Source organism: Arachis ipaensis, chromosome B1, assembly GCF_059453495.1.
Source record: "Arachis ipaensis isolate K30076 ecotype BB chromosome B1, ASM5945349v1, whole genome shotgun sequence".
NCBI classification, from domain to species: Eukaryota; Viridiplantae; Streptophyta; class Magnoliopsida; order Fabales; family Fabaceae; genus Arachis; species Arachis ipaensis.
The window spans coordinates 137,768,066-137,839,862 of NC_142436.1; the positions used below are offsets into that span (position 1 = coordinate 137,768,066).

Consider the following 71,797-nt stretch of genomic DNA (forward strand, 5'->3'; position numbering starts at 1 on the left):
CATGAACTGTGAATCTGGTCATTTACCCCTGCTTTTTCTGTTGTGATTTTTCTCCCTTTTGTTAATTTTCTCCGTTTTCAGACAAAAATAGTTAAGTTATATTAGTTTAATATTAAATATTATGTTAAATATTATTTTGTGTTATTTAAACATATATATATATATATATATATATATATATAAAAGAATAATATCAATTTTCAAAGAATTTTTAGTTGGATAATGTAGTCCTTAACAAATCGATATTCACATTCAATTTTGGTAAAAAATTGGACAAATCATTTCGTATTATTATTTAATAAAGATAACAATCTGTAATATCAGGATTAATTCGTTTGATGCAATAAAAATTTGGAGACTAATTTAGTAATTAAAATTTGACAAGTATTAAGATGTGCGACTAAAACTTTTTTAAGAATTGGTTTGGAATATTATTCAAAATATAGTTAATTTTTCCATCTCAATATCTCATTACTACTTTCTAATCAAACCTACTTTTAAAAGATCAAACTATTCTAAGAGAATAAAAATATAAATTAAGATAGTATGTTTAGAATTTTAAGACAATAATTCAACAATAAAATTATCTTCTAAATATAATTGAATAATTTTTTATTTCTCAAAATATTATGAACTAAATGATCGTTTTATTTTATTATATATATATATATATATATATATATATATATATATATATAATATTTTATAAAATTAGAGACTAATTTATTAATTTTAAAGTTGGATTCTTATATACAATACAAAAGTATATTGCTCTATATTGAGAGTTGGTTACTTTGTCATTTTTCAAAATTTCATGATTTTCAGACCAATATAACAAAATTTTAAACAAATTTATTACACTAACACATTCTAAGTATATATTTAACAAATACTTAATGACACTAAGATTTTACTCTTCATTATAACAAACTTTAATTTATATCCTTACAATGATAAAAGATTAATTATTTTTTAATTATATCTTAAATTTATATACCGTAAACATTAACCTAATAGGAAATATTAGTAAAAAAAATTCAAATATTGGTTGCTCCATATAATTTGAAATCTACAACTTAAATCTATATTAGCAAAAATTATTAACCTCCAGCAAAGTATCAAATTCCAATAATATAATAGTCACAATGTGCAAATTTGTATTATTTCAATCAAATTTGCAATAGTAAATGTTCTGGCTGAGATTGGCCGGTATATAACTCGTCCATCGATGAATGTCTTTAAGCTTTTTCGTCGAGATGAGTTATACGTCGGCAAAGAGAGAACAAAGGGGTGAGTACCTGCAAAAGACACTCCGACGCTTAAGTCAGTAAATGTTTAAGAGGTATATAATAATTCTATGAAGAGTAAAGTATTATTTTTGTCCCTAACGTTTGGGGTAAGTCCCAAAGTTGTTCCTAACGTTGGCTCAATGTTGTCCTGCCGTTAGGGATCCGTTAACAGAATTGACGGCGGGACAAAATTGAGACGATTTTGAAACGTTAGGACTTAAATAGAACGAAAACGTTGGGGAAAAACGATACATATAAATAAATTTTAATTTTATCCTTCAATAATATCAATTTTTTACTATATATAATATTCAATTATTTTTTAATCACATCTAGGTAAATTACACTTAATCACACTACTTTCATTCTAAATAAATTTTTTTATATTTTTATATTAACTTATAACTTTAAGTGTAAAATTATAAAAAAATTAATTTATTTAGAATGAAAGTAATGTGATTAAGTGTAATTTACTTAGATATGATTAAAAAATAATTAAATACTATGTACAGTAAAAATTGATATTATTGAAGGATAAAACTAAAATTTATTTATATGTATCGTTTTTGTCCCCAACGTTTTCGTCCTATTTAAGTCCCTAACGTTTCAAAATTGTCTCAATTTTGTCCTGCCGTCAATTCTGTTAACGGATCCCTAACGGCAGGACAACATTGAATCAATTTTGAAACGTTAGGGACTTATATAAGACGATTGAAACGTTAGGGACAACTTTGGGACTTATCCCAAACGTTGGGGACAAAAACGATACTTTACTCTTCTATGAATATAGAATGTTATTAGACGTGAAATAGAACTTATCACGTGTGTGTCCTTATAATAATTCTATGAATATAGAATGTAAGACATGAAATAAAATTTATCATGTGTTTTGTGTATAATAATTCTATGAATATAAAAAGTAAGACATGAAAATAGAACTTATCATGTGTTGTGTGTTGAGATATAGAAATTAGTGCCTTTTATAGGCATAGAGTTTATGAATGATATTCATGTTATGACCGTTTCGTCATTAAGATGGAAATGATGGTCATTAAGTGAGTAATAAAGGTGTCGGTTACAAACAAAGAATGAATGATAATTAAGACTGAGTTATAACTCATAATGCACAATAAAGACCGAGTTATAAGGTGACGGATCACAGCCCCCAAGCTTTGTCTGCCGATTAAATGATCCAGGCTAAGCTTAGAAAATAAAATGAGTTATAACTCGATTAAAAGACAAGTGAATAATGATGTGGTGAGCCCCCAAATTTAGTCGGATTATTATGTCGACACTTATTCAAAAAATAATTGAGTGGTAAGAGTTATTCAATTAAGATAGTTGTGTGGGAGATACTTCTCTGCTTAAGAACAATTTTAGCATTTGATTGTATGTGAACTGAAAAGTTCAGAAATAGATATCCATTGACGGAATCGATTGTATGATCTGAGGATATAATGGTTAATTGTCTTGGGAATTTTTTCAGCCTACAACAGCTTATTGATGAATTTTTTGTTCAAAGTAATTAGTTATTGAATATTTATAATTTATAGTGAATGTCATATGACATGAATAAGATAAATTGAGAAAATGAATATGTACAAAGTCGCAACATATATTGAATAATATATATTGTAAAAGTAAAAGAGTTCAAAGTAGAAAAATATACCTTGAAAATTGATAATTATAAAGAAGAAGACGACATATATGAATGTCATACATGTCAAATGTGAATATCTGAATTTTGTTTTGTAGGATATGCTTTAATTTAATAATAAAGCAATAAGATAACAGTCATTGAATGATACATTTAGTATAATATTTTTAGGAGTTACAATATGATGAGGGATATTCCTCGTGCAATAATAATAAATTTTGAATGTTTGCACGTATTTTTGCTTAACTTTTTGTATTAAATCAATAGTAACATAAAATTTAATAAAATAAATAGTGCAACAGTTATATATTGCTAGAGAATAAAGAATATATAATCAATCAAATGACATAGAGCTATTAGGATTATTTTTGAACAATTCAATTTTAAATTTAAGTTCATGCAAAAATACATTTAAATTTATAAATGTAGTAGGGAGAAAGAATGAAGTATTGATAATAAAATAAATAATAGAGATTAAATTAATATAGTGTTATTGAAAAATTTTATTATGAGTTTTTGAAAGAATTCAATTACATTCGAGATTTGGATTCATCTAATTGTATAGATGAAAAAATAAATAAATAAATAAATATAATTTATGAAAAAAAAATTAGCATGATGGTATGAAAATTATAATGCCATAATGATATGTTTGAAATTTGTTCATGTGTGATGAATGAATTCATATATAAATTGAAATTAAAAAAGTGCTAAAGAAATAACTAGCAAATAATGTTCATGCTTTTGATTTGATATTATAGTTTATCAAATTTTAAGAATGAATTTTAAAAAAATTCAATAGATTTGCATATATTGATTTTGGAGTATAGAGAGCAAAACATGTTTGACAAGTGTGACACATGGATAAGAATAGCTCATGCAAAGAATGAATTGTGGTACATTTGGATTTAAAATGACAATGATATATAGGAAGAGGTTTTATCAATACTCTCATGACAATAGATAAGGAAAATATAAGAGATGAGACTACTGTATATTAGATGATCCCAAGAGCTGAAAACAAAATTATAAGCGACTATATAACAGGCTTTGTACTCTTTCCGCTTTTGGTCAAGAATAAAAAAGATACAACATAGCAAGTAATTAAAGAGCATGAAATTAAAGAAATTTTGTAGGTGACATACATTGATTTATTTAAATTTTTAGGAGTTTGAAGTGCATATTTTTAGACTTCGAATTATTGATAGAAAGTATAATAAATTAAAGATTAGTGTCAATAATCATTTCATTATTCTAAATGAATTGTTTGTAAAATCCTCAATGAATATTATTTGGCCTTATGAAACTGAGTTTTGAATAGAGGTTGAGAAATAAAAATAAAAAATTAAAATACATAAATTGCTAAAATATATAAATGTTATTTGAAAATCAATTCAAGTATTTGAATATAATTCAAATTCTTTGAATCTATTCGGTGGAGCAGGAAATTAGTTTACCGGCCCACGGTGAGTGCCAATTATTCTTGCTGAGATTGGTTGGTATATAACTCGTCTGCCGATGAATGTCTTCAATCTTCTTCGTTGAGATGAGTTATACGTCAGCAAGGAGAGAACAAGGGGGTGGATACCTGCAAAAGACACTCTGACGTTCAAGTCAGTAAGTGTTTAAGAGGCATATAATAATTCTATGAATATAGAATGTTAGACGTGAAATAAAATTTATCACATGTGTGTCCTTATAATAATTCTATGAATATAGAATGTAAGATATAAAATAGAATTTATCATGTGTTTTATTTATAATAATTCTATGAATATAGAATGTAAGACATGAAAATAAAACTTATCATATATTGTGTGTTGAGATATAGAAATTGGTGCCTTTATAGGCATAGAGTTGATGAATGATATTCATATTATGACCGTTTGGTCATTAAAATGAAAATGATGGTCATTAAGTCGGTAATAAAGGTGTCGGTTACAAGCAAAGAATGAATGATAATTAAGACTGAATTATAACTCATAATGCATAATAAAGACTGAGTTATAAGGTGACGAATCAGTAAATATTAAATATATATTGTATAAGATAAATAAAGTAAAATAATTTACTTTTTATGTTACTCTATCGAATTAGGCACCATAAGATTTATAGAAAGCAAATCCTTTTAACTTGTATTTTGATTGTTCAGTGTTTACATTTTTTAACATTAATTTGTAAAATACTAATCATAAATAGACTATTAATTTCACAAAAAATTTATAATATATGACTATCCCTAAATATTCAATACTATTATTTTGCTTTGAATTTTAAGATCCAAAAATCACCATGCTTTGCAGTAAAATTTGAAACAAATGTATAATTAAATTCATATTATATAATGAAACATAATTTTGTCACAATTTATTATTCGTTTCAGTAAACTGTACATTATTCTAGTGGAATTCCTAGTAAAATAAATGAAATAAAAACAAAAAATTATACGTACTTTTTTTAATTTTGCTTCTATCAGATATACTTAAAAAAAAACAAAAGAAACTATTATTATTCTTGAAAAATAAAATATAAACACAACTATCAAATTATAAATTAACAAATATAAATAATTTATTGATATTAAAAAATTATATTCAAACCAAATAAAAATTTATGATTTTAAAATGAATGATTAATGAAATAATATATGCTAAAATATTAATAAAAGAATAATTATTTATTTACAGCATATAAATCATAATACTCGAACAAATATTTATATCATCATATCATACACTGTCAAAAAGAAAAATAAAAAATAAAAAACCCAATGTTATATATTATTACCACTTATCTCAAGAAATGATGGTTCTATGTCAACTTATAGGTACTACTACGATAATTACAATTGCCATTCAACATTTTATTATTCAATTGATTTAAAGATTTTATATATTACACAACTCTACTGTAAAATCATTAGTTGAGTAAGTTTTAAATTTTGTTTATCTATAATCTTTAATCACTTCAAATAATTAAGCCTTTTTATTTAAATTCCTAATTACACAATAACGCTAATCTTAATATCATTGATTGCAATACAAATGCTAGATCAACATTTTTCAAATTCAAAATGTTAGCATTACTAATACATTTTACTTTTTTTTTTCTTAAATATTATAACAACCTTACAAATAATTTATTTTCAAATTCTTCCTCTATTGTACATAAGCGGATTATGTCAAATAAGATAAAACCTTAAATCCTTAAATTCATAAAACCTAGATCATAAAAATAAAAATAAGATAAATTAGAACTTGTTTTAATAACAAAATTAAATAATTCAAATTTGAAAAAACACTAGGAAATTATATGTTTATACTCTAATAGTTGCGAAAAAGTGAATCATTTTATTTGGATCAAAATCTTTTACAATGAAGAAGCTAGTAAGGTGATAAAGTGAGCAAACTACAAAATCATTAGAAATCAGAAACAATCATATATATACAATTTCGCTAGAGAATTAAGAGGGGTCCAGCGAACTCCTGTTGGATTGGATCCCTAAACCTATTTCACCATACAAGCAAGAAGCTACATCTCAATTTACCCACAGTGAACCAAATTAATCCTAGAAAATCCAACCTTTCACCATTTGACTGAAGAATCATTCAAAATCCCCCCAAACTGCAGCGCCTCCCTCCCACCTTCGTCGTGCGCCATTTCTGCCCGCCGTCAACCTAGGTGAGCCGCTCTATTCCGTTCCAATTGAGAGACACCACCGAGGTTAGACACTCAGCGAAGCCTGCCACTGCTGCCGCATTTCGTGGTTGCGGCGCCATTGAATCAAAATCCCCAAACTACAGCGCCTCCCTCCCACCTTCGTCGTGTGCCTTTCTTGCCCGCCGTCAACCTAGGTGAGCCGATCTATTCCGTTCCAACAGAGAGACACCACCGGGGTTAGACGCTCAGCGAAGCCCGCCACTGCTGCCACATGTCGTGGTCGCGGCGCCATTGAATCAAAATCCCCAAACTACTGCGCCTCCCTCCCAACTTCGTCGTGCGCCTTCCCTGCCCGCCGTCAACCCAGGTGAGTCGCTCCGTTCCGATCCAACTGCAAAACACCGCGGGGGTCAGACGCTCGTCGAATCCCGCCGTTGCTGCTGCATGTCGTCGTCGCGGCGCTGTTGAAGCTCAGCCCAGCTTTCCGCGACTGTTACTCGTCATCGCCGCACCACTGAAGCTCGAAGGTCCCTCGAGTGTTCTGCCCCAACGGACGCCGTGTCAAACTCGTACAGGCGGCGCCGTGAAGCATCGTCTGAAAGCACTCCTCAGTAGGTAAGTATTAATGGATTCATGGGTGTTGCTTGATCTTGGTACGAGTATAATGGATGTTACTAGATTTTGTATTAGAACATATAATGACACAGTCATATAATGTGTTTTTCGAATTATTGGATGTTACTTCTAAGTACAATTAGAGGTTTGATTATAGGACTTGAATTGGATTTTGTCAATTACTAATTTTTTTTTTAATTGGCAAAAAATATGTTAAAACCAAGGTTGCGAGAACTGAACTGATCATTGAAATGAAATGGTTGAATCGTGGTCGAATCGATTTCATTAAATATAAAATAAAACTATTAAAAGTATAGTATAAATCTTTTAAAATTTAAATTCAATCATTCATATAATAATAAAATTTAAAATTTTATAACCTACCCACTAATTAAACTATATCTCATCACATCATTAAAATTCTACATTCAAATTCAAAAATCACAATTTATAACTAAAAAAAATCATTGCATAAATACTATATCGATATTCAATCAACAATCACCAACAATCAATAATAATATCAATAATTACTTAATTAGACAAAACTCACTCAATTAATGTCAAATTACTAATTAGAAATAGCTATGAACTAATATCATCAGCAACATTTTTTTAAGATGAGCAAAACAAACTATTCCCTGCCCCCTTGAAACCTAACTTCATGTTTCAGCCATTACAGCAATTACAGCAAAATAAAACTTCAGCCATTACAGCAATTACAGCAAAATTCAGAATTACAGCAATTCAAAATCTAAAATTATATCAATTCTGTTCAGCATTATAAAATTATACCAAAATTCAATTCAGCATTCAAAATTCAGGATCTGAAATTATATCAAAATTAGGAGGATTATTAGAAGAATATATTACAGAATATATAATTCCACAATGTGATCACTAGTTTTTAGCCATTAACAGAAAATAAATTCAAAAGAAAAATTAAGTTCCTTTATAAACCAAAGAACGAAACAGAAAATAATGTTAGAATTACTTTCAATAGCAAGGGTATGTGCCAAATATTCGGCCCATCATGGAGACAGAAGTAATGTTCTGAAAAACAGTTTTGAAATTCTATTCAGCAATCCGTATTACAGCAATTCTGTAGCAGAATTAACAGAATAAAAAATTAATTGAAAAACTAAAGAACTCTGCAGCAACTCCAGCAAGCCAGTGATTCATATAATTAATAGAATAAAAAATATTAATTAAAAAACTGAAGAACTCTACAGCAACTCCAACAAGCCAGCAATTCATATCATTATGAGTTTATCAAAAAAATTAATTAAAACACTAAGAAACTCACTGAGGCAGAGAAAGCAGAGACGGCCTAAAGTGGCATAGCGATTCTCGGCAGGACAGAGGCGGCCGACGACAGAAGCTATGCCCCGACCTTCCGACGACGACGGCGACAGAAAGCTTCAAACGGACCACCCGACGACGACGATGGCGATAGAAGCTTCGAGGGGTGATGGTGGCAACGAATGGTGGCAACGACTGGTGGCCACTGTCGGTGCCGATAGTGGACTGTTGTTGGCTGAGAGAGAGAGAGAGAGGGGCTGCTGGCTAAGAGAGAAAGGGAAGTAGCGCCGTAGTGGGTTAGGGATTTTGTGCCATTTTGGTGAGTGAGACTGATGAGAGTGAGGGAGAAGGGAGAAGGGATTTGGGCAGAGAAGAGAATAAGAGATGAGTTGTTGATGCTGAGTACGATGGGTGATTTAGGGATTATAGTTCAGCTTAGTTGTTTAGCCTTTTTCTTTTTTTTTTCTTTTTCTTATAGGGACAAAACGACGCCGTTTAGAGTTTTTTTTTTTAAACCAAAAACCGGTTAAAAAACCGAACGGTTCTGCCGGTTCATCGGTTAACCGCCGGTTCGATCGGTTTTTTTACCGATTTTTTGTCAGACGGTTTCTGAGCTTACCCGAACTGGCTAGGTGACCGGTTTTTGGTTAATCCAGTTGAACCGGCCAGTCCGGTTCGATTTTCAGAACCATGGTTAAAACGGAGTCCCCAGTGCGTTGTTTTTTTTTTCTCGGAATAAAATTACGTTCAATTATGGTGATTATAGGTCGATGCAATTGTTAGTCACTGGATGTTGCTGTCGTTAGGGGTCCCCACTTGCTGTGAGGCATGTGCATAAAGATTGGATATTACAGTTTTGATAGATTGGACTGTTAAATTTGTAGCAAAATTCTTTTTCTGTTCCACTAAAAAAGTGTATGCTGTTTGTTTCCCATATTCTTTATTCTCCGTTGAATATTAAAAAAGTTGATGGTATTTGGTTTCTATATTAGTGTTTCTCCATTGAATCGGTGGAATCTGCGTGCTCCCGCTGTGCAATGTTTTTTAATGCTGAATGTGTAAGTTTGAAATTTAACAACACATTCACAATGGATTAAATTAACAAAACACTGTGAAATGAGGCTCCTTTTTCCCCAAATTATTTGTGTACATGTTTTTTATCATGTTAGGCGTTGGTTGGTTTTAATATCAATGTGGATGATTCTAGACCGGTTTTGTCTATTTACATGTCCAAGTAGGTGTGTTGTAGAGGTGATTAAATTTATGTGAATTGCTCTTTGTTGTTCGCTAGCTTCAATGTACTTATGTCATAATTTTCCCTTGTGTGAATAACTTCCCAAAAGCAAATATTTACAGATTATAAAACCACCCCAATTGTGCTGCCGAAAAGAGAAGTGAGATGGGGAAAAAGGTAAAATGATATTTACCGTTATCGACGTGTCTTCCCACATGATCCTATTTGTGACTTACAGCTAATATTTTTATTGTCAGAAATTGTTAGAGTCGCGATGCTCGCCCAGCTACATTCATGATATAATGAGTCAGCTCACTAAAAACAACACGGTTGAAAAGCTTGCAGAGATAGAGGAAATTGGCTTCGGATTCTTGAGGCTTATACCGTATTGAGCGGTGAAGCAATACATCATGGTTCATCTGACAGAATCGTACGATGTTGAGAAAAGAACCTTGTTAGTCGACGTTGGCAACATCCGCCTCAATGCCAAGTTAATCGGGCGGATCTTCGACATTCTATCTCGTGGTAAGTTTCGCTTTCAAAATTAATTAGCGTGTCATGCGCTTGTTCGTGCAAATATCATTGTATATAAAAGAATGGAGACTGCCAATGGAAACCTCAATCAGGAAAACACACCTCAGGAAACAACTGACTCCAGAGTTCCCGATCCAGGCATGCTCTCAATAGCACTAGTGCAACATGAAGAATGGGAATTCGACGAGAAAGTTTCTCAATACAGCTATTCTATGGCAACAGAATCAGACAGGATGGAGTTTAGGAGATATTTCATACTAGTGGTACTAAAAATGTTCTTGTGGCCTACAATACAATAGGTAATTTCGCCATGGCACATTTATCCCGTTCTGGATGTTTCTGATCCTAGAAGATTCAACTGGCCACTGCATAATCTAAAGTGGCTGGACAAGGCAGTAGAGTAATATAAGCTCAAAGGGAACAAAACTTGTGAATGCTGCATGTTCGTCGTGCTAGTCGGATGCATTCAATGAGTATTAGTAAACTGAGCATATCTTTTATGTTGTAGAGCATAAGTTGTCCCCTTCTTCTGTCTAGGTACTGTATTTTCAACGGTTGAAACACAGTCAGCTGGATAACTGTCATGAGCTAAAACCATGGCTCGCTGCGTGGACCGCAGAAAATCTAGAAAAGAAGGCGACATATATCCTTTCCGAGGTACTCATTTATTCGACTGTCTCTGTATGTTCAACTATGAAACTCTCCGCCGTCCACTATAAATTATTCCCGTGTTTAACTCGCTTTGCCATATGCATCTTATGAATGGTGTTTATGTTGTCTCTAATACTTTAATCATTGTATGGCCTTTTTATGTAATTAATCTACTCGACTGGTTTCTTTATGTTGGCATTGGTTACTTTTAAGCCAGTATCTAAGTGGATGTTGCTTTTGATAGGCATCAGGATGTTTCCTTCTTTACTAAATGGATGTTTCTGCATATGTTTTTCGAGTTTTCATGTGTTAATCATTTGTGAATGCCTGTGTTTTGTTAAGAAGTTAATAGATTTTCTTTTCTTAGATATTTCTCAGCAGATTTCTTGGTGTATGTAACCCATTTGTTTTTTACTAGATATAAGTAACATTTCGTTTTGTTAAGCGGTAGCATGTTCCGTGTTTAAACAAAATGAAAATTCCTTTATTTTTTTGCATACATTTATAGTGGTGAAATTGTAATGTATCTGATTCTTTAAGGACTGCATGGCCTTGTTCTGTAATCAATATACTCGGCAGGTTTCTTTGTGTTGGCATCAGTTACTTTATGCTAATATCTAAGTGGATGTTGCTTCTGAAAGCCATCAGGATGTTTCTTTTCTTTACTAAATGGATGTTTTTGAATATATTTTTCGATTTTACCTATGTTAGGTAGTTGGGGATGACTCTATTTTTGTAAGATGTGAATGGATTTTTCTTTTTTGGGTTGTCTTACTGATACCTGTAACTTTGATTTTAATTCCAGATTCTTTGCATGTCTTAAATCTGGGGCCCTCGCAAACAGAAAGGGGAAAAGTGAAGACTTAAAAGGCCGATTACCTCAAGCTGTAAGAAAAAAATTGCCAAAAAACATAGTGAAAACACGGAGGAAAAGCTTCGATTCCTCCAAAGGTAAGCACGTATTTACGTGTTAATGTGTTAATATATTGTTACTTGTGGTGTATGTGTTGCTATGTGTCATGTGTAATTAACTTCATTATTGTTTTTTGTATTCTCATTGTGTTTACAAACAGGGAAGCTCTGCCGGTAGAGAGAGCGAGCAGGATTCAATGGAAAGACAACCACTTAGAAGCACAACAAAGCCACCTCTAAATAGAAAACGGTCACCGCATGCAGAGAGATCGAAAACTAACCTGGAAGTGAGTATATGTTTCTGATTGTGTATGGATTTAATTCTGTACAAGCTCAAGTATTTTCAGATGTTCTTTTTCAATGCAATTAGATGTTTCTTTAAATGACACATTCGATGTGAATAAAATGGATAAGTCTATCAGCAACTAAAAGAAAGGGGGGAGTTAAAAGAGACCAAACATGTAAGTCCAATGCAAAATTATCTGCAGAAAAAGCTACCCTAATGAGACCAAAGGATAATGAGGATAATGAGCTTCTTGCTAAGAGGATGCGCTGAATGTTTCACCAGGCAGTTGACCAACAGAATAAAAGAATGGAGACTGCCCATGGGAACAACCTCAATCAGGAAAACACACCTCAGGAAACAACTGACTCCAGAGTTCCCGATCCAGGCATGCTCTCAATAGCACTAGTGCAACATGAAGAATGGGAATTCGATGGGAAAGTTTCTCAATACAGCTGTCCTATGGCAACAGAATCAGACAGGATGGAGTTTAGGAGATATTTCATACTAGTGGTACTAAAAATGTTCTTGTGCCCTATAATACAACAGGTAATTTCGCCATGGCACATTTATCCCGTTCTGGATGTTTCTGATCCTAGAAGATTCAACTGGCCGTTGCATAATCTAAAGTGGCTGGACAAGGCAGTAGAGAAATATAAGCTCAAAGGGAACAAAACCTGTGAGGGATGCATGTTTGTCGTGCTAGTCGGATGCATTCAATGAGTATTAGTAAACTGAGCATATCTTTTATGTTGTAGAGCATAAGTTGTCCCCTTCTTCTGTCTAGGTACTGTATTTTCAACGGTTGAAACACAATCAGCTGGATAACTGTCATGAGCCAAAACCATGGCTCGCTGCGTGGACCACAGAAAATCTAGAAAAGAAGTCGACATATATCCTTTTCGAGGTACTCATTTATTCGACTGTCTCTGTATGTTCAACTATGAAACTCTCCGCCGTCCACTATAAATTATTCCCATGTTTAACTCGCTTTGCCATATGTATATTATGAATGGTGTTTATGTTGTCTCTAATACTTTAATCATTGTATGACCTTTTTATGTAATTAATCTACTCGACTGGTTTCTTTGTGTTGGCACTGGTTACTTTTAAGCCAGTATCTAAGTGGATGTTGCTTCTGATAGGCATCAGGATGTTTCCTTCTTTACTAAATGGATGTTTCTGCATATGTTTTTCGAGTTTTCATGTGTTAATCATTTGCAAATGCCTGTGTTTTGCTAAGAAGTTAATTGATTTTCTTTTCTTAGATATTTCTCAGCAGATTTCTTGGTGTATGTAACCCATTTGTTTTTTACTAGATATAAGTGACATTTCGTTTTGTTAAGCGGCAGCATGTTCCATGTTTAAACAAAATGGAAATTCCTTTATTTTTTTTGCATACATTTATAGAGGTGAAATTGTGATGTATCTAATTCTTTAAGGACTGCATGACTTTGTACTGTAATCAATATTCTTGACAGGTTTCTTTGTGTTGGCACCAATTACTTTATGCTAATATCTAAGTGGATGTTGCTTCTGAAAGCCATCAGGATGTTTCTTTTCTTTACTAAATGGATGTTTTTGAATATATTTTCCAATTTTACCTACGTTAGGTAGTTGGGGATGGATATGTTTTTGTAAGATGTGAATGGATTTTTCTTTTTTGGGTTGTCTTACTGATACCTGTAACTTTGATTTTAATTTCAGATTCTTTGCATGTCTTAAATCTGGGGCCCTCGCAAACAGAAAGGGGAAAAGTGAAGACTTAAAAGGCCGATTACCTCAAGCTGTAAGAAAAAAGCTGCCAAAAAACATAGCGAAAACACGGAGGTAAAGCTTCGATTCCTCCAAGGGTAAGCACCTATTTACATGTTAATATATTGTTACTTGTGGTGTATGTGTTGCTATGTGTCATGTGTAATTAACTTCATTATTGTTTTTTTTATTCTCATTGTGTTTACAAACAGGGAATCTCTGCCTGTAGAGAGAGCGAGTAAGATTCAATGGAAAGACAACCACTTAGAAGCACAACAAAGCCACCTCTAAATAGAAAACGGTCACCGTATGCGGAGAGATCGAAAGCTAACCTGGAAGTGAGTATATGTTTCTGATTGTGTATGGATTCAATTCTATACAAGCTCAAGTATTTTCAGATGTTCTTTTTCAATGCAATTAGATGTTTTTTTAAATGACACATTCGATGTAAATATAATAGATAAGTCTATCAGCAACTAAGAGAAAGGGCCTAAATCATCGACTAGCTTTGCATAAGTTTGTTAGGTTCATTTCAATGTACTTGGATGTTTTTTTACCCAACATATTCGTTATGCGTAAAACAACCTAACAAGGGAGCTACACAAAAAAATGGGGGGGCTAAAAAGGACCGATCACGTAGGTCCAGCCCAAAACAATCTGAGGAAAAGGATCTCCCAATTAGCACAGATGATGATGAGGAGAATGAGCCTCTTACTAAGAGGATGTGCCGATATAACCAGAGGGTTGACCAACAAAAACCAAGTGCCGATCCAACCGAAGGCAACCTCAATCAGGATAACGCTCTCCATGAAACATCTGTCTCTAGAGTGCCCGATGCAGGAACACTATCCGTTGCGTTAGTGCAACATGAAGAATGGGAGTTCGACGGGTAAGTCTCCTAAGCAAAACTATTTTATTTTGTGGTCTATTTTGCTTTTTAGTGAATTAGAAATTGTATCCGTATACAACTGTCTTTTCTCTAACATCGATTGAGTTTCTTGCAATAATCCCGATTTCCTGTCGAACAGAGACCCCGAGAGTGAACGAATATGACAATACCTTAAGCAACTGCATAACAAAAGGCCACTGCAGACCGTGATGCCAGCCACTCTGTCTTGCATGACTCCTAATCCAATAAGCAAGAAGATTTCACCTGGCATGATTCGGACGGAACAGAAATCTACCCAATGTACTCCTATAAAGGTGCATCCACTGCTAAAAGGGCGAAAGCTGGACGAAGATGATATGAGCAATTACGACGATGGACTGCCGATGGTTTGTTGGAGGTTGTGGCGTCCTATGAAGGAAGGCAGCATCTACCCAGCGCCCGGGTAGCAGTGAGCAGATGTCCTCTCGGACCAATGATAGATGCTGCCTTCCTTCGTAGGACGCCACAAGATAGATGCTGATTGAGGTGGCCTTCGGTTGGAGCGTTATCCTGATTGAAGTGGCCTTCAGTTGGATCGACACTTGGTTTTTGTTGGTCAACCCTCTGGTTATACAGTCGGCAGATCCTCTTAGCAAGAGGCTCATTCTCCTCATTATCATCTGTGCTAATTGGGAAATCCTTTTCCTCAGATTGTTTTGGGCTGGACCTATGTGATCGGTCCTTTTTAGCCCCCCATTTTTTGCGTAGCTCCCCTGCTAGGCTGTTTTACGCATAAGGAATATGTTGGGTAAAGAAACATCCAAGTACATTGAAATGAACCTAATAAACTTATGCAAAGCTAGTCGATGATTTAAACCAATACAGAAACCAGTCGAGTAGATTGATTACATAAAAAGGCCATGAATGATTAAAGTATTAAAGTATTAGAGACAACATAAACACCATTCATAAGATACATATACCAAATCCCGGAGTTCAGTTGTTGTTCGTCTATGGAACCTCCTTTTGATGGCCACGTGCGCCGGACTTTTGTCGTCCAGGGATGGGAATTCATTGCCTACAGCATGTCCGTGTGTCAGTCCAAAATAAACTATATATACACAATGATATTTGCACGAACAGGCGCATGGCATGCTAATTAATTTAGAAAACAGAACTTACCACGAGACGGAATGCCGAAGATCCGCCCGATTAATTTGGCATTGAGGCGGATGTTGCCAACGTCGACTATCAAGGTGCTTTTCTCAACATCGTACAATTCAGCCAGACAAACCATGATGTATTGCTTCATCGCTCAATACGGAATAAGCCTCAAGAATCCGAAGCCAATTTCATCTATCTCTGCAAGCTTTTCAACCGCATTGTTTTTAGTGAGCTGGCTCATCATATCATGAATGTAGTTGGGCGAGCATTGCGACTCTAATAATTTCTGACAATAGCAACAGTAGCTGTAACTCACAAATAGGATCATGTGGAAAGACACGTCGATAAAGGTAAATATCATTTTACCTTTTTCCCCATCTCGCTTCTCTGTTCGGCAGCACAATTGGGGTAGCTTTATAATCTGTAAATATCCGCTTTTGGGAAGTTATTCACACAAAGAAAAATTATGACATAAGTACATTGAATCCAACGAGCAACATAGAGCAATTCACATAAATTTAATCACTTCTACAACAAACCTACTTGGATATGTAAATAGACAAAACCGGTCAAGAATCATCCACATTGATACTAAAACCAACAAACGCCTAACATGATCAGAAACATATACACAAATAATTTGGGGAAAAAAAGTGCCCCGTTTCACCGTGTATAGTTAATTTAATCCATTGTGAATGTGTTGTTAAATTTCAAACCTTTCACAACAAGCACAACCCAGTTAAGCATCTATATGTAGAGTCAACTCAATAGGATCTATTTGCAACGAGATTGAACACATTCAACATTCAAAAACATTGCGCAACGGGAGCACGTAGATTCCACCGATTCACCGGAAAAACACTAATATAAAAACCAAATACCATCAACTTTTTTAATATTCAATGGAGAACGAAGAATATGGGAAACAAACAGCATACACTTTTTTTAGTGGGAAAGAAAAAGAATTTTGATACAAATTAAACAGTCCAATCTATCAAAACAATAATATCCAATCTCTATGCACATGCATTTCAACAAGTGAGAACCCCTAACAACAACAACAACATCCAGTGGCTAACAATTGCATCATCCTATATTCACCACAATTGAATCTAATTTTATTCCGAGAAAAAAACTAACGCCCTGGGACTCCATTTTCACGCATTTTTGGCCAATTTAAAAAAAAAACAACAACTAGTAATTGAGAAAATCCAATTCAAATTCTACAATCAAACTTCTAATTGTACTCATATGTAACATCCAATAATACAAAAAATACATTATATAAATGTGTCATGATATATTCTGATACAAAATCAAGTAACATCCTTTATACTCGTACCAAGATCAAGCAACACCCATGAATCCATAAATACTTACCTACCGAGGAGTGCTTTCAACGATGCTTCATGGCGCCACTTGGAGGAGTCTGACGCAGCGTCCGTTGGGGCAGAACACGCGAGGGACCTTCGAGCTTCAGTGGTGCGGCGATGACGACATGCAGCAGTCGCGGAAGGCTAGGCTGAGCTTCAACGACGCCGCGATGACGACATGTAGCAGCAGCGGTGGGCTTCGCCGAGCGTCTGACCCCGGCAATGTCTCGCAGTTGGAACGGAACGGAGCGGCTCACCTGGATTGACGGCGGGCAGGGAAGGCGCACGACAAAGGTGGGAGGGAGGCGCTGCAGGTTGGGGATTTTGTTTCAATGACGCCGCGACCATGACATGCGGCAGCAGCGGCGGGCTTCGCTGAGTGTCTGACCCCGGCGGTGTCTCTCAGTTGGAACGGAATGGAGCGGCTCACCTGGGTTGACGGTGGGCAGGAAAGGCGCACAACGAAGGTGGGAGGGAGGCGATGCAGTTTGGGGATTTTGGATGATTCTTCAGTCACACGGTGAAAGGTGGGGTTTATTAGGGTTAATTTGGTTCACGGTAGTTAAATTGGGATGTTGCTTTTTGCTTCTACCGTGAAATGGGCTCCGGGTCCGGTCCAGTAAAGTTGACAAGAGTTGGCTGTACTCTTTTTTTTATTTCCTAGCAGAATTGTATATAAAAAAAATCTTTTAAAATGAAAAAATTAATAAAGTGATAAAGTAAAAAAATTACTACCAACGTAACAGATGGATGAGAGTTTGGGTCCCTTAACCATCTCTCCCGAGTTTCATAGGATGGGAATGGAACTTGCTTGCTTCGGAGGGTCGCTCACTTTGTGTGCCTCTGCAGTATTCGAGGGATTAGTCACTGGGTTTCCGGACAAAAAAAAAAAAGTAAAAAAATTACCGAGTCATTGGAAATCGGAAACAATCGTAAAAGGATTTGATGCATCTTTGTATGCTATTTCCTTTGAAATTGCTTGCTTTCTTTTCATCAGCTATTGCACCAAATTTGGACCTTAATCAGAATTGAAAATTGTCAATATTTGCAGAAAATTGTCTAAGTCTCATCATATTTTTCTCCATGTTTGCACATTACAATCAGCATAAACATAATACATAAAGGAATATGGATGGATCAGTTTGGCCCTTGATTTGCCATTGTTATGTGATATGGTCTTTTGATGAATTCAACTATTGAACCTTGATTTGCAATTGTTGCATCGTATTCAATACCAAATTTCACACTTGATTTTCTAGCTGATAACATTTAGAAGTAGTTGGAGTTATATCAGTCTGTTAAGTGTAATTAGAAGTGGTTAGAGATTGTTATAACTGTGCCAGCTAGGACAAGTTAGTTAGACTAATCTTTGTCTACAAATACAGTGTAATAAGTCTCTCTCTGCAGTTGGTTCAATAATCACAGATCAGAATCTTCTACACTCTTCTCAAACTCTCTTCTCTCTCCTTAAACTCAGGCCTGATACCTTTCACTAGCAATGATAAAAAAAGAAGTTAAATTGCAATGACTAACACCACCTACTGCTACCATGAATTCAAACAAAAAATTAGAGTAACTACGGGAACATAAAAGCATGGATTAGGGAACATGGAATTGATGTGAGTTGAATTTTCTGAATCCTTATATGTACTCCAAGTTTGTTTTGGCAGATGATACTTGATTCATCTCTTTATCCCCTCAAATTGGTTTCCCTTTCAAATAAGTGATTCAAATATTGGAATCATTTTTTCATTGTATTTTTTGTTTTATCTATTTCTTCCACTATCTTTGAAGAAAAAATTTACTCAAGTGATTGGTTTTTCAACACAGGGCATGAGTATCAAGTAGCAATCATCCAGTAGTTTTGTATTGAAAGATGACAGAGCTGCATGTCTTCAAATTTTACTAGCCAAACAAAACTCCCGCACAAGAAGTCCGTCAAACTGCATCAAGTTACTCATCTACGGCACGAAGTCATTAATATGGATTAGTGGTAAAAATAAATTTAGATATTTTAGGGTTATATTCCATAATCATCTTTATACTAAACAAAATATTATTATCCACCAACACATTCTAAGTATGTTTTGTATAATCAATACGAAATGATACATTATTTAGATTGGTATATTATTTTTTGTGTATATGAAAACCTTATACAAAATGATACACGTTAGTTACTTTCTTATTGTCTTCAATGCTATGAGCTCCAACAAGGCAATAATATTGAAAGAATCCTGATGTTAGGCATTTGGTATCAGTAAAAGGAGATGAGATTCTACTCCCTGCAGTTAAAATTTCTAATACAAGTCATGGCTTTTACTACAAGTATACAACAATACCACATCTCAATGGAAGAAGGAAGAGACAAAGACTGTCATGATGTGTGGTTTTCATATTCCTATTGCATCAAGCAACTGGGAATGTTGAGACACTGAAACTAGCGAATTTGCTACAATTGCGCCACTGGCAGCAACGGCTGGGACCCCAATGCCAGGAAAGGTGGAGTCTCCGCAACAGAAGAGGTGTGGGATGGGTGTTGAATGGCCAGGAAATGTTTCTTTGCCAGCTTGCAGTGCTGGTCCATATGTTCCTCTGTTCCTTCTAAGAAACCTTTCATGTGTCAGTGGACTTCCAACTAATTTCACTTCACATTTCTCCCTCTTGAAGCCTTCACCAAGGGCTCGCTCCACAGCTTTCCACATTACCTCTGATCTCTCAGCTTTGAGCTTTCTATATTCAGCACTTGTACGATCAAGTCCTTCCCACAACTCAAATGGTTCAGTTCCTGGCATATAAGCATGTAACACATGTTTCCCAGGGGGTGCCAGATTAGGACTAAGCACACTGGGTACTGATATCAGCACTACATTCTGGTCAGCATCAACACCTCTTCCCCAGTCATTTACAACTATGTGATGAATCCCCAGATCATCGCGGATACCCTGCTCAATCAAAATATTGTTGTGACTTGTGACACTGACAATGCTATCCACAGCTTCAAGCTTAAAATAAATCAGAAACAGAAAGGCTGGCAAACCTCAGCATCAAATCCCAAATGGAGATGCATGAACGATTCACATTGAGGGGTGGATTTAATCCTATCTGAGTAAGACTTTGGAATAACTTCTTTAGGAAGCAAATTCAAAGTGTCCCACATTGATGCATTGCTTACAACAGCCTTTTTAGCTCGTATAAACTGCACAATGCATAATAAATATTATACCCATATACCTCAGTTTACCTAACTAAGGTTGATCTCTTGCGCCTATTCTTTTAGTCATATACTTACTTGACCACTTCTCAGTTTGACTCCAACGGCTCTGCCATTTTCAACAACAATTTTTTCCACATGACTCCGAAGAGAAATCCGTCCACCAAATTTCTCGAGTCCTCGTATAAGAGCATCAACAATAGCAGCAGTTCCATCAAGGGGGTATTCTAGACAGCATCCTGGTTTGTACCATTCTGCAAACATATAAATCTGAAAAGTTTGGGGAAAATAGCCGTTTAGACATCAACACAAAAAACTGTTATTGGTAAAATTCTTGTGATAGCAGGAAACATTTAGTAGTTACCATCTCAGCAGAGAGTATACCATTAGTTTTGACCCCTGCAAGCAAGAATGCCAGTAGGTCAATCCAATTCCTTATGAAAGGATCTTTCAGTTCCAATCCATCAAGTACTTCCGAGAATGGTCTGAGAAGTTTTGTGGCCCCAAGAGCACCCTGAGGTCCCATTTGAACAAAGGATTTTATGAGAGAAGGAGCATATCTAGCTGCTGCAGTCGAAAGAACACCCAAATCTCCTCGAATAGATAGAGGAGGAAGCGCCATTGCTGCTGTTGAAAGTGGAAGTACAGCATCCTGTCAAGAAAGTTATAAAAATTTTCTATTGTCAAGCTTATCAACTCTCGAACATTGTTTGCATAGAAAAGCAGAATGTTAGAACTTACCAGAAGTTTCTTCCATTCTTGAACAGCATTTGGACCTGCATACTTCTCAAGGTCCTGCAAATAACTGAGGTAATTAGTAGAAATCAAAACAAATTAAGCAGCTAGGAATGAGATGAATATGCAAGTTCCTTCCACCTTAAAAAATTCCGTAGGCCCTATTCTTGACAAGAATTCACCTTCGGGGATGTAGACCATCCATGAATCATAAGTGGCACATGGGAGAGACTCGCCCAATGCATCTAGAACCTGGGCAAGAGGATTAGCCTGAGGACCCCTTGATTGCAATCCAGAGAATAAAGATGGACCAGAATCAAACTTGTAGCCTTTGATATCAAAAGAATGGGCAGCCCCGCCGGGCTGGTCATGGCTTTCGACGACAACCACATCCTGCTCGTATCTTGCCAGAAGTGCTGCACAGCACAGTCCGCCTATCCCGCTTCCAACCACCACAACATCAGCCTCTGCTGTAACCGTGGCCGTGGTTGAAGGAGGAGAGGAAGATGCCACCTGCACCTTCCACTTGGATGAGGATACTCTCTCACTCGGAACAAGAGGAAGACCAGGAGGAGGATATCGTAACGATCCAACTCCCATCATCATATTCATGGTGGATTTGATGATATTCTTTGTAACTTCCTCATCCAAACTTCAACCTCGCTCTTCCTTCCCAAATCTCACTCCTCACTCACTCCCCTTTAGATTTCTAGTTGTTAAATTAGCCACGTCACCAGACTTTTTGTGTGTGTGACATTTTTGGACTCCTCCAAAATTATTAACTACTTCACAAATACCATGCTATCTATACCCCTCAATGCGGGAAGCACAAACGTCATATCAATATATCATGATTTCTTTTCTTTTTAGTAGTTTTAACTTTTAAAAGAGAGTGAAGAGTTAAAATGGAAAAATAAAAAAAGAAAAAATGACTTTAGTTCTTTATTTTATTTCCAATTCTTTATATTTCTAGCTGATGGCTCACATTGGTATTTACTATTTATAACATCAGGAAGTTATGATTATGACGTTAAATTTGTTAAATTCTTAAAATATAATATTGATATATTAAAAATAAGTCATCATGCATTTAAATATATATGCCATCTAATTTATTTTTAATATATATTTTATATAAGTAGTTAATTTTTTGCAAACTTAGCATAATTGTTTTACAAACTATAGTATTAATATATCTTAATATTTATGAGATATAACGTTCTATATTTCTAATTTATAAAATTTAAAATATTAACATAAATATGACAAGTGAAAAAGTATCTTGTGCTAATATCACTTACATGAATGGTTGTTAATATAATTTACCTCTAATAAATTTGTTATTCTATTAAATTATTTTCAAGTTTAAAGTATTGACATCAAATTATTTTTATTCAATAAAAAATTAATATTGTCTAATTTTAAATTAATATATGTTAAGAATAAAAAGAAAAAAAAATCAATACTTATAATATAAAAATATTGTGTGTATATTAAAATTAACAATTATATTTGTAATATTATTTAATTTATTATATATTTTATATTTTATATTTTAATATATATTTTATAGTAATAACTAATTTTAGTGGATACCACATGACGTGTTTGCATAATTGCATATGATAACAGGAATAATAAGTCTTGTTAATTAGCACGGAACACTAAAAAGAAAGAATGTTGTGATTTTTATTAGTACTCTAGCCTTGTAAATGACTTTAGTTAAGATGGCATGGCTTGCACTTAGGTATGCCGGCTAATTGGCTAGAGGTTAAAAGCGCGAAATAGAGGCATGTCCTAGCAAAAAGGAGGAAGGAAAATAAATAGGCAAAAAAGTTCAAATCGCAATCGCATGAGAGAGAGTGTATGAGAGTGTGCAGGTGCAGCGGCCAGCACAGGCACATCAGATGACGGTGATTTAATTTCGATTTGGTTGGGAGTCCTTTCATTCTTTGTTTCAATTTCATTTCATTGACGCAAAAACCATATAACTAAAAACCGAAATAAAAGGAAACGCACCGCAAATCTGGGCGGAAACCTAAGTGAGTCTGTGCAGATCAGATCATAGTGAGATCCGTTTGGGTGTTGGAATCGCATCCGAATCCAATGGAAGCAATCGAAGAATTGTATCAGCTCTCTGATTCCATGCGCCAGGCCTCCTCCGTCCTCGCCGACGACGATCCCGACGACCCCGCCACCTCTAAGCGCCCTTCCACCTTCCTCAACGTCGTTGCCCTCGGCAATGTCGTAAGTTTCTCCGATCCGCTTCTCGCCATTTCCAATTACGTATCTCTCTGTGCAATATGCAATGCTTCCATTTCATAATCTGTCTGAGAATTTGAGTGCCACGCTCTCACACTCTTTACGCTTCTCTGTATAACAATCCAGTATTCCTTTATTGTTTAATCATTTCGTCGATTGATGTCTATGTATCGGATCGGATCCATTTTGTTAAACTAATAACGAAGCAAATTGTGGTGGTGGATCAGGGTGCTGGCAAATCTGCTGTCTTGAATAGCTTGATTGGACATCCTGTTTTGGTAACTGCTTCATTCCTATTTGCTATTTCCGTTACTCTTTGTTTGCTGAATGGGATTTTTTGTACCAATAACTGAACCATTGGCGTTGCCAGCCTACTGGCGAAAATGGTGCAACCAGAGCTCCCATAAGCATCGAATTGAACAGGGACGGCTCTTTAAGCAGCAAGTCCATCATCCTGCAAATTGACAATAAATCTCAACAGGTTTCTGCGAGTAAGAACTTAAGCTCATTATCTATTCATTTTGAAATGTGGTTCATGTGTCTCTCTTAACACTTAAACATCTACCCCCCCCCCCCTCCCCCCTTCTCCCTGTAAAAGAAATTCTACAAGCATTCTTTGTTCCTATCATCTTTCTGATTCATTGTCTTGTTTTCCTCTCATAGGTGCCCTTCGGCATTCTCTACAGGATAGACTAAGCAAAGGATCATCAGGTAGGAGCCGTGATGAAATATATCTGAAACTTCGAACCAGTACAGGTAGGCCAGGATCACTTGTAGTCCCACTTCCTTTATGCATGAATACATTCTACCATTGAATACTTGCTTTCAATGTGTTAATATAAAAATTCTGTTTATGTTAGTTAGGGCACACTGGAGTTAGTCTTATGGTATTATGCTCAATACTATAATTTCCAATTTATTATGATCTCATGTTCTCTCAACACCCTCCTCCCGGCCCCAACCCTCTTTCCCTTTCTTTGGAAGCTCAAACACAGAAATGCTTACATTACATGCATTAGCAATGTGAGACTTACACCTTAGTTCTGTTCTGAAATTCTACAGCACCGCCACTGAAATTGATTGACTTACCTGGATTGGACCAGCGGATTATGGATGACAAAGCAGTGAGTAGTTTTAAATTATATTCTCCTTTAGTCCTAGTTTGAGATTCATCAAATATGTTCTGGCAATTACACCTGTATTCTCCATTGAGGGTGGTGTATGTTTAATGTTAGTTATATCTTGAGTCAGATGTTTTCTTCTTCTCGTATACTTTCTTTGAAGAACAGTGTAATGTCTTCATGTTTTTCATCTTCAGATCAGTGAATATGTGGAGCACAATGATGCTATATTGCTGGTAGTCATTCCTGCTTCTCAGGCACCAGAAATTTCTGCATCACGAGCCCTCAGAGTGGCAAAGGAGTATGATGCAGAATGTATGTTTTAAGCTCTTCTTGCTTTGTATTATCCTGTCACCTCATCTCAAATTTATAGCTATTTGTTAGATACATAAAATCAATCTTGAGACTCCATTTAAGAACTTAAACTTTTTAAAGAGTTGGTCCTAGATGTAGCATCATTACCTTTTTGACAACGAGGTTAAGAGTTTGATCCTTGGGTATATGTATATCTTAAATGAATGAGTTCTAGCAGAAACCAGATTAAGCCTCTGCATTGTCAACTCTAAGCCCAAAGGGAATTTCTTGAGGTCATGTTAGTGATGTTTTGCCATTCAAGAATCTCCATTAACAGTTTAAGTATTTAGGAAAGAGGGCACCTAACACCATTAAACCGCTTAATTTTAGAAACTTCATCGTTATGTTTACCTAATCATAAACTCATGGTAATGTTTCCTTTAACTAGTTTTTTCTTGGGGTTTTCAATTGTAGCCACTAGAACAGTTGGTGTTATCAGTAAAATTGATCAGGCTGCTGCAGAACCAAAAGCTCTTGCAGCAGTGCAGGCTCTCCTATTGAACCAGGGACCCCCCAAAACATCTGATATTCCATGGGTTGCTTTGATTGGCCAATCTGTATCTATAGCTTCTGCACAGTCTGGGAGTGCAGCATCTGAGAACTCTTTGGAAACTGCTTGGCGAGCAGAGACTGAAAGTTTGAAATCAATATTGACTGGAGCTCCTCAAAACAAGCTTGGGAGAGTTGCCTTGGTTGAGTCTCTTGCTGGACAGATTCGCAACCGCATGAAACTAAGGCTTCCAACTCTTCTCACTGGGTACTTAGTTTTTGCTAGCTTATGTTTCCTTGTTTAGTATAAATGTCATATTTCCCAGCAAGGAACAGGATTAAGGGAGACTGAGCATGCTGTGTAACATGAAAATGGATAATGACTGCAAAGGGAGTGAACATTCAATTTAACAGTGATGAAAAATCACATTGTTAAACTTAGATTTATACTACTAATTATCTGTAAAATGCATTTATAATTAATAACAAATGGCTCACTTCGGAGTGTGTTGTTTAATTTTATTAAGTTGGCTTGGGGTTTTGAGTGGCTTCAAAAACTATGATGATCCTTTGCTAAAAATAAAAATGCTGCAGGCTGCAGGGCAAGTCTCAAATTGTTCAGGACGAGTTAGTGAAGCTTGGTGAGCAAATGGTTAGTACATCCGAAGGTACTCGGGCTTTAGCTTTGGAGTTGTGTCGTGAGTTTGAGGAGAAGTTTCTCCAACATCTTACTGGGGGCGAGGTTAGTAGTTTTCATTATCTATTTTTCACACCTTCAAGGATGCATAGTATTTTATTATGTAGTATTTTTTGGGAAAACTGGATATACCAAAGATTTTGGAGCTATTTATCATGTACCCTTTTAGAGGATTTGAGATTAGTAAAATTTGCAAGGTCCTTTGATATGGGCAATTTATGTAGTGAGTGGTGTTTTCAGATCTAAATGAGTGCAAGATTCTACGATCAGGAATTGGATTCCACAGTTTTTCAGTACCAGAATTCTATCTTTGTCTTCATCCAATTTTCTGCTGTTGATTTCCCTACAGGGTAATGGTTGGAAAGTTGTGGCCAGTTTTGAAGGGAATTTTCCTAACAGAATTAAGCAACTTCCTATTGACAGACACTTCGACATAAATAATGTCAAGAGGGTAAATCTTGAACTCAATTCCTCATATTCTCTTATGGTGCTTACTTCTTATTTATCCCATTTTTGTTTATGTCAGATTGTTCTAGAAGCAGACGGCTATCAGCCTTATCTAATCTCTCCAGAGAAAGGTTTGAGGTCCTTAATAAAAGGTGTTCTTGATTTGGCAAAGGAGCCATCGCGCCTATGTGTAGATGAGGTATGCATCTAACGAATTGTTCCTTTTGTTTCTGGAGATATTAAGTCTTCAAAGGATAGTCCAATAAAAATAACTTGGGGACAGACCTGTCTAGAGATTTAGCCTTAGGGGGTATTGTACTAGGGTCAACCTTCAAAGCTGGACTTCTATTTGGGTACAGATCTGTATGCCCTAATGAATATTTGTCCTCCTTTTCCCATGTCACATTAGTTGCTGTAGCCATTGTCGGAACATTTGGGTCAGAAAGCAAATTGTCTTGTGCATCAGAACAATATATGTGTAAAGATTATGAAGTCCCGGCAAATGGTCAATATGTTTTGGGAGCATAATGTATTTTCATATTAACTGGGCCATTTATTTGTTTTAACCTGTACTCATAGAGATATGTCAATTTCCTTGGCTGGTTTGCTAATTTGATATCATCACATGGACACTGCAATTTTGGTAGACTTCTTATAAACTAATTTAAAATCCCATCTTGTGTTTCTACTGAGCTTTTTACTGAGATTATTTATAACTACCATTTAGGTACATCGTGTGCTTGTGGATCTAGTTTCTGCTGCTGCAAATGCCACTCCTGGGCTTGGAAGATATCCTCCATTTAAGAGAGAGGTAACACAAATGTTAAGGCATAGGATAGCTCTTGTCTAGCAGACCTCTTATCTCTGCCTTGTATTATTCTTCTCTCCAACTTAATAAAATTATTCTTTTTTTCAAAATAAATAAATAAATACAAGGCATAATATCATTTTAGTTGAACTCCCTATCGGATAAGTTGGGAAATTCGAACTACGATTCCTGCTAGTATTTTTTTTGTTTATATTATTGTATATAGAATCTTTCATTCTCCTATCTTCTTGTATCATTCTTTGTCTCTTTTTCTTTTATCCAAAATAAAGGAAATCTGCCATTATCATTGTATTAAGAACTAATTGGCTCATTGCAAATTTTTTTTACCAGATTGTGGCAATAGCAAGTTCTGCCCTTGAGAAATTTAAAAATGAATCCAAAACGATGGTGGTTGCACTAGTTGATATGGAGCGTGCATTTGTTCCTCCCCAGCACTTCATTCGTTTAGTGCAGAGACGGTATGTTCAATATATGAAACTTTTTGTATCTCCATTTGTGGATTCATAATCTATGCTCTTTGATGGGATAATGCATGAATTAAACATTGAGGTAGAATGTGCAACTCCTTACATTCACTACCATTGTCTTGGTATATATATATGTATGGCTTATGGAATTGCTGTGTGATTGAAATGGGATGCTGGGATTGAGAAGATATTTAGGATTCTAAAGATTTGAATCTGTTGACTTACCTGATTGTAGTCTTCCCAAGTATATGACATTTATGATTTGCTATGTTCTAGCTGCCTCCTGACAAGGGTAGAAAATAACATTTTAAGTCTAGTCCCGGTAATTGAGTTTGCCAGCCTCCCAACTGTCAATGTCTTGCAAATTGGTGGAAAGTGATTCTGTGAATTGGGGAATCAATCCTCTTAGATGATTGTTCCTCTATTAGTAATGAGATTCCCCCCCCCCCCCCCCCCCAAACAACTCTTTCCTCCTCCTCCCAGTACATGATAAATACAATAGTGCATTTGATATCAAATGTCAGCTTTTATTCTATGCTGATAAAAATGTGCTGAAACCTGGTATTCATTGCATTCTCTGTTAATACTAAGCCAAACCAATATTCGTTGGTTCTTCTAATTCAAGTCTTATGTTTCTAATGTTCATTATCGAGTATCCATCTAAGTAATTATCATTGACTTCATGCCTAAGACTTATAGTTGCCCATAATTAGTGGCTTAGTTATTGAGAATTCTAAATATATGTGAATGGTTGTTTAGCCATTTTAATGAGTTTTTACTAATATGTCCAGGCATTAAGCTATTAGAGGGTATAGTTGCATCGATTGATAACTTTCAAAATCTACATTTCTGTGGGCCCAATCGAGGGTTATATGACTAGCTGAAGTTTATGTTGTATACCTTATTGGATATCATGATAGCGTTATAATATAATCTATGTTTAATTACTCTGGAGGTTCCTATATTTTAGCCCAATTTTCAATTAGATTTCTATAGTTTCAAAGTTTCTAATACAGTCCTTATAGTGTATAAAAATTTTGAATAATTAAAAAAATGTCACATCTCACGCTTGCATGCTGAAAGAGAGATATATTGATCTCTTCCCCCTCTTAATCATGAAAAATTGGGTGGGGGGGGATTGTGTGCTTCTGATTCATTGTATGGTTATGAGAGTGGTTGGTTAAATAATATTAATGAAATCTCCATCTAACTTGACCTTCTTTTTATTTTTTTTGTAATATTAGTTGAAAGTAGGGAGTTGAATTTCTCTTACGCTACAGCGACTTGATTAAACTTTTAAACTATAGGAACTTAACTGAAAATTGAATAAAACTGTTGGGACTTACAAAGTTATTAAGCCTATAATATACTATGCATATACACACACCAAAATTAACTGTCACACCATCTGATTGAAGCTGTATTTATTTAACTTTCATATTTTTTAATGGCTCCAACTAATTTTATTAGAATGGAAAGACAACGCCGAGAAGAGGAGCTAAAGAACCGGTCATCCAAAAAGGCAACTGATGCAGAACAGTCAATTCTGAGTAGGGTGCGGGATTATTTACATTGGAAAAATTTACAGACTTGAATTTGTTACTATCATATGATAGTTTAGAATTTTCTATTTTTCTAAATACATGCAAGATACATCTACTCTTTCCTTTTCCAGGCAACTAGTCCTCAACAAAGTGGAGGAAACTTAAAATCAATGAAAGAGAAGTCCAATCAGCCTGACAAAGATATACAAGAGCCATCGAGCTTAAAGACTGCTGGGCCCGATGGGGAGATAACGGCAGGTTTTTTTATTTTCATCCTAAAATTTGCATTTTGCACCTAATATTATTAAGGATTCTGTTGCATAATTATTAACCTGGTGGCTTCCTCCTTTTCTTTTATGATTTCCTCTTTTCCCATCCTAGAACTGGATCTTCAGTATTCATGTCAGTCAAAACAGTTACCTCCCTTAATTTTGTGGTGGTCATTCTTATCATATATAACTTGCAATAGTTGGATTTTCCCCCCCCAAATATTGTTGGGCAAGCCTTGGATGAGGCTGATTTTTAAATCACTAAATTAGTCATACGCAGATTGTACTGGAGATCATTTGAACAGACAGCATCACTGAAGAAGCAGAGAAAAATTTGAGAGGATTCTTTTCATTTTCAGTCTGTTTAATGAATACAAACGAGAAAAACAATATTATCGTGTTATATCTCCAGTTATAGATATACAATAAGCTTTTATTGCAAATATCATAAAAGTTATTCACTATTTTCTAATATTCATAGAATCTCTGGATCATGTGTTAATGAAAGTTTCTAAGCCTACCTTATCTATTTCCATCTCCCTGTTTTAAAGTTAGGTGTTATGTCTTTCTAAGTTACGTGTTTAGTACTTTGAATTAACTTCTGTAATCACCCCTCAATGCAGGATATATGTTGAAAAAAAGCGGAAAGGGTAGTGGTTGGAGTAGAAGATGGTTTGTCTTAAACGAGAAGAGTGGCAAGGTTTGTAAATTATGTTGTTCAAATCTCTAATTTTGAATCAGAACAAGCTAGCATCATCTAATAATGTGATTTAAAAGTTAAAAGTTGAAAGAGTTAGTTCAAGCACTTAACCGTCCAACATAATGACTTGTTGCTTCACAGAATTGGTTTTCCTACTTTTATGTATGTAAGATATGTAATTGCTATTGGGCTTGAAATGGAGATACTAGATAATACACAGGGCCACTCTAGTTTGTTCAAAATTACATGTTTTAATTGAGAATAGAGTTACAAAATTCGAACTCTTTACCATTGGTCATGGGGTTTTAATACCATGTCAAGGGCTGACTCTTTTGAAAACTTAAACTATAGACGAAGGATAATTATTGTTTTTATGCCTCTAAGTGGGTCCTTGATTTGTTTTTAAGTTTCTTTTTCCCCCTCTTAAAATGAGCCTATATGGACAGGAACCTTGAATATGTTTTGCCTTCAAAAAGTTTCTATATTGTTTTTGGTTTATCCTTTTTCCCCTTCCAGTGCTTCAACTATTGGATTGATATGATGACCTGAATAATTAAGCTCAAAGGTCATATGTCTCTTGCCTAGGACCTCCAATTGTTAAGGCTATTATTCATTTTTTGCAAAAATATAGTATCATACAAATTGATTTAAATATGCTTTGTATTTCCAGCTTGGTTACACCAAGAAACAAGAGGAGAAACATTTCCGGGGAGTCATTACATTAGAGGTATGGACCTTCTTGAATTTATGTTACTAACTTCAATATTAACTGTTTTGGGAAAAATTGAGATAAATAACCGCATATAGAGATTGTGTGATGTGTGACTGACCAGTTTCAAAAAGTTCAAAGTAAATGTTGAACTGTGTGGTTATGTTGTCCTTCCTTATAGATATTGTTTCATGGTTGTCAAACTCCCTTTATGTCGTGTGAATGTTTTTTTACCTTCATGTCTATAGTGGCATATCGTCATGATTTGAGTGAGTGCTTCATTTAATTAGAGCTTGAATTTGATCCAAGAGGGAATATTCAATAGATCTTAAGTGTGGTGATTCATCTATTGCTTTTGTCTTCTGAATGTCATGATCAGGAATGCAACATTGAGGAACTTTCTGAAGATGATGAAGCCCCTGCAAAGAGTTCTAAGGATAAGAAGTCCAACGGACCTGATTCTGGAAAAACATCAAACCTTACTTTCAAGATAACAAATAAGGTCCCCTATAAAACTGTCATGAAAGGTAATCACTCATTCTAGTTTATTAATTCTCTCCCAGTTCTCTTAAATCCATCTTCAGATCTGAACAATGCTGGGATTGTCCTAATGTTTAAAATGCATTTTGCAGCTCAAAGCACAGTTTTGTTAAAGGCTGAGAGCATGGCAGATAAGGTTGAGTGGATCAACAAGCTAAGAAATGTTGCACAGTCTAAAGGTGGTCAAGTCATCGGTGAGCAGGGTTTTCCTATGCGACAGAGTCTTTCTGATGGTTCCCTTGTAAGGAATTTTTTCTCTTTTTTGCTAGAATCTTTTTCTCATGAACATATTTCATTGGATAGTCCAATTTTGCTTACATTTCTTCTCAAGTTTGGGATTTATGTGTTGGATACAAAAAGTTTCCTTTGACAGCCTCCTCCTTTGAAGTAGATATTTGTGTGCAAATAACTCATTGCTTTTGGAACTTAGGGTCTTTTTTTGGAGTGCTGTTAACTTTTCTGATAGTTACAAACACAGACCACTTTCTAGTTAATTGAGAACTTGCTCTTGTAGGATACTATGGCTAGAAAACCTGCAGACCCAGAAGAGGAACTTAGATGGATGTCTCAAGAAGTGCGTGGTTATGTTGAAGCTGTTCTTAACAGCCTTGCTGCTAATGTCCCAAAAGTGAGTTTACTTTGATTGTTCAGTTTTTTTTTTTTTTTTTTTGGCTGTCTGTGAGATTAGTTAGTTTTGGTTGGGCAGGCAGTTGTGCTTTGTCAAGTAGAGAAAGCCAAAGAAGACATGCTTAACCAGTTATACAGTTCCATCAGGTTAGTGCATTCTCCAAGCATGTTATGGTCTGATAATTGTCAAGTACATTGCTTCTTAGCTTGTTTTTTATTTATAATGTAATGGGCTGCCATTATTCGTATACCTTGAAGATCAGGGCAGAGACACTGTGGGAATATACAAGGAGGATAAAATTTCATGGTGGTGGATAGCGAGTTCAGTATGTTTGGTTGGCAAAGAATGCTTATACCTTTTGAGGATATTTGTTAGAGCTTATACTTGTTGTGGGATAAGGTTGAAGCAGAATGTGTGTATCTTTAAGGATATTCTTTAGACCTTAGATTCGAGCTCTAGGACTATACTTTTGGTGACCCTGAGGTGTTTTTCCTGTGATAATTACATCTGATATGTTAGACTGGGCACGTTGCTGCACTTTTTGTTTTGGTTTTCCATGCTTGTTCTTTTATCTGTGCTAGAATTGTGATATCTAACATCCTCTAGTTGTATTCATTATCATTTCTCTCTAATGAAATATCATTTAATTAAAAAATATATATAATATGAATCTTTTACATATTTTTTTACCTAACCACTATACTCATTCACAATTACTATTCACAAATTGAACATTTGATGGTGAAAAAACATGTTTTCCTCCCTCCATTTATTTTATTCAATTTGGTTGACAGTGCTCAAAGCTCAGCTAAAATTGAGGAGCTGCTCCAGGAGGACCAAAATGTCAAGCGCAAAAGGGAGCGTGTTCAGAAACAGTCTTCGCTTCTTTCGAAACTAACTAGGCAACTTGGCATCCACGACAACAGAGCGGCTGCAGCCTCCACTTGGTCTGATGGAGGGAGTGCAATAGGTAATGTCTGCAAACTTGCCTGAGGTGCATTTTTGAAGTTGTTCAACAAGTTATATTGTATTCACTTTTCATTTTCAGGAAAGATTAAGTTGTAGTATCAAGTATTTGGAAAAAATTCCAAGTTTTTTCTTTTTCGAAGAAAACATGGATGACTAGGTTTATAAAATGTTAGAATTCATAGCCGTTCCTGTATCGTGATGAATGCAAACTTCCAATGTTCACTATCAGATAGTATCTGAATATTCATCAGTTAAATCTATATTTTTGTATATCATTTCATTTACATTTATGTAGTTCTAACAAACATATTTATGCAGAAAGTAGCCCAAGAACCTCTGGAGCCTCCTCAGGTGATGATTGGAGGTCTGCATTTGATGCTGCTGCTAATGGTCCCAGTGACTTGCCATCTAGGTATGGTTCTGGTGGTCATAGTAGACGTTACAGTGACCCGTCCCAAAATGGCGATTTGAGCTCAGGGTCAAATTCTGGAAGTCGCCGGACACCTACTCGATTGCCACCAGCCCCTCCGCCATCTGGTTCAAGATATTAGATAAACCATGGTTTTCATCAAGATTATGCATTCTTGTTGTCTGGACGCATTCAGTTTTTCTTGCTTTTATTTCGAGACTGTTCCACACCCCCTCTCTAAGTAACATAGTGGAATGTTATAGGCTTGTAGATAAGTATTGATTTGCAGTCATCTTAGCATGCGTCCAATTTTATTCCCTTACTGGGTATGTGGGGGCAATGTTGGGTAAGATGATATTGTCTTCCCAACATTTTTTTTCCAAAAAAAAAAGAATACAGATGTAATTGTTTTGTATCTATGTGATTATCGGCAGTTATATCATTTGTCCATCAATCGTGATTGCTTTTATTCTGATTTTTCATTTAAGCACAAATCTCTTTTCTTGTTTAGAGTCAAGTAGTATATTACTGGAAGTAATAAATTTTTATTTGTCAAGAATGGGTCCTGTTCACTTGGTAGTGGAAATTTTTAAAGTTTAATTTTGATGTATTGACTGTGTGAACGGTTATTTAAAAAAATAAATGTGATTGTATAATTGTATAAAATATTTTATATTGTTAATGTATTAAAATTAAACTCAAATTTCAATTCTATTTTTTTTTCAATTATTGTAAACATTCTGTTTGATTTAAAATTAACTCAATTCAAATACGTCTAAAAGGAAAAGGATTTATCATTTCAAACACACCCTATGTGAAATTGTTGTCCTTATTCTTGGTGTCAAAGCCACTAGAACTCTAGAAGTGATATAATAGTGAAGTGGCTTCAGTAAGTCAAATAAAAATTAAAAAAAAAAATACAATTTTTGGGGCACTTTCACTTTGGTCGTGGGTGTTAATTCAGTTGTAGCAATCAAATCAAGTATCAGGAGTTGTGGTTATAATATGAGGTTCTCATTGTTGGCGACGTGGCAAAGTAACGTTCGGGAGAAGAGAAGTTGCAATGGCAGTGTGCGGCAGCGTTATCGTGAGATGCTGCATTCCTCCTTCCCCATTTCTCGGCCGCAGATTCGACTTGTCGGAGAAGGAGAAGAAGCCATCCTCATTCTCATGCACCGTTGCCACTAGTAGAATCACTGCACTCTTTTGGGGATTTGGCAGAAAAACCAACTCCACGCAAATCCAACAACAACAACAACAACAACAACAACTATTCACTCTCACAGCGCCAGAGCCAGAAGGCACTAACAATAACAAAGTGATAAGTGTATCGGTTCTGTCTTCAATCTCAGAGGTTGCAGCCGCTGAATGGGACGCGTGCGCGGTGGATGCCACTGCCCCCGGCAAGTTCAATCCCTTTGTGACCCACGCCTTCCTCTCCACCTTGGAGACCTCCGGCTCCGCCGTCGCCCAAACCGGTTGGACCCCGCACCACGTGGTGGCCCGGGACGAGTCGTCCTCCTCCCGCCCCGTGGTGGCCGCCGTTCCCCTCTACCTGAAAAGCCACTCGTACGGCGAGTTCGTGTTCGATCACTCCTGGGCCAATGCATACTATTCGTACGGATCCAGGTATTACCCGAAGCTGCAATGCTGTGTCCCCTTCAGTCCCGTGACGGGGCCAAGAATCTTGCTCCGCGATACTCCCTTCAAGAGTGAAACCTTTGACATCCTCCTCTCTGCCATGAAGGATATCGCTGCCAAGTCTCAGATTTCGTCCTTGCATGTTACTTTCCCCACTGAGAGTGAGTGCCTTCAACTCAGCCAAAAAGGGTTCTTGCCCAGGATTGGAATGCAGTACCACTGGAAAAACCGCAACTACAAAAAGTGAGTCATCCAAGCATTTCTTTTAGGGTTTAGGGTTTAGGATATCTGGGCCTGTGAAGATGCATGCAAATATGCAATATAAGTTCGTAGCATTGGTCAATATTCCATACAATTATTTTTTGTTGGCAGGTTTGATGACTTTTTGATGGACATGAAGCAAAGTAAAAGGAAAAATATACGCCAAGAGCGCAAAAAGGTTTGTATTGGTTGCAAAAGCATTTAATGACATGAGAAGAATTTTGTCATATGTTCCTGGATTTGTCATATTATTTGTGTATCTGCAGATCTCAGCCCAGAACTTGATTATGAAAAGGCTCCGGGGTTATGAAATAAAGGTACTTTGCAAGACTTTGATATTTGAAGGATTGCATTTTCTTAACAAGTTAGTCGATATGGTTACTATTGAAGATTTTAAGCATATATTAGTTAGAGAAAATGATTTATGGAAACATTATATTTAACCATATATCATCATGTGTTTTTCTGTCTCATATATTGATGATCTTCTGTTGAACTGGTCTAGGCCAAATGATCTCTGCTGGCAAACTTACAATTGAAAGCAAAACATATTTGAAATCATCCTTTTCTCTTTAATAAATAAGAGGTGCAGAGAAACATGCTCTTAGCAAACTATTCAAAAGTAAAATTGAATTACACATGAATGACATGATGAAATGATGTCTTGATCATGCAATTCTTAACTTAAAAAGTTAGACGGTTTCATCATATAGCTTTTAGTACCTTAGGAAGATATGTCCATAAGAGCATCCGCCCTAATGCTTGTACTCTTTTAATCATTTCATAGCACTGATAACAGTTTAGTTTTGGTGTGTGTTTTTATATATTCTGTTAAAACTTAGTGTCTGTTTCTTGTTATTTGCTAACTCATTATCTCATGTTTATGTAATGGAAGGCAACACATTGGGATTCTTTCTATAATTTCTATCGGAACACAACTGATAACAAGTATGTTTCCTTTGATTGAACCCATCAAATGTGATAAGAACTAATTTTTGCAAGATGGAATTGTTGAAGTAACCACACTTAATAATGCAGCATCCTTTGTCTATTGACAGATGGGGTACTCCATACCTGACACGTGATTTTTTTCATGAGCTGGGGTCAAAAATGGGAGATCAGGTACTACTTGTTGTTGCTGAAGAAGGGGATGAACTAGTTGCTGGTGCCCTAAATCTTATAGGAGGTGATACTTTGTTTGGACGCCTATGGGGATGTCACCCACGAGCTTACTATCCAAGTTTGCATTTTGAAGCATGTTATTACCAGGTTTACATTCTGTGATTTTTTCCCCAAAGTTGTTTTTTGATCTGTTTCCCATATTTTTTGCTTGGTTCTGATTTTATGGTTGGAATATAATGCTAAAGTTTTACATCAGATACTTCTTCCATCGTATCTTTTATGGAATAGACCTTCCCTTTGGCTTCCTGTGGAGTCAGCTTATGCATTTTGTATTTGTATTTCGTAACATTGCAGGCAATCGAAGCAGCTATTGAACTCGATCTTAAAACGGTGGAAGCTGGAGCTCAGGGTGAGCATAAGATTCAGCGAGGGTATCTTCCTGTGACAACTTATAGCTGCCATTACCTTCTTGATGAAGAATTTAGGAGAGCTATAGAAGACTTCTTAATACGTGAAACTTCTCAGGTATGATGAATTTGTTCATGAAGGTAGATTCTTCTAAGTTATTATGCATGTATGCTGCTTAGTGTCTCACCTTTCTTTGTTCACTCTTGTTCTACTACTTCTTATAAAATCATTTTATCAAATGGATCTTGTTCTACTACTTCTTATAAATCATTTTATCAAATGGATCCATTTCTTGCTAATGATATGAAATGTTTGATTGTACAATAAATTTAGTTGATAGATTTTCCTTGCAGAGTAACTGCTAGGATGACATCATATTTGAGTAGTAGGATGTGTTTTTCCTCTTTTAAACATTTGGAGTCAGAGGCCCAAATGTTGAGTGCTGGGATGCAATTTCCATTTTCGTTTTGAGACATATGATAGTGGATTCACCAAAATAACCCTTAATTTAGCAACAAAACAGTAACATGCAATATCCTTATTTAATCTTCACAGAAGGTTTCGAGCCTGGAGGAGTCTTATCTGCCTCCTTTTGTTCTTGTTTTTGATATATCTGAATGATGTCATTTTACATTCATGTTCTTATGGTTCTGAACTCGCGGGCTATGACTTTGACTCTTTTGCCTCTGCAGGTGAAGCTTGTTATGAAGCTGTTGCATGATTCTGGTCCTTTTAAGGAAGGTATCTAATAGAAAGTAAACACTACGGCATGGTGGTAATTTTCATTTGTAAATATGTAAATGGTAATTGTTATCTTGTGAATATTATATCTTGCCAGGAATATCTTATATATGTACAGCTGAATTGATGATCATTAATTAACAAAATACACACATTAGAAAACCTTCGAAATTTTTCTGCGAATGTTTGTCCTAGAGTGCACCCAACCCCTTTATTGCCTTAAAATTGTCAAACTCATTCCTCCAAGATCAACTTCATACATCTTGGTTTAAAACAATGGACCTATATTATATCTTTAGAACAATGTATTTCAATCTGGTTAGTCTTGATAATCTACAGCTCAATTATTTAAAACGAGTAAACGCTTGCTTATTCTCAAGTATGTGAAGATGATTCATTTTAATTATCAATATTATAAAATTATTATATTTTTTCTTTGAAATTAGAGTCTATCAATCATTTTAAGTGTTATTATTATAGATTCATTGATGTGTTATATTAAATGACCTTTACATGTCATATGACCATATGGTATGAAATTTTTAGAAATGAGCTAAATACACTATAGTCTATAGGCCAGTTAGGTAGTGTTTGGGGGTCAAAAATAGAGGCAACAGGACTAAAATTTTTAGTAACAGAGATTGAAATTTTATTAATATTTATTTTCAAAAATATCATGATCTAACTTTTTCATTCTACTCCTTCCACCATCTTTACTTTTGCTACCTCACCTCCATTTTATCCCTAATCTCTCACCTCATCAGTACATTTACTCCCATTAAATAGGATATTAAAACATAAATCAATCATATACATTTTACACTAAATATAATATAGACTTAATTAGTTTTCATCTCTCAATCTTTGTTTTTTAATTTCTCTTTCTCAGTCACAGTCTTTTATTTTTTTCCAAACGCTACTGACACATTACCATCATAGCGTGAGACTAGTGAATGAAAATTGCATGCTATTTATTTATCTATCCATTTATCTATGTTAAATAAATACCAACTCCATCGTTTAACTCTACAACTGAAGAAAAAATATATATTCTCGCAAAATACATTTTCTCTTTTGTGTATGTCTCTCTCTTTTATGTATTACACACGTATATATCACGTTATTATATATAACAACTAAATTACTTAAAAAGACAAGAATTTATCAAAGTGTTTATCTATCTATCTACCTACCGGTAATCAATTAGACTAACTCTAAAACTTAATATAGGTTAATGATAAAGTTGAATTTGCTCACATATAATAATATTTAGATGTATTTAAAATGTCTAAAAAAATATTTTTTCTTTTTTATTAAAATACAATTAAATACAAATGACGTGTGTGAAATAAGTATCAGATGAGTGTCGTGTTTGAGTAACAGATAAAACAACTTAACGAAATATTCATGTTTTATAGGGGGATATATATCACAATGTTATAGCCGCTAAACCGCTTATGGAATAAACAAACTATCTTTTCTTTTCTTTTCTTTTTTTGGTTTCGATCTTAGTTAGTGTCTCTACATGTTTCATTACCCGTTATTATTCTTACCAAATGATGTATTCATGCTCTAATATTCCCTAATCAGTTAAATACTTAAATGATCCCGTAAAATATTACGGGAGTAAATGGCAGTATTGGTCAAAATTCAACACATGTAAGCATGTAAAGTTACAAAATAAAGTCACAAGAGCAGCTCATGATCACTCCCAAATTTAGACAACCTGCATGGTGACGACCATTTTTGCTACAAAATACGAAAACTACAGCTTAGCCTCTTCAAGCACTTAATTATACGATGTAAGTGTATAATAAAGTGGGACACCAACTTACAAGAGAGAGGAGAAACCTCAAACATTATTTTGAGGTGCTTTGGATCCATATTAATTTCCACAATAGTTATTTTGAGTTATATTGTTCATGATATTTCCCTCTTGACCATGAAGATCAAGATGGTAAACAAACCTTATGCAAACAACTTTTTTCAATATTAGCTGTTCATTAACAAAATTTCAATAGAAAACTCGTGGACCTTGAGCAAAAAACCAATAAAAATGGACTAAATAATCAAGGGAAGGACTAAACTCACTTGAATGTTCACCCACACCAACAAACTACATTTTCCGACCTAGGGCCTCTAAATATTCAAGTGGAAGATAATCAACGGAAATGAATAACAAAAACAAAAGTTAAAATCATTAAATAATAACCTATTATAAAATGGCGTCGCCCGGACTCGAACCGGAGACCTTCAGTGTGTTAGACTGACGTGATAACCAACTACACCACGACACCTAGATGCAAATCCTTCGAGATTTTTAAATTTTATAGAGTACATTTCTTTCTGCGATGGTTGTAACTTGTAATCCCTGGGGTTTGAAGTGGCGCCTGTGCTGGGGGGGGGCTGGTTTCAATTTCAAATAAGAGAGAGAAAGAGAGAAGGGTGACAGGGTGCGGTGCATATTGTGGAAGATTGATTTGATTGTTCCAAGTGCAGCGAAGAGAAAAGAAGAATGATATTGAGGACTCCTCCCCCATCCAAGAGGCCACGCGCCGATGCCGACTCCGACTCCGACGCCAATCGTCAGCTCGTTATCTACGAGGATCCTCCTCCGCCGGCGCCTTTGCCTGAGTCCGCGGCGCAGGATCTCGATAACACCCACTTTCTCTGCACCTATCAGTGTCGCCAAATGGTGTGTTTCCCATTATCTCTTCCCAGTCCATTTTCATTTTCATTCTGCAACGTTCTTCTCAACCTCTTCATCTAAACATTATTCATATGAATTGTTTCAGGTTAAAGCCGAGTTCATAGAGGCCTTAAGCACAGCTGAAAACCAAGTTCGTGATTATCAATCTAAATTGGAGGCATTGGATATTAATTTCCGTAAAGTTGGTTCGTATCTGCTTTCTACCCGAACCATGTTTCCTTTTCTGATACCTTTTTTAGCTTCTAATTAATTAATTTGCTACAGAGTCTGAGAGGAAGAAATTTCTTGACCAGTTATCATACACCCAACAGGAACTTGCTGCTTCTAAAGGCCGCGAGCACGCACTCCAAGAACAGCTTCTGAAGGAGGTTACTGAATCTCAAGAACGATTGAGAAAACAAATACAGTTAAACAGTGATCTTGAGGTAGATTTTAATTCTCTGCATACTTCTCTTTTAGAAGACGAATAAATACTTTTGTACCAATATGCATTTTTTAGCAGGAAGCTGAGTTTGGTGGTCTGGTTGATGATAATGTCTATTGAACTGTTGAATTTGAACCTTGTTACTCGCCAATGTTACTAGTGTTTTTTCTTATCTAATCCTGTGGAGTCTAGGTTAAGCTCCAAAATGAGATGAACATTCGTGCGAAGGCCGAGTCACATGCTGCTTCAACAGAAGAAAAAGCAAAATCTTTAGAAGGAAAGCTCAGCCATCTTTCGGAGAGTACAGAGAGAGAGAAACAGCGACTTAACGATGAACTTACACAACTGAAAAGGGACTCGAAGTTTTCTGTTTCTAAAATAACTGCAAATGTAAGTGGCAATATTTGGTGTGCAAACTAAGCTGGATGTTTATAGCTACGAGTTCTTGCTTAAGTTGTGCAGTTCTTTCATTGTAGCTGGAAAAAGTGGAATGTAGAGCTAATAATGCGGAGAAAGAAGCAGAGCTTCTGAAAGAGCAATTGGAACATCTGAAGGACCGACTCAATGAGGTTTAGATATCTAATTAGTTGCTCATTTGGCTTTATATGTTCCTTTGAGAATCTTCTGTGAACATTGCATAGCATGCAATGTTAAAATTTTATTCTGGATGATTTGAATTCTTCTGGTCAGCTTTCTGTTGGATTTATATCTTTACTTCATTTCATTATGATATACCTTTTTTTCCTTTTTTTTATGAACTTATTTTGGTTTTACATCTTGATTTGTGTTGGTAGTGTTTGCATGAGAAGATTGAAGTTGAGAAAAAACTAGCAACTTTGGCCTCCCGCGAAATTTCTTCCACGGAGAGTAGTGTTTTAGTTAAAGAGTTGCAACAAGAGCTTCAGAATTATGTAAGATTGCTTCCATTTGTTTTTCTTGAACTTCAATTCATTTTTTGTGGTGATTGTAGAAGTTTCATGTGTCAATGACTTGATGTGTGGACTGGTACCAGTAATTAATCAAGTGGTATTCTCGTAAATTTAAAGGTGCCACTATTTGTTGAATTATTTGGATATAAAAAGGAAAGGTTTTTCCTATAGAATGTGTTTGTATCAAGCAGTTATGGCTTCTGTTCATGTTTAATAAAGGACAAATCGATCCCTGACTTTTTGGTCCGCAGACATTTAAGTCCTTGGGGATATAAAAATACATTTAAGTCCTTGGCCTCTTCAAAATTTGGACACATCGATCCCTGGATCTAATTTGTCCCATTTTAAAAATTCTCTCACGTGTGCATCAGTGTCAACCAGGTCAGTACAACAGGAGTCACTTTTGATTTTTCCGTTGGGTCTGACAAACCCAAGTGAACATAAGGGATCGATCTAGGTTTTGAAAAGGTCAGAGACTTAAATGTATTTTCAAATCCTCGAGGACTTAAATGTCCGCAGATCAAAAGGTCAAGAACCTATTTGTCTTTTTCTCATGCATAAATGAATTAAAAGAATAGTTACTGGTTTAGGTGTAACTCAAATGATTTTCTGAACAGACACAGAAGTCCATATTCAGTGCAATGTTTGTTAAGTTGTATGCTTCGTAAGGAGGCAGTATTTTTTTTATTTTTGATTCCTTTAACTATAGTTTTTTTTTCCTTAATGTTATTTAGGATATCTCCACATAGTGAGATAAGGTTTTATTGTTGTTGTTTGTTGTTTGTCTGTTATTTAGGATAGCATCTTATCCTATGCCTTGCAGGCTTCTTTTTATGTGTGTTTTGTTTAATTCATGAACACTTTTGTTTAAAAATGGAGAATACTAGATTATTGCCTTTGTTGGCTTTCATTCTGTCATAATCTGAAAAATATATCCTGATTACTTTGATATTTTAGGAAACTGAAGTAAGGGAAGCGAGAAAGCTAAGATTGAGTTATGAGAACGTTGAACTTTTGAAGGAAAAATTGTTGGAGGAGAAGAGCCGCCGGGAAAGAGTAGAATCTGAGCTGTCCAAATTACAGGATGTCCAGCTAAATATTGAAAAGTTAGAGGATCAGATATCCTCTTGGAGATTAATGATTAAAGATATTCCTGGTGTCTCATGCTTTGAGGACATACCTATAAAGTTTTCAGCTTTACAGAAGTACGTGAGTAGCTAAAAATGTGTTTCCTCAGCTCTATTCATAGATTTGAGGCAGTAGAAACATTGTCCAGAATAATTGTTCTGGAGTATTGTTTAATTTTATATTTTATTTTTGGTTAAAGCTGAACTTGACCCTTAGTAATATTTCTTTCTTTGTGGGCAACTTGAGGTTGTGGAGATTATGAGATCTACTGGGCTCATTCCAAGCAATTTTATCTCTAATGTCCCATAAGGCACTTCTTTTATTGGTGCACAAATTGCACTACTTTAGGAAATCATTTTGATGGAGAGATTAACCAATGCTGGTGCATCAAGAGTTTTCTATCTATCCATTTTAACTGTGTCACTTCAAAAATGATGATGAATTGGATTTGTATAAGACCTGCAATCCCTTCATAATGAGATTTCTTTTTGCTTTTTTGGCACCACACTTTTTTTTTTCTTTTTTTGGTTTTTTTTTTTTTTGGGGGGGGGGGTATTAGTGTAGATGCCTGTGCATCCTCGTGTAGTGTACTGTCATTTGATCATGACATTGTTATTTTCTATCAATGCAGAGAGATCATTGATGGCAAACAGAAGGAGGGTGAACAAACTTCCCGTGTGAAGCAATTGCAAGTAGCTCTGGATGTTGCTGAAATTGGTAAACAAAGTGCTGAGTCTGAGGCTGCATTGGCCAAAGAGAAGGCAGAAGCATTAAAATCGGAGATTAAACAGATTGAGTTAATGGTTAGTGTTTAATGAGACAGCTTCAATAATAGATGCTTTACTTGTTCATTAGTGTTCCGGTATCGTCTTTGGATTTCTTTTTATATGTTTATTCTAGATAATGAGTTTAATGTAGAACATACAATATGGACAATTGAAACAGCAGTGGTAAAAACAGCTTAGAATGTTTTAACAGATAAATATTTGGCTACCAGGTTGTGGCTTTCAACAATATCTAGAAGTGATTTAGATGCTTGGAATAGGAGATAGTTTGAATGCTGGGTATACTATCTAGAATGGACTTTTCATCACTAATTCCAAGGAAATACTCCATAGCTGCTTTATAACCTCTATTTTTTTTCTCTGTTCTATTGATATTTTTCAGCTCAGTATGAATAACATCTATGCCTGTTATAAACTATATTCACAGATCTTACTTTTCATTACAAGTTTAATTCTCCCATCAATCTATAAATCACTCAAGCAACATATTCATATTTGTCCAACACTGATATTTGAAACTTCTGCAGCCTTGATCTTTTACCTTCCTACTTCATGTGCAGTGCGTAGGTTCATTACTTGCAAAGTTATCGTGTATTATAAGTGAAATTAATGCGAACACAACTTTCAGAGACTTGATCACAACATGCCTATGGAATGAAGCATTTAAGTGTCAATTTATAACTTTATGGCTTTTTATCTTGAATGGATAAAGTTGTGATAAGTATCAAAATATTCTATTCAGTTTCCGTATTTTTCATGCTGATTGTACAGGGAAGAAAAGACTTTGTATATTTATTTTGTATCTTGTGTATTTTTGTCTTAAGACAACCATACTGTTGCAAAGTACTGTTTGGTGCAATCACCCCTTCTGCTCTAGCTCTACTGAAGTTTGTGAACTTGCACTATTAGCCCCAAAGCTTGATTGTTGTTTCCATGTTGTTTACTGTACACGACTATGCTTGACAGTCAGTGTTAAAATATCACTTCCATTTAATTGAAAGTTTTGATATTTCTTTTGAATCTTTCATGTTTCTCAATATTTCATGTAATTTCCTACCATAACTTTCTGCCGTATTATACTTTGGATCTGTTTTGAAACAGCCATTATTTGGGCAACAACTAGCTAAACTTCTAGGCAAGTCTATTCATGATAATAGTGGATAATCACTGCATGACAGTTATATTACTATGTCGGCCAATAATTTTAGTTCTGTTATATCAATTACATGTATCTTGCCATTTCAGCTTGCTGTTGTTACTGAGGAAAGAAACAAATTAAGAAATATGTCCAATTTGAAGAATGATGAAGCAGCAGATGGATCTAAGAGTATTAGCACTCTGCAGGCCCTTCAGGTTGCACTTTTCCCTTTCCTGTTATCATTTCAGTCATTGTGTGATCTCTTTTTTGTTTACCTTTTTTGTTTAACTTTTTTGTTTGGTTGATACAAACAGGACCTTGAATCATCTCTTGCAAAGAAAGATGACTGTATTAAAGAATTAGAAAGTGCCTTACATGAGCAGAGAGCAGTTAATAATCGTCAACATGAGGAAATCAAGTTACTTAATGAAAAGTTGCATAATGAGTTAAAAAGAATTAAGTCATTGGAGAGGGAGAGTGACCGCCTCCGTTCAGAGATTTCTTTATTAGAGGCAAAGGTTGGTGCTGATTTAGCCGTTTATTTATGTTTAGTTTTTCAATTTTCAAGTGCAAAGAATTTAATATTGAAGTTCCTCCTATTTGTTTAATAGCCATCTTTACTATGAACATTGGTATGGTTCTACTTGTCATGTATAGACTCTGATAAAAAAGATGTAATTACTTCTTTTGTTAAGTAAACTAGGGCTTCATTGGAGTTTTCAAATTTCAATTAAAATATATTTTGAGCAACCAACATTTTTCACAAGATACAGTATTCACTAATCTCTCTCTCTCTTTTTTTTTTTTATTTAACTTCAAAACTGTTTCACCCACACTTAGCATTTTTGTTCTTGTTTGATGGATATCTGACCTTCTAATCTTTGCTTTTCCTTCTATAGTTGGGTCATGGTGATTTTTCTGCTGCTAATACAAAAGTTCTGCGGATGGTGAATACCCTTACTGTTGATAATGAGGCCAAACAAACCATAGAAGCACTGCAAACCGAGCTGCAAAAAACTAAAGAGAAATTGAAAGCTGTTGAGGAATTGAAGGGTCAATCAGGTACACAATGACAGATCTGTGTTTAGAAGAGTAGGTAATTAGAGTTGAGGATTTGACAAAGAACAGTTTGAAACTGATTTGATAGTCCTGCTTTTGCAAGTGATTATGCATTTTATACTGACTGAATTGAGCCTAAAAACTGATTTATTTTTGTCCCTCTGGTCAGTATCTGCGGATTTAGATTAGATTGTTTGCTTTATATCAAATCTTTGAAAACAGAATGTCTAGAGGTCTCATCTGAAAGTTATTTAAATGGAACAGAAAACAGAGTGAGATGGAGGAGTTAAGCCCCACTTTGGTCCCTGAGATTGGCAAGTTGCACTGATTTAGTCCCTGACTTTCTAATTGTTACAATTTGGTCTCCCAGATTAAAAAAAGTGCACCAATGTAGTCTCTCGTATATTTTCCGTCGTCAGAGCTCAACGCCGTTATGATAATAGCTTAACATCTCTACTTTAGGCTGACATTAATTGTAACAAGAATCTTCCCTTTTCACACCCCCGATGGGGAAAAAAAAGAAATTAAGAAAAAAAAAAAAGCAGCAGCATGTTCGAAAGTTGTCCAAGGCTTCCATCCTGATCACTGTTAACTGTTCAGGTGACACTGGAAAGCTGGTAGATAGCTACATATCAGATAAGATAGTGCAATTAAAGGAGCAAATTGCCACACTTGAGAAGCGAGAAGAAAGGTGTGTTGTTTGATGTTTATAGCTGGCTACCTTTTTCGTCATTATATGTTTTTTTTATCAATATGATTCTGGAATAACAGAATGCTTACAACATGAACAGATACAAGACTGTGTTTGCAGACAGAATTTCAGTCTTCCGGAGGGCATGCTGCGAGCTTTTTGGTTACAAGGTTGGTATATAGGGAATTTGGTTTTACTTAAATCCATCATGAAAAAATAGCATAAAATAAAACTATTGCACTAAAAGGTGTTTTTTAAACACAATGTGAATTAACTGAATATAATGCATATTCATTTTTTTAATCATTATATCTGCAAGTAACATTTTAGCATGCTTCTTTGTGAGGTGGTTTCTATAACAGATTGCTTGTAGTGAAGTTGGTATGCTGGAAAACTATCTCACATAAAAAGTGATGTCATACATCGATAGAAAAATTATGAAATGGCAATTTCACTAAAATATTTATGTGGCAATATTAGAAGTCATCTCATATGTCACGAGTTTATTGTGTCATTACTTGATATTCTTTTTTATACATTATAAATAAATTGATAGATAGATAGATAGATAGATGAATAAATAAATAGATTTTTATATAATAAAATTTATTATTCAAATAGGATATATAATATTAGAATTTAGACTATTGATATGATTTAATATTTTTCATATTATTTTTTTTAGAATTAGATAATTTAGTGTGTGAAATGAAATTAATGCTAGATTGATTATATAGATGTTATTTCCTGTGGTAGTATAAATATAGTTCTAAAATAGATTTTTTTTATGTTGTTAAAATGAAAAATGGATGACATGACAATTTTATATGAAACTTAAAACCTTATGTGTCATTTATTCACTATTTTGGACTCTCTTTTAATATATTATAAAAGTGATGTGATAAAAAAACTATAAAATGACAATTTCACTAAAATATTTATATGGCAACATTAGAAGTTATCTAATATTGTCAAGAGTTTATTGTGTCATTACTTGTATTCTCTTTTATAGATTATAAATAAATTGATAGATAAATAGATGAATAAATAAATAGATTTTCATAAAATGAAATTTATTATTTACATAGGATATAGAATAGTAGAATTTTGACCATTGATATGAATTGATATTTTTCATGTTATTTATTTTTAGAATTAGATAATTTAGTGTGTGAAATTATGAGATTAATGCTAGATTGATTATGTAAATGCTATTCTTTATGGTAGTATAAATGTAGTTCTAAGATAGATACTTTTTTCTATGTTGTTGCAATAGATGACATGACAATTTCATATGAAACTTAAAACTTTAGGAAAACTTTATGTGTCATTCATTCACCATAACATTACTTTATGTTCTGTTTTAATATATTATAATAGATAGATGGTTTGCACTTTTCTGTTCAATAGAACACGCCATCCAATAGTTCTGCCCATATTGTGTTGTTCTCTCTCAAAGGAATTGTCTCTTGAGCTTTTGCTCATTATTTTAGAACTGGATGAAGCTGACAACTTATTCTAGAACGCTTCTGAATTTGTTGGTATTCAAATTGGCAGATTGTAATGGATGAACACCAGCGACCAAATGGAATCCCAGTGACACGATTTACCTTGCAATCAATTTATGCACAAAGTGATGATGAGAAACTTGAATTTGACTATGAATCAGGGAATACTAATATTTTGGTAAGATTCTTAATTCTATACTGGATTTAATGAAGATTAAGAGGCTACATTCTGTGTTCAGTTATACACAATCAGTTTGGATAGGCTTTTGTTAATCCAACAACAAAATTTATGAAAGTATGTTCTGAGGTTGATTTCACAATGATGGCTTGTAAACATTCTGATATGCTGCTTTCATTTCATCTCAATAACAATAGGTAAACCAATACACAGCTCAGCCTGAGATATCTCGTCAGGTAAGGAAATTAAAATTTTGTTGAAATATTTTTCAATAATAAATACATCTGTTAAATATTTATTTTTTTCCACTACATATCGTTAGAAAGGAATATTTAGTTGAATAACTTTGTTATTAATAATTATCTAATACATCGATTCTAATTTCTAATCATTAAGCAAGTAGTTTGTAACGAGAAAAACTGTGTTTGCAGAAAAACATTCATTTGTTTTATATAAATAATTGAGAATATTTTTCACAAGAAAAATAGACATTCTAGGACTTGCTTTTCTATAAAAAAACAGCCTAAGTATACCTTTTTTGAGTTTATTGTACGTAATTTGTCATATGTTCTTGTTTCTTCTACTGAAAGGTGCGTTTGTTGACTTAAACACTCCCAGGTTGAGATATTCATTCGGAAGATGAATTCAATTCCTGCTTTCACTGCCAACCTAACGGTGGAGTCCTTCAATAGAAGAACCTTATCTTAAATTCAACCAACTTGTCTACAGTCTACATTATACAGTCTCGTCACAACACTCATTCATGTCAATATGTTGTACATGGTGCCTCCCCAACTTCTGAATGTTGGTCAACTCAAGTTTTGAATTCTGAAATTGTTGCCACATGGATAGCTTGGATTTGAGAAAAAGGCCAATTCTCTCGTGCCTTTTAAAATTATGCCAAAATTGCTGAATTTGATCTTGATATATGATTTTAGGAAAAACTGTCAATGTGTGCTCTACCAGTGTATGTGTGTGTTAGGAAATTAAATTTTCACCCGACACTGTAGACAACACCTTGAAAAAATATACATCATATATTGCTGAGTTACCTGTCTAGGGTTTATCTTGTTGAATCACTTTACTAGTGTGCCCTAGATGTTGGCATGAATTTGGGGTCGAAAGTAATGTAACATTGCGATGTTCTGATCTGACTGAGCGTAACTGGTGAGACTTGTAGGGGGTCTAGTAGCCATGGTACTGCAATGCACTGTTTTGGTAGTAGATTGCAAAGCTATAGAAACGGGCAAGAGGATTCAGGGTAGCTACTAGCTAGTGTTGCACCAAGTGCAAGTGGGTTCAGTCAAATTACAGTTAATTATTCATGTTGCTTTGTCTTAGTTTCAAGCCAAATTGTTTGCCATTACAGTTTTCTCTGAACCATTCATCACCATGTTAAATTGTATGTCTATGTCTATGTATTTGCATGTGCGTATTAGTTGATGTTACTTTAGCTTCTTTACACCGAGCATCTAAAGGCAAAAGGGAATACTATTTTTTAGGATAAAGTATGCTTTTTGTTCTTAAATTTTTTTTACACTTTCATTTATTCAAAGTTTTTTTATTTAATTATTTTTTTCTTTATTCATTTTACTTTATTTGACATAAATTTGCTAGCAGTATTTCAACGCAATTTGTTTCAACACTGCTACTAATAATTCTTAGGTCGAGTTCATTCCTTTTTAAAGGAGTGTATCTGCTCTCCAAATTAAGATCTTGATATAATATCGATTTCATATCTTGTCAAGAATACCAAAAATTGAGTGAAACAAAAATAAAAAAGATACTTCATCCATTTTTTTTAATAAAAATGACATTATTAAAATAAGAACGACAACACTATCTTTCTAAATTGTATTGTGATATTAATTATGTGGGTTATACTTTTTTTAATGACCAATTTTATGGTGTCTATAAATTGGTGTCTAAATTTTGCCTAACTTTAACTTATCTTTTGTAGTAAATTTTAATTTTTTAAAAATTATTTATTATTATATCTTTTAAATTAAATATTATTTTTTAACTTTTTTAGTAAATAAGCACCACCTTTTAAACACTCTAGCATTTACCTTTTTTAATAGCAGCACAATTATCTTCCAATAAATTGGATGTTCATACATAGCCATGGAGCTTGCGGAGAGTCTCAGTCTTAGGTTGTACTTATTAGTGCTTTTGTATAGCTCCATTCACCGCCACAAAGATTCATATAGTTTCTGACAATCAATTCTAAATTTAATTGCACGGCACTAAAGTAATAGGAAGACTTTATTTTATTAGTATTTAATTGTGTTTTTGGAAGTCTATTTTCCAACTTTTAACGCAACAACGATCCTATTAAAAAAATTGAAAATGTTTGGTAAAAAAAAATTTAGCCCAAATTAATTAAAACCTACAGTAATTAATAAATATTAAATAAGGTAAATTTTGATTTTTTTTTTTTGTCTCTTTAGCATTATCGTTATATAAAAGTAGAAAAAGGCCAGACAGCCTATTAAAGACTTACAGTCTGGCCTGTCAGGCCTGTCTGCACCTGTTAAAACATAATTAAATATATAAATAATTTTTTATTATTAACAAAATTATAAGATATTTTAAATTTATTATGTTTTATTATAAATATTTTTATATATTTTAAATACTTTAAAAGATTAAAAATTGTTATAAATATTAAATATCACATATTATATATAAATATTTTTATTAAAAATAAATTTTTAATTAATATTTTATTTTTATAAAAAAAATTATCAAATTTTTTAATAAATTTTAAATCAGGCTAAACTGAATAACTGACTAGACTTAGTATTTTATAAAAAATCTATAACAGACTGAGTCAGATTCAAACCAATTAATTACAGAATAGGTTAGGCCTATTAAGACTTAAACCTGACTTAACCTAACCTATTTCTACTCCTACCCGCATGTTAATTTGGTGAATTAATTGTACAGACTACAGAAAAAAATTCTCTCTTATAGTCTTATAAGTTATAACATTCATATTTAGTTCAACACTTGAGGCATCTTAGAAAGCCAACATATATATATAAGCAAAAGTTTGCCTATGATATAACTTATATTTAAATTAAGCTTTTGAATGAAATTTCAAAAGCTAAATTATGGCTGCTTCATGATTATTAATTATTAATTATTAGAAGAATAAGTAAGCTCTATTTACTTTACTTCATTCGATAATCATCATAAGGTTTTGAAATGTTTTAGTTATATTTTATTCTGGTTGTCTAGCGTCTCATACATATAATAGAAATATAATATATAATATATAATTGTTTGTTGTGTTTTAGTGTTTAATTATTCTTCATGTTTCTATAAATAATCAAATTATGAAGAAGGAATTGTGAAGCTCCCTGTATGAGAATTAGAAAGAGCTTTCATCATCATCACCAGGAGATTAAACTATAACTAATCATAATAAAAAGAAAAATTGTTGACTTATGAAAGCTGCACTGACATAGCTACTACCTACTAGTATCATGTAATTTTCTCAAAGCCCACATTCAAGTTTGACATAATCTGGATTATTATAAGAAGCATGCTTATTAAGGTACGCTTACTTAACAGTTAACACTTATGTTGTGCAGGTAGAAATAGAAGAAAGTCAAAGCGTACAAATTTGAATAGGACGGAGAACAAAACAAATGTCAATGCTTGCATGGACTCCATTAATGAATTGAATGTAAGAAAGGAAGAATGAAAAGGGATCTTCCATGACAAATTATTCAATGTATGTAAATACGTAGGAGATCCTTCACTTAGGGGAATTAATTATAAAGCTCAACAGCAATATGATAAGGATAGTCAATATGTCACTTATTGCAATTTCACCCAAAAAGTAAGGTAGTGATGTGAGTGGATATGTATATGTTATTATTAAGCCTACTTTTTTTTAGGCAAATTAAAGGAGAAGGAAGGAGCCAAGGGGCTTTAGGGTTATGGGATGGATGCATGGACATGAACATGAATTGCATTTTCTATGTGGGGTGGCCCAACCACCAACTCATACATATATACTATTGGAAAAATTTCAAGTATACTGAGAACACCGGTGTTCTAATTATTTTAATCGTTGATTTCAATTAATATATATTATATATATTTTTTATAATTCAAATCAACGGTTAAAATAATTGAAACACCAATGTTCTCGATACACTTAAAACTCTTCCCATACTATATATGTATGGCCCCTTTTGACTTTACCCCCATCAATTGTATTTGCTGGCTAGCTTTGACAATATCAAATTTAAAAGGTTTGCCTATCCTATTGTTTTAGATGATTTTCCATGTATACATACTTTTTTCTTTTACATCAGTGTGCATAACTTTTTGGATATTTGACCATCGAGAGCCAACAATTAATTTTTTAAAAATAGTATACACAATAAATAAATAAATAAATAAATAAATAAATAAATAAATAAATAAATAAATATTGATATTATTTAATTTATTTTTTAATATATATTTTATATGAGTAATTAATTTTTAGTATGAATTATTAATTTTAATTCTCATTTTAGTTCACCTTTGATGAGTAGACAATTAGGTATAAAATCTATTACATATATTCATAATATATAGAGTAAAGTGATAAATAAATTTTTGAGAATTTATATTTTAGACAGATTAGTTTTTTAAAAAAGAATATTAATAAAGTCTTCTAAGATAACAAATATGGATAAATAAATTTAAATTAAGACCTTCTACTTTAATTATAGAGACTAATTTAAAAATAGGATATCCATATTTACTATTTTAGAGAACTCTGTTGATATTTTTTTTAGGGACTAATTCATTTAAAGTGTAAATCCTCAAAAATTTAGAATTTAATCCTTTTAATATTTTAATTTTTTCTCACTTGAAAGAATAAAATATAATCTCTCACCATTAATTTTATAAATACAAAAAAATATAAAAAATATTAAAAATAAAAAATTACAATTTACTCCCTCAATTTAAAAAAATAAGAAGATTCATTCTCCAAAAATTTATTTATCATTTTTACTCTAATATATACCCACGTACCTGATAAATGAAACCCTAAAAAAGTGTATATATATACATAATATTGCACCAATGCAAGGAAGTAGCAGTAAAAGTAACACATCAAATCAAATCAAACAAATTTCAAAGAATCTTGAGTTCTGTAGCCAGTTTATGAGTATGCTGTTGCTTTAAATTTCAAAGATAACGCATCATATCAAATGTAAAATGGAATACATACAAGAATAGAAGAGTGAAAGCAGCAGAGCCACAGCTGATGAGTGATGACAAATACCAAATAATAATGTCCTTAAAAGTAACAGTCATGAATCATGACTGATCCTTTCTAATTTCTTTCTTCCCTTCTCTCTATTATACACGCCTCTTTCAGTGGATTAGAATTGGATTTGGTGGCAGCAAAGTAAACGTTGGAAATAATAATAATATTTTTTAGGACATATGATAAATTTACGGTTAGTAAAAAATTTTAAATGTTTTTATTTAATGAATATAAAATAAAGATATTAAAAATTTAAATTTTTTATATTTTAAATAAAAGAATTTAATTTACAAATTTAATGTATATCCTTAAGAGTTAAGACACAAAATAAATAAATCCAAATAATAATAATAATAATAATAATAATAATAAGGAATAAGTATTGTTTTGGTCTCTAACGTTTAGGGTCAAAATAAAAATCGTCCCTAACCTAATTTTCGATTCAAAATCGTTCTCAATGTTTTATTTAGTATTAAAATCGTCCTTTCTAATTTTTTTAGACATAAAAGCCCTTTCATTTGTTACCGGTAATTTATGACAATAAAAAAGCATTATAAATAACTAATTAATAAAAAAAGGTAAAGGCATGTGAAATTCACTGTTGTAGACTCCACCATTGTAAATCTCTTGGAGAGAGAATTTCATGACTTCCCAAAGTTCAACCTCTTCTTGAAACCGATCTTTCTCTCATAGCAGACTACTACTTTGCTCCCATGTGAGAGGTCGGTGTTGCGAACTTCAGGGGCAAAGGAGAACCCTGGTCACAGGTTCTAGGGCTGTGTCTATTTTGAGATTTGTTGTTTTCTTTAAAATTGAGTCGTTTGTGTGATGTAATGAAAAGTGAACACGGTGAGTATGTGTAAATTCAATAAGGATGCAACTTCTTTCGTTAGGCAGATCCAGAGACAGAAGTAGAACACTCAGAAATTGTAAGAATAAAGAGAAAAATTTTCTCGCTGAAATCAAGAATGAAAGTGGAAGAATGGAAGCTGAACGTCATTGTTGTGTTGGGGTTTATTGGGTGGGTTGGGTTTGTGTATTTGCTATTGCAAAATTTTTCTAAAGTAAGGCAACCATGTCTAATTTCATTGAATCTTGTCTGAACAATGTGTTGGAGTATGCTATTTTTGTTAAGAAGTTATTGTGGATAAATTGGGTTAGAATTTATTATTTAGGTGGGTACCCTAATTCAGTTCCATTGAATCTGTTTCAAGTATGTATGAATGACAATTATGTAACAATAGTTGGTTTTTGAAATGAGAGTAGAATTTCAGTTTAGCAATTAAATGGGTTTGATTATTGTGTTTTGCATAATTTTTTTGTTATAAGGCTACTGCTGATAAATGAACAATTCCATAACAAAATCATAAACAACAAACTAAGTAACATCAACATATTAAACATCAGAATAACATAGATAATAAATATATTTTTTCGCAATCAACTAAATTCCAAAAGGGTAAATGGTCCAAGCCAATAATTCAGAACAATATTAATTAGCTCATAAACAAAATATAACTAACATGCAAATAGTCCAGAATAAAACCAAGCTAACAGTACCAGCATGATATTACTAAAAAAATTAATTCTAACTTATCTCGAACAAAATATGTCCTAATTGTCTAAATTTTCTATGGTAATCCCTATTTTCTTGGAGGCAACTTTGTCATTAACCTCAATTTCTTAGGAGAAACATGAGGTACTCCAGAATTTCTGATAGAAAATTGTCCAACAGGTTGACTTGAAGTCTGTCTCTCTACATATTTATGTTGGACTAGTGGTTGTGTTGAAGATGTGAAAAGGGTTGGCTGAGATGCTGGAAGGGATGTGGTGTTTGGTTGTGTTGAGGATGAAGAAGGTGCTGAACTTATTGGGCTGGTGTGCTTTTTGGGATGTAGTACTTCTTTGGCTGAACCGTTAGTCTTAGTGGTTTCCTTGAACCTGCCTCTAGACCTTTTGGGTTGTGTTACAGAGTTAGACTGGGCTGAAGATGGTGACTGTGTTGCTGAAGCAGTTTTTCTCTTGACAACTATTTTAGCAGTGGGCTGTAAAGATGCAGTCTTCCTTCCTCCCTTGGCAGCTGGGGGATGTGAATTGGTGCTTGACTTCTTATTCTTTCCTTTGCTAAGCTTCTTTAATTGTTGGGCCTAATAGATATATGTAAATTAAGTAGATACCTATTAGGCTTAGGACAAACATCAGACAAGCTTTATGGAAAATAAAAAAATCATCATACCTCCTCTTCAATAGGTTTAGGGCATTTACTTTTATTGTGTCCAAATGAACCACATATTGAGCATCTTTGGATTTGCTCCCTCCTTGACAAGTGAGTACAGCTACTCTGTTCTTTCTCCCCAGCAACTGGTCTTCTCTTTTTCACTGGTCGGTGACTAGGCCTTCTATATGGTGGTGGCATAACATCATCATAAGTTGTCCTCCCAGAGATCAAGTGCATTCAATGGGTGTATGACTGACTCGTAGCACTTCAAGTATGCTTCTTTCTTATAACAGTCGACCACAAAAATTTCCAAGTCAAGCCCTTGAATTTGATGCAACCAACAACATGCACACAAGGTATGCCACTCATCTGCCACTTTCTACATGATCACTCATGAGTACCTATATCCACAACAAACTTTTCTAAACCATTAACAACCTCATATTTCTAAGCTGTAGACCAATATGGCTGCCACTCCCCAGTTGATCTAGACCTTCTATCCAATCTTATTCTAATCCTAGGTAAGATTGTTCCTGAATAGTTCTGAGCTAGTCTTTTGTTTTGTGCCCACTTAGTCATTAATTTAACCCTGATCTCCTCCAACATTGTAACTATAGGATTCTCTCTAGCATCTACTATAGTAGAATTAAAGTTCTCAGACATGTTATTAACCAGTGTATCTACTTTAGAATGAAATAAGAACCTAGATCTAGACCAATATCTAGGTAGAATAGCAATTAAGTACCGAAAAGCTTCCTGATTCAAAGCTTTCAGTTCTGCCATGTACTTCTCCCAATCTTTTCAGTGAGTCGCCTTAGCACACTTCCACATCATTTACTTCAAATGTAAACGGGAAAACCTTTTTCTAAAGTTGTTGTATAAGTGTCTCATAGAGAATCGGTTGTCCACACCTGGTATGACATCCTAAAATGCTAGCAACAAACCCTACACAGGTGATATTAATGAGCATATAGTTAGGCATACTTTATGTTTTACATCGTATGATTTTGTAATGAATAATGTTGTTGAGTTAAGAAATTAACTAAATTAATTGATGATGACAAACATTATTTTATTGGGCTAATTACCCAATTAGTATTGATTATTTCTGATTAAGTATTGCAGGCAAAATTCATTATTGCAGCAGCCCAATATAGAACAAGATGAATCTATTTTTGTGGGCAACAATTTCAAACAAAGCCCAATTGCAAATAACTAAGAAATCAAATGGGCTGAACCAGAAAAGAGCGAACCAACTCAAGCCCGAATTCATCTCTCAAGCAAATCCCTCCAAATTGCTTCCACTAAAGCAACGTTCACCTTTTTCATTCGGTCAGAACTCAGAGAAGAGAGAGAGAGCTTCGTCGCTAAGCCATTCATCGAAGAAGAAAGAAAGAGAAAGTTCAATCCAAAAAGCAAAAGTCTAATCACCAAAAATCAAACCATATCAAGCTAAGTCTTAAGCTAAAGGTGATTTATTTCCCTTTGCATGCATCCAATTTTCTTTTCTTCTTCTCAAACTCTCTGCTATTCCAAATTGAGATAGATGAAGAAAGTGATCTCTGTTCACCACTGCTGTAAATCAATGGTTAAATTTGTTTCTTGGGGATAAAGTAGTATCTCAAGAGTTCAGATGTGGGATTGCCATTAAAAACTGTTCTTAATTGCTTTCCTGAGGCTTTCGGTCAAACAAGAGAAAGTCAGACTTAAATTTTTAATTTAGGGATTAACTGAAAAAGTGATGTGGTAAGTTGGTAGCATACAGTTCAAAGAGTTGACCTAAGAGAGAGCAACTCAACAACATGCGAGGAGATACAAAAGAAAATTTGTTTATTATTCTGAAGAGGAGGAGAGAGAACCAGTGTTTTGAGGTTTTATGTTCTAAGAAGAGTTCTCTGAAGAAGTTCATCAACTTGGACAGTGCTTCCTAGTCAAAGGAGCATTCCGCCAGAATGAGGAACTAAATCAGAGGCAATAGCAAATCTGGTTCATCACATAGCAAACAGGCTGTTGAAGCATTAATCTTCTTCATGTTTTACAGATTGTAATTTCATTTTCTATGTATATCTTTCTGTAATTTCTTAAGTGTGAAAAGGCATAAAGAGAGAGCTCAAGTAAAAGCCAAGAGTGATAAGAGATTGAGTGATACACTTGAGAGAAAAGTCTAGAGTTATTTCAGATTTCTTTAGGTTGATTCTGTGTCTTGTATCTTGTATTAATGAGGTACCCCTTTCTTAGTTGGATAAGCACTAAAAGTGAAGAGTTAGGTATTAGCATAGCCAAGTCAAGTTAGGTTAGAACTTGATAAGAAAAGGATTGTGTTAATCCTGAGGAATTGGTGTATGTAATACTTTAACTATAGTGGAAATTCTGCCACTGTTGTGGTGGAGACTGGATATAGGTTGCATTGCACAAGGCAACTGAACCAGGATACATGATGGTGTCAGCTTCTCTCTTCCCTTCTCTGTTCTGTTTTATGATATTCATGAGACAAAATGAAGTTGTCTCATAAATTTTCCGCTGCTGAGTTCGAACAGAATCCAAGTGAAAGTTTATAAGTTAAGCCATATTTCCGTAAAGTAAAAGAAGGTCATAGATTCGAAACCCTCCCCCCCCCCTCTTCTCTAAACCTTCTACAACCTTCAAATGTAAATGTGCAAATGCTATTAGTGAAGTAGACTTACTTTCTGTTGGTCAGACATGAATGTGGAGCTTCCCATCTTCTCAATCCCAATATCAGATGCAAGATGATTTAGGAACCAAGTCCATGAGTCCTTGATCTTGGATGGGCAGCATTTGGTCATTCGGATCCCAACCTATTGTAGTAAGCAATTGTCCACACTAATGTGTCTTCAAAAAGCATCTATCTAGACCTATGAAGGACCTGCAATGCTGAAAGCTCTGCTTGCATGCTTCCAAGCACACAGATCCTTTGGAAGATGCAATAATTTGTCATGGATGATGTTTGCACTTCATTTGCAAAATCAGGAGACTTTTTACACCTTGGGATTTGATTCAACTTTCTTCTTAAATGCCTTGCCAAGCTATTTGGAGTGTAAAATTCTCACTCTGTGTGCTTGTATACATGTGTGATTCAAATTTATGCTTCAAAGCTGCCAAGTATCTTCTTCTTCCATTTTGGTAGCATACAGCCAAAAAGGACACTCATTAGAACAAACTGCCCTTACCCCTCTAAATATAATTACTCTTCTAGTCTGCACAACATATGCAGTGACAGTGTCCTTAAATTCTTCTCGAGATGCATATAGTGTCCCAACTTTTCACTTGTATTGCTTCATGTGTTTTTGTGCCTTGTGAACTAGATACCTCACTCCCTCATGGTTTGAATCTGACCCCTCATTTCCACCATCCTCCCCCAACTCTAACCTCGTGGTCCAATTCTAATTCTTTACTGTCTGCTTCTTCATCATTTTCAAAATTCTTAGTTGCCATACCTTTCTTCTTTACGGCCCTACGTCTATCAATCATGACATTCACATCCTCAAACCCACTGATATCAGGATCAAACTCATCTTCACTGTTGGTGAAGTGCAAATAATCTATACTGTCATCTTCCTCTTCAGATGATTTATATTCTGAATCGAGATTATCACTATCACCAAAATTACCAAACTCAACTTCGTGATTATCATCTTCATCACTATCCCTAGTCTTTGCCCCAGTATCGTCAGCACCTGATTTAGGTTGGTTTTGTCCTGCCTCATTAGGTCTATCGACTATATCAGCCGTATTGTCACCTTCCTGACCATACTCAGCTTGTTCACCACCATATACAACCAGCTTTTGTCTCTCACCTTTATCAACAATCCCTTTATCCTCCCCAACATCAATGTAGCCACCATCAAGAAACACATCGTCATCCTCAACCTTGTGCACAACAAACAACTCTACATATTCTCTTAATTCAACTATTTTACACATGGCAATCAAATTTGTATCACCTTTAAACAACTTCAAAATTTTCTCCATGTCTTCGTATATAGGATCCTTGAACCACAATGCTGAGATATTCTCATCAATGTAACCAAAATACTTTAACTCTGCATAAGCTTGAAATACGGACCACCGATCACAATCAATATCTTCTATAACTGTTGTTTCTCTTCCCACATACTGTAAAGGCCCTTTTTGATAAGTAAATCATCTTCCGTGGTAGACTTTCAGTTTAAAATAGTCCATCCTCTTCTCCAACACCCTATCAGTAAATCGCTATCAGAACACATTACTATATTACAAGAATTAAAAAAAAAAAAAAAAAACATACACAGACATCTTGCCAACCTTGCGAATACTGCTTTACTGACTGTTCAAGTCCCTTCCTTCAAACAAATCGAACTCGCCTGCTCTCTTCTATCCAAGAACAACTTCCGTCGTTTCCGATTCAGGGTTAAGGCATGAAGCAATCACATTGGTTTTTGGAACGTTATGATTAATGTTGTTGTTAATGTTGACGGTTTACATACAAATGAAGACATGAAGTGTTTCGTGCAAAATTGAAAAGTTGAAAAGGGTAGTTTTGTCATTTAAAAAATTTTAATACCAAATAAAACATTGAGAACAATTTTAAATCGAAAACTAGATTAGAGACGATTTTAATTTTGACCCTAAACGTTAGAGACTAAAACAGTATATATCCTTAATAATAATTAAGTAATGCACATCCAATGGCTTCTTTTTCGCCGACATTAGGCATTAATATATAATGGTAATGCCATAAGAAAAGGAGGACCTCCAATTATCCTTAAAGCTAATTAAGTGATCAACCCTCAATTTATATTATGCTATGTTGTGGGGTGGGAAAAACTTGCAAATCATCATCATTATTGAACAATCAAGAACCTATATATCAGCATTCACCACCATTTATTTAACCCTTTTTTTTCTTTTTTTTTTCCCTATTTTACTTTTTTGGTTTGTCCTTTAGCTGAAATAATAAAGAATCATGAGTGTCTCCCATCTGAAAGGTCAAGGCTTGCACAAAGATTTCTCTTCTAATAAGGTTGCTGATTTCATCGCATTTATGTTGGTTACAGAGTTATAAAAAATAAAAATAAAAAATATTTCACGGCATATATAAAAATCAGATTTGTACAATTATTTTCCTTCGATTAATAAAATCGTTTTGTCAGTTATGATCTTATCAAATCATGTTGCAAATAAATAAATATAATAGTTTAAATGTTTTCCTATTTCCACAGTAATTTAAACAATAAATTCTTTTAAGAATTCAAATTATATATGATAAATCCAACTGAAAATATTGTGAAAAATAATATATATCTAATATAAAATGAGAATTGAATTTTCGATAATTTGTTAAATGATAACGAATAAGTTAACTCTACTCAACTACTACATACGAGTTACATATCTAAAGATAAACAATTTTATATTTTCAATACATTATTGAAAAAAAATATTACTATTATCCTCTTAAAATATATTTTTAAGGCACGAAATAGTTAAATTCTATTTTCATTACTCAAAAAAGATAAGGGTGAGAATTGAATATTCGTTCTTCGTTAATAATTCTTTTGAATACACCTTGAAACTGGCAATTTATATATGGAAGACATGGAAAGAAGATAATCAGTTCATGAATAACCCTTCGTTGACTTCTTGGGGGACATAGTATTTTATATAGTATAAGCATGCCATGAATTCGAATCCAACTTATGCATCTGTGGAATCAAATTTGTACAAGAATTTGTTTTCTTCAATGATGAAATTCGCATTATGGGATGGATATATTAAATAACTATTTAAATCCGCACAATGGAAGAAAAAGGCTGCCTAATAATAGCTTTTGTTGACTTATATATATAATAACGAGAAATATTTAAAGACAAGCATAATTTATTATTTTTTACTGTTATTTTTAGTTATTAATTTAATTTTTTAATTTAATAATATTTTTTTAATTTATATTTTAAATATTAATGATTAACTAATAATTAAAAATAATAAATTATATTGATTTTCTAATATTCATCTATAATAATATATCGAATTTCTTATGAAGAGAAATAAACATGTTCTTCTAAATTCTAATTCAATTAGAACTTTCTTAAGTCTTTTAAGAGTTTATAAAGGGACTGAGCTTTTCTTTTTCCGTTAGAAAAAAAAGAAGAAAACAGAAAAAGAAAGCTAATTAAGTTAATTAATATATTATGAAAGTGTTTGTTATGGTGTTTAAAAGATATTGTTTAATTGTTAAAATAAGTTAAATAATTAATTTTAAATTTAAAAATATAAAATTAAAATTTTTTAAATATTTTAAAATTATTATAAAAAATAATTTAGACAAAAATTAGACATCAAACAAAAGACACTATAAAATTAACTTATTATAAAATTATATATAGTCTAATCTCTTTACACTCTTATTAATTAATTCATACATATATTATCCAGAGGCTTTTTGTTTCATTATTGTGATATGTAGGCTATTTTTTTATGATCAGGACCCATGTTAATTATGTAAAAAAATTCATGGTCTACAATCGTAGGCGAATAAAAAAAAGCACAATTTTGGTTAAAATCATTTATATTTTTATTAAGCGTCAATCACATCCTCCATCAGTCTTAAACATTATCATCATAATTAAAAAGAAGAAAAAAAAAAACTCTTTTGTATCCATTTTATAATAGGATAAGCTCTCCTAGTGGTGCACTAATAATATTTTTTGTTAAGAGTTTAGGTAGGGGGATTGAGGAAATGAAGAAGCCGAAGGGTTGAAAGTATAGGGTAGGGATTCACATCTCCTTTTCCATATTTTGCTAATTATTTTATTCTATATGGTTTTTTGACCGCGTTATTGATTAAATAAGAATTAATACTTTTAGATAGATGTATGTATATTCATAAGAGAGCATATTCAAATACAATCATATTAAATATATATTAAAATTATTTATAATTATTAATATAAAAAGTATATATTAAAATAAGTTAATTATATATATATATATATATATATATATATATATATAATAATTAATTTTAATACAAATAATATTTTGGACATATCATTATTGTTTACAGAAGTAAAAGATCAGAATATAGATTTTGGGTTGATGGGATCCGCTTAGGATTCATGTGGTGTGTCTCCACTTTGTCTCCCGCTTTGGTCTCAATGCATCTTTTCTATGTACTTGAAAATCTAAGCACAACAAAGATCATGTACCCAATTTCTCAAGCTATCAAATCCATTTTCCCATTGACTATCTACTATGCCGACAAACCATTCAACTAATGCCATCTGTATAACCTATGCGATTCTAGAGTCTAGAGTGAAAATATTGGATATGTAAGACACTTTTTATTAGTAATAATTTCATATTAGGACTAAAGAATTTTAATATGAAAAAAATGGTGTGTTTTTGTTGAAAATGATTATATATATATATATATATAGGTGGGTGGACATTGCAGAGACAGCAGTACAATACGCAAGTAATGTACTGACTTAATGCAGCATGCGTGATTGACAAGTGGCGTAATCAGAAGCAACACGCATTCTGCATGTTGTTCATGTGGCGTGCATCCAGCCAACACGCACTCTGCGTGTTGGACACGTGTCAGGCATGCAAAAGATGTGACACCTAACGTATTGCTGAACAGATTTTCAAGTGTCAAGAGGCTGTGTATCTCTGATATGGCGAATCCAGGCCAGCTTTATGTAACTTTTAGATGAACTACTCACGACGGGTTCGGTGCTAAAAATCGCCATACTCTGGTTGACCAAAAAGTCCTAATTGTTATCGGTCCAACTGGTCACAACCTCTCCATCAATCAGTAGGTTAAATATGTGTAACACATCCTCAATTGTCACTGTAACCTCATCGGCTGGCAATACGAAGGAATAAGTCTCCAACCTCTACCTTTTCACAAGAGTAGATAATAAGGCGGAATGCCCTTTGATCTGTTCCACTCTCGATACATAGTAGAATTCCGTTGTTCGTAAAGTTTGGTCAACCACCGGATGTCAAATCTTCGACAGATCAAACTTATAGGACAGAATATTCTTGTTAGCTTGATATAGGACAACTGAAAAAAAAAAAACAACAAAATTATAATATAATATATCAAATATTAAATTAAAAATTAACTCCACTTTCATAAAAGAAAATAAAAATTACTTATGCAACTTAGAATACAATAATAATTTTATAACAGCAAATAAAAAATATAATTAGAAAAAATTCAAAAAAAATATTTATATTATTTATTAATTTTACATATTACTTGATAAATTAAAATGATATTATTTTCAATTAATAGTAACATCATAATAGAATATCCAGTAAAAAAATTGAAAAGATTATCTTATTAAATAATTTTAATCAAAAGAATTTTTAAACTTGTTAATTCACTACAACTACTAATAATAATATTAATTCAAATAACTACACTAATAATAATACAATTTAAATACAAAATTCTAAATTAACAAAAATATTAAACTTACATATTAGATTGTCTTAAATAAGTAATAACATGATCTTCTACAAATATATAATTACGTACCATTTTTTCAAGCAACACATTAGTTACTCTCTCTCTTACTCTCACAAAAAAATATCACATTTCCTCTCAATAACAATCAAAACCCTCTCACCAAACCCTACTTAAATGAAATGAAGACCAAACAGCAGCAAAACCTTTCCCCATCCCTTTTTTAAAGCCTTCAACCAAACCTTTGGTTGGCCTCTCCGGAGCATGATGTTGGGTGCATAGAGATCACCCTGCTCAGGAGAGCAACACGTGACTGGGACGCTGACTGGAAATCTCTGCTACTACAACACGCAGGGCACGTGTTGCAAGTATGCTCGAAACTTGAGGGTGAATTTCTGCGAAAGGGATGTTGAAAACAAGCAAAGCATCCCTGCACCTTCACACGCAGGGTGCATGATAATTCTTGACTCGACAAGTGACGAATCTCTGCGTATTTCTACTTAAAATTTTTGCAAAAACTGCATCAATTTTTTTGAAAAGATAACACGTATTCAATATGTTGAAACTGTGTTTCTGAAACATCCACATTTCTATAAAGCACCCCGAACACTAATATTAAACAAAATTATCCATCTCTTTTCTATATATAAAATAATTTCTGTCATATTAGGAACACTAATTTACGTCTTCTTCAAATAATCACGCTCATATTGTTGAGTTAAGAAATTAACTAAATTAATTAGTGATGACAAACATTATTTTTGGGCAAAATAAATAATTAGTGTTGATTAATTATATTTACTTATTACTAATTATTTATTGTTGCAGGCCAAAATTCCATAGCCCAAATGGAATGAAAAGCAATCAGCAAGGATGATGGGCTGGAAGCAAAAATCAGAAGCCCAAGAAAAAGCAAAGAAACAAAGCCAAAGAAATCAAAACGGGCAAAAAGAAGTGATCCGATTCAAGCCCAAAGTGAATTTCAATTCCCTCCATCTTGCCTTACCAAAGGCAACGTTCCCCTCCTCTCTAACCAAGTCAATCAGAGTTTCAGAAAAGTAAGAAAGAGAAAGAGAGAAAGAGCTTCTTCACCAAGATAGTCACCAAAGAAGCAAGAAAGAGAAACTAAGCTTGAAAGGCAGAAGTCATCTCAACAAATCCAAACCAAATCAAGCTTAGGTTATAGGTAAATCTTTTTCTCATACATGCAACTCGGTTATATTTCTTCTTCCCAACTCTCTGCTCTATCCAAAATGGGATACAAAGGAAAGAAGATTTCTGTTCTTCCCTGCTGTGTATCTATGGTCTTAAACAAGACTTGGGGACCAAGTAGTTTCTCAATGGCTAAGATCAAGTTGACCATGAGAAGATTTCTATGGTTATTTCTTTGTGGCTTTCGGTCAAGATGAAGAAGTCAGAAGCAAAGTTTCTACTCTAAGGTTTAATGAGAAAAAGTAAATCTGTGGGTTGGTGAAGTTCAAGGCTCAAGGTGTTGACCTTGGAAGAAGAATCCAGCAACATGCAAGGAGATAAAGGAAGCTTGCTACTCATTCAAAAGGCAAGGAGAGAAAACCAGAGTGTGAGAACAGTGTTCTATTAAGAAGTTCCTCTACTTGGATAATGCTTTCTTTCAAAGAAGCATTCGGCCAATACTGAAGAACTGCATCTGAGGTTTGCGAATCTGGTTTTGCACATAACAAAGAGGCTGCGGATGAAGTCAATCTCCTTCATGTTTTACAGATTGTAATGTACTTTTCTATGTTTATCTTTCTGTAATTTCTTGTGAGAAAAGGCATTGTGAGAAAGCTCAAGTAAAAGCCATGAGTGGAAAAAGGCTGAGTGAAACACTTGAGAGAAAAACCTAGAGTTATTTTCAGATTTTTTTAGGTATATTTATGTCTTGTATCTTGTACCTATGAGGTATCCCTTTCTTAGTTGGGTTAGCACTAAGAGTGAATAGTTAGGTATTAGCATAGCCAATGTCAAGTTAGGTTAGAACTTGAGTGTGAAAGGATTGGGTCAATCCTGTGAAATTGGTGTATGTAATACTGTTAACTATAGTGAAATTCTTCCATAGTTGTGGAGGAGACTGGATGTAGGTTGCATAGCGCAAGGCAACCGAACCAGGATACATGCTGGTGTTAGCTTTTCTCTTCTCTGCTGAGTTCTGTTTTCTGATATTCATGAGACAAAAATAAATTGTCTCATAAATTTCCGCTGCTGAGTACAAACAGAACTTGAATTGAAAGTTTGTTTTAAAAGGGTAATAACAGCAATTAAAAGGAAGGCATAGATTCAACCCCCCTTCTCTAAGCCTACCACAACCTTCAATTGGTATCAGGAGCTAAGGTCTCAAGAATCAAGCTTAACCACTTGGAGCAAAGATCCAATGGCGAACAACTTGGGCACAACCACAGTTGCCTAGACCCTCACTGAAGGCCAATCAAACAACCGGCCACCTTTCTTCAACGGGAAAAACTACTCCTACTGGAAGGAAAGGATAAGGATTTTCATCCAATCCATTGACTACAACATATGGAAGATTGTTGTGAGCGGTCCCAAGATCCCAACAAAAACAAATGCTGATGGAGTGGTAACTCCAAAAGAAGAAGCTGAATGGAATGAAGATGATAAGAAGAAGATAGAGCTGAATGCTAAAGCAATCAACCTTCTTCACTGTGCTATCAGCTTTGAAGAGTACCGGAAGGTGTCTAGATGCAAGACAGCCAAAGAAATCTGGGAAAAACTCCAGGTTACACACGAAGGCACCAAACAAGTAAAAGAAACGAGGATTGATATGCTGCGAAAAGAGTACGAGATGTTTAGCATGAAGGATGGAGAAAGCATTGATGAAGCGTTTGAGAGATTCTCAATCATAATCAACAACCTTGATGCTATGGGTACAAACTATGCAGAACAAACCTTGGTGAGAAAACTCCTTAGAAGCCTCACAAAAGAATGGGAAACCACTGCCACTGTCCTAACCGAAAGTAACAACCTAAGTCCCATAACCTATGATGAGCTGAGAGGAAAACTCCTTGCCTATGAAGCCACACACACAAACACAGACTCAAAGAAAAAGGGAATAGCCCTCAAGTCACAAATAGAACCGAAAGAGAGTGAGTCTAGTGATGGTATTTCAGATGATGAGCTTTTGTTTTTTGCTAGGAGATTTAGAAGGATGATGAAGAACAATAGCAAATACAAAGGTTCAAGTTCAAAGGAGCACAAGATCGACTTGAGCAAAGTGACATGCCATCACTGCAAGGAGGCTGGACACTTCAAGCTAAACTGTCCAAAGCTCAAAAAGGAGGACAAAGGAAAAAAGGAAAGGAAGAGAGTACTCATGGCAGCTTGGGAGGATTCTGAGGATGACTCAAATGAAGAAGAAGAATCTGAAGGAGATGACAAAGACTGCTTCATGGCTGGAAACAACAATCTTGATGAGGTAAACTATTATGATTTGACCATTGAGGATTTGCATGCTATTATTGATGATCTCACTTTAAACACATTAAAACTGCTTGATAAATACAATGAATGCAGATCTGAAAGAGATGTGTTAAAAGGTGAAAATAATTTTTTAAAAGAAAAAGTGAAGGAAACTGAATGTGCTTTGGACATCATTGAAGAAAACAGATTTCTAAAATCTGAACTTGAAAAATTAAAAGAAAAGCACATTGTGGATCCTTCTCATGAGTTAATTGCTGAAAATGAAAGATTAAATGATATGATTAAAAGACTGAATGGTGACTTAGCAAAATTTGCTCAAGGTTCTAGCAACTTGGACAAATTACTTGCAAGTCAAAGACCATTGTTTGAAAAATCTGGTTTAGGCTACATAGCTAAGGAAGATGCAGTTTCTAATACTTCCTCTATAAAATTTGTGACTTCTTCATCAAATACCAAATCCATACCAAGCAAATCAGGTATCGGATATGTTTCAACTTGTGAAGAAAAATTTGATGAAGCATACACAAGTGAAACTGAGCCTTCACCAAGAACTGGTCCGAGTTCAAACCGGCCAGGTTTGGGTTACATTTCGAAAAATGAGGCTGTTTTCAAGAAACCACCATTTTACAACAAAACCTCATATTCGAAAGGTAAAAATGTTCAAAGAAATTCTGGTGAAAATGCTTTTGCAAAGAAGAACAACTTTAATAAAAATCAGTTTGTCAAAAGAAATGCATCTCCTTCAAAAACCAGAAAATTTCAACACTTTAATCATTTCAAGCAATATAACTCATCTCAATTTCAGCGACACACATCTGAAAATCATTGTGTCAATTGCAAGAAATTTGGTCACTCATATGAACAATGTTTCATTGAAAAAAGAGTTGTTGGAAACAAAGTTTACAATGTTGTTTGTGATTTCAATGCACTTGGGCAACCAAGATGGATTAACTTCAAAGGATCCAAATTAATTTGGATACCTAAAGCTACTTGAAAATCTTCATGCAGATTTGCCTAGCATCCAAGAACAAAAAGGACATGTGGTACATGGATAGTGGATGTTCAAGGCACATGACTGGGAGGTCAACTTACTTCATCAAACTAAATAAGTATGATGGAGGTTTTGTGACCTTTGGAGATGATGGTAAAGGTAAAATCATTGCTGTTGGAAAAGTAGGTAATGAACAATCTACTTTCATTGATGATGTACTTTTGGTATGTGGTTTGAATCACAATCTTTTGAGTATAAGTCAGCTGTGTGATTTAGGATATTTGGTGATTTTCAAAAGATTTGAATGTTGTGTTGTTAATGAAAAAATAAATGAAGTGATGTTTGTTGCCAAGCGTTTTAATAATATGTATGGACTTACTCTTGATGAACTAAAAGATCAAAATGTAGCTTGTCTTCACTCTAAAGAATCTGAAAAGTGATTATGGCATAAGAGATTGGGCCATGCAAGTATGTTTCAAATAAACAAACTTGTTAAGAAAGAATTAGTAAGAGGTCTTCCTTTGATAAAGTTTGACAAAGACATCACTTGTGATGCTTGCCAAATGGGAAAACAAACAAAAAGTTTTTTTAAACCAAAGGAAGACATCTCTACTAAAAGACCACTTGAGTTGCTACACATTGATTTATTTGGTCCAACAAGAACTCAAAGCCTAGGTGGTAAACATTATGGTTTAGTAATTGTGGATGACTACACTAGGTTTGGTTGGGTTTTATTTCTTGCACACAAAAATGAAGCCTTTTCGGCCTTTGAACCTTTTTGCAAGAAAATTCAAAATGAAAAGGATTTGAAAATCTCTTCTATAAGAAGCGATCATGGAACTGAATTTGAAAATAATTTATTTGAATCCTTTTGTGAGGAATTTGGAATATCTCACAACTTCTCTTGTCCAAGAACACCACAACAAAATGGTGTTGTGGAAAGAAGAAATAGAAGCATACAAGAGATGACAAGAGCTATGCTTTGTGAGAGTAATGTTCCAAAATTCCTTTGGGCTGAAGCAATTAACACAGCTTGTCACATTTTAAATAGAACAATCATAAGGAAAATTTTGAAGAAAACCCCTTATGAACTTTGGAAAGGCTACCCACCAAACTTAGATTACTTGCACATCTTTGGATGCAAATGTTTTGTTTTAAATAACAAAGAAAATTTGGGAAAATTTGATCTAAAGGCTTATGAGTGTTTGTTTGTAGGATATCCCACAACTAGTAAAGCATATAGAGTTTATCATCAAGATGCTAGAATTATTGAAGAGTCTATACATGTTACATTCTGTGATACTAACTTGGTACAAAGCATTTTGGAAGATTGTGATGCAGGAAATCAAGCTCAAAAGGAAGATGAAACCACTCAAAATAATGAAAAAGGAAATTCTGGTCAAACTGAACCAGAAACTGCAACTGCTGAAAATTCGTGAGACAATTCCATTTTGTCTCATGAATCTGAAGGAAATCCTGAAGCCAGCAGCACCCAGAATCCCTTGGCTTCTCAAACTGCCTCCAAGTCCACCAGACCTCATGAATGGAGATTTTTGAAGAATTATTCTGAGGAATTTGTCATTGGAGACGTCTCTCATGGAGTGCAAACAAGGTCTTCCACTAGAAAGGCAAATGAAGGATCAAACATTGCCCTTCTTTCACAAATAGAGCCTCAAAACGTCAAGGAAGCACTCAGTGACCCTTCTTGGGTTAAAGCTATGGAGGATGAGCTTCTTGAGTTTGAAAAGAATCAAGTATGGACTTTGGTTCCAAGGCCAAGTGAAAAGAAAGTGACCGGCACCAAGTGGATATTTCGGAACAAGTAAGGAGAAGATGGTAGCATTGCAAGAAACAAGGCAAGGCTAGTGGCACAAGGATATGACCAAGAAGAAGGAATAGACTTTGATGAATCCTTTGCCCCTGTTGCCCGAATGGAAGCCATAAGACTTCTCTTAGCTTATGCTGCATATTGTGGTTTTAAATTATATCAAATTGATGTAAAATGTGCATTTTTGAATGGAGTGATAGATAGAGAAGTGTATGTGGAGCAGCCTCCTGGTTTTGAAAATAAAGAGCATTCTAATCATGTTTTCAAATTATCTAAAGCTCTCTATGGTTTAAGACAAGCTCCTAGAGCTTGGTATGAGAGACTTAGCTCTTTTCTTTTGAAAAATGGTTTTCAAAGAGGCACCACTGACACAACTCTATTTATCAAGAACTCTAATGATTCTTTTATTCTAGTCCAAATATATGTTGATGACATTATTTTTGGATCAGCCAATGAATCCCTTTGTTCTGAATTTGGAAAACTCATGACAAGTAAATTTGACATGAGTATGATGGGTGAACTTAATTTCTTCCTTGGGTTGCAAATTAAACAAACTGAAAAAGGTATTTTCATTCATCAAGAAAAGTATGCCAAGGAATTAGTTAAGAAATTTGGTATGGAAAATGCCAAACCCATGGGAACTCCCATGCATCCTAGTTCTAAATTAGATAAGGGAGAAGCTGAGAAAGATGTTGATGAGACTAGGTATAGAGAAATGATTGGTTCTCTTATGTACTTAACTTCCTCTAGGCCCGATATTGTGCAAAGTGTTGGATTGTGTTCTAGGTTCCAATCCAAACCAAAAGAGTCACATCTTTCTGCAGTTAAGAGGATCATTAGATATATTCATGGCACATCCAATTTTGGTCTTTCGTATCCTAAGATTGATGATTTTTCTACAGTTGATTATTGTGATGCAGATTTTGCTGGTGATAGAGTTGATAGAAGGAGCACTTCCGGTTTATGTTGCTTCCTTGGGAAATCCTTAAATGTTTGGTCAAGTAAGAAGCAACCAACAGTGGCCCTATCCACTGCAGAGGCTGAGTATATAGCTGCTTCTTCTTGTTGTTCTCAGCTTTTATAGTTAAAAACACAACTTGCTGATTACAAATTAAATGCTGAAAATATTCCCTTAATGTGTGAT

General features: G+C 34.2%; 4 protein-coding genes, 2 long non-coding RNA genes and 1 other non-coding gene across 8 annotated transcripts; 4 read left to right on the top strand and 3 right to left on the bottom strand.

The window, feature by feature from the left end:
• The first annotated feature begins 6,428 nt into the window (after positions 1–6,428).
• LOC110262667 (uncharacterized) lies at positions 6,429–14,345 on the top strand. The gene is made up of 5 exons (XR_015902476.1): positions 6,429–7,221; positions 11,748–11,893; positions 12,016–12,141; positions 13,845–13,990; positions 14,105–14,345. It is a non-coding gene; the product is annotated as an uncharacterized LOC110262667 (long non-coding RNA).
• A 1,244-nt stretch (positions 14,346–15,589) lies between these two features.
• LOC107635809 (uncharacterized) lies at positions 15,590–17,816 on the bottom strand. Of its 2 annotated transcripts, none has more exons than XR_001619297.3 (4): positions 17,305–17,816; positions 16,291–16,345; positions 15,943–16,210; positions 15,590–15,838 (listed from the first exon to the last, which is right to left on the bottom strand). It is a non-coding gene; the product is annotated as an uncharacterized LOC107635809 (long non-coding RNA). The 2 variants fall into 2 exon arrangements; XR_002347563.2 differs by having other exon boundaries at positions 16,291–16,358.
• Positions 17,817–19,523: 1,707 nt separating this feature from the next.
• LOC107635799 (prolycopene isomerase, chloroplastic) lies at positions 19,524–22,065 on the bottom strand. The gene is made up of 6 exons (XM_016339366.3): positions 21,388–22,065; positions 21,253–21,306; positions 20,876–21,163; positions 20,590–20,781; positions 20,338–20,496; positions 19,524–20,242 (listed from the first exon to the last, which is right to left on the bottom strand). Exons 1-6 carry the CDS (start codon positions 21,856–21,858, stop codon positions 19,691–19,693), a joined length of 1,716 nt encoding a protein of 571 aa, XP_016194852.1. The 5' UTR covers positions 21,859–22,065; the 3' UTR covers positions 19,524–19,690.
• An 834-nt stretch (positions 22,066–22,899) lies between these two features.
• On the top strand, positions 22,900–34,134 carry LOC107635788 (dynamin-2A). The gene is made up of 22 exons (XM_016339357.3): positions 22,900–23,493; positions 23,736–23,786; positions 23,879–23,999; positions 24,172–24,264; positions 24,571–24,632; positions 24,827–24,944; positions 25,398–25,740; positions 26,067–26,214; positions 26,519–26,620; positions 26,696–26,815; positions 27,344–27,427; positions 27,776–27,903; positions 29,383–29,467; positions 29,588–29,714; positions 30,349–30,425; positions 31,096–31,152; positions 31,514–31,661; positions 31,767–31,915; positions 32,189–32,302; positions 32,381–32,448; positions 33,097–33,272; positions 33,590–34,134. Exons 1-22 carry the CDS (start codon positions 23,353–23,355, stop codon positions 33,820–33,822), a joined length of 2,745 nt encoding a protein of 914 aa, XP_016194843.2. The 5' UTR covers positions 22,900–23,352; the 3' UTR covers positions 33,823–34,134.
• A 342-nt stretch (positions 34,135–34,476) lies between these two features.
• Positions 34,477–38,024, top strand: LOC107635815 (acyl-CoA). The gene is made up of 7 exons (XM_016339380.3): positions 34,477–35,564; positions 35,694–35,760; positions 35,849–35,899; positions 36,478–36,530; positions 36,641–36,851; positions 37,059–37,229; positions 37,805–38,024. The coding sequence occupies exons 1-7, from the start codon at positions 34,744–34,746 to the stop codon at positions 37,859–37,861; spliced, it is 1,431 nt and encodes a 476-aa protein (XP_016194866.1). The 5' UTR covers positions 34,477–34,743; the 3' UTR covers positions 37,862–38,024.
• Positions 38,025–40,076: 2,052 nt separating this feature from the next.
• Positions 40,077–40,150, bottom strand: TRNAV-AAC (transfer RNA valine (anticodon AAC)). The gene has a single exon. It is a non-coding gene; the product is annotated as a tRNA-Val (tRNA).
• Positions 40,151–40,203: 53 nt separating this feature from the next.
• On the top strand, positions 40,204–49,785 carry MAD1 (mitotic checkpoint family protein). Its single transcript, XM_088501843.1, has 16 exons — positions 40,204–40,548; positions 40,649–40,748; positions 40,828–40,988; positions 41,180–41,377; positions 41,464–41,556; positions 41,782–41,898; positions 42,874–43,121; positions 43,676–43,847; positions 45,075–45,182; positions 45,282–45,485; positions 45,867–46,029; positions 46,627–46,717; positions 46,818–46,887; positions 48,275–48,403; positions 48,601–48,639; positions 49,022–49,785. Exons 1-16 carry the CDS (start codon positions 40,369–40,371, stop codon positions 49,109–49,111), a joined length of 2,163 nt encoding a protein of 720 aa, XP_088357969.1. The 5' UTR covers positions 40,204–40,368; the 3' UTR covers positions 49,112–49,785.
• Positions 49,786–71,797: the final 22,012 nt, after the last annotated feature.

What these genes read in the sequence shown, in the direction of transcription:
- LOC107635799 (XM_016339366.3), bottom strand. Translation starts at nt 21,858, where the DNA reads ATGAATATGATGATGGGAGTTGGATCGTTACGATATCCTCCTCCTGGT. An exon ending in AAGAATGGAAGAAACTTCTG is followed by an intron (nt 21,164 to 21,252) that starts GTAAGTTCTAAC and finishes CTTTCTTGACAG; the next exon opens with GATGCTGTACTTCCACTTTC. An exon ending in GTATACTCTCTGCTGAGATG is followed by an intron (nt 20,782 to 20,875) that starts GTAACTACTAAA and finishes CAAACTTTTCAG; the next exon opens with ATTTATATGTTTGCAGAATG.
- LOC107635815 (XM_016339380.3), top strand. Translation starts at nt 34,744, where the DNA reads ATGGCAGTGTGCGGCAGCGTTATCGTGAGATGCTGCATTCCTCCTTCC. An exon ending in AAAAACCGCAACTACAAAAA is followed by an intron (nt 35,565 to 35,693) that starts GTGAGTCATCCA and finishes TTTTGTTGGCAG; the next exon opens with GTTTGATGACTTTTTGATGG. An exon ending in TTGAAGCATGTTATTACCAG is followed by an intron (nt 36,852 to 37,058) that starts GTTTACATTCTG and finishes GTAACATTGCAG; the next exon opens with GCAATCGAAGCAGCTATTGA.
- MAD1 (XM_088501843.1), top strand. Translation starts at nt 40,369, where the DNA reads ATGATATTGAGGACTCCTCCCCCATCCAAGAGGCCACGCGCCGATGCC. An exon ending in TTTCTAAAATAACTGCAAAT is followed by an intron (nt 41,378 to 41,463) that starts GTAAGTGGCAAT and finishes CTTTCATTGTAG; the next exon opens with CTGGAAAAAGTGGAATGTAG. An exon ending in GCACTCTGCAGGCCCTTCAG is followed by an intron (nt 45,183 to 45,281) that starts GTTGCACTTTTC and finishes TGATACAAACAG; the next exon opens with GACCTTGAATCATCTCTTGC.
- LOC107635788 (XM_016339357.3), top strand. Translation starts at nt 23,353, where the DNA reads ATGGAAGCAATCGAAGAATTGTATCAGCTCTCTGATTCCATGCGCCAG. An exon ending in AAAGGAGTATGATGCAGAAT is followed by an intron (nt 24,945 to 25,397) that starts GTATGTTTTAAG and finishes TTTCAATTGTAG; the next exon opens with CCACTAGAACAGTTGGTGTT. An exon ending in TGATGGAGGGAGTGCAATAG is followed by an intron (nt 33,273 to 33,589) that starts GTAATGTCTGCA and finishes ATATTTATGCAG; the next exon opens with AAAGTAGCCCAAGAACCTCT.